The sequence below is a fragment of the Pelodiscus sinensis genome, chromosome 25 (assembly GCF_049634645.1).
Source record: "Pelodiscus sinensis isolate JC-2024 chromosome 25, ASM4963464v1, whole genome shotgun sequence".
Lineage (NCBI taxonomy): Eukaryota > Metazoa > Chordata > Testudines > Trionychidae > Pelodiscus > Pelodiscus sinensis.
Genome location: NC_134735.1, coordinates 20,781,223 through 20,850,927, shown reverse-complemented (window position 1 = coordinate 20,850,927; position 69,705 = coordinate 20,781,223). Strand labels below are relative to the sequence as shown.

Here is a 69,705-nt window from a genome sequence, read left to right as displayed (position 1 = left end):
TCCTCCGGTAAGAAATCAGTGCTTTGTGCGGAAATACTGTGCTGCTCCCGTTCAGGCAAACGTTTTGCACAAAAGGGCCAGTGTAGACAGCTGAGATTTGTTTTGCACAAAAAAGCCCCAATCGCAAAAATGGCGATCAGGGCTTTTTTGCGGAAAAGCGCATCTAGATTGGCCACGGACACTTTTCCTCAAAAAGTGCTTTTGTGGAAAAGCGTCCTGCCAATCTAGACGCTCTTCCGAAAATGCTTTTAACGGAAAACTTTTCCGTTAAAAGCATTTGCAGAAAATCATGCCAGTCTAGACGTAGCCCTGGAGAGCTCTGGCCAGGCAAGTTTCCAGGCTGCAGGGCCTGAAGCAAGGCAGCCAGGGCAGTAGAAGGCAGCAGGTCCACACCCCTGCCAATGCTGAGTGGCCATGTCAGACTTCAGTGTGCCCTGGGGGCAGGGGCTAGATTGAAGACTGGCAGCAGGTCACTGAGGCATGGGGAGCATGGGGGCTGGAGGTTCCCTGAGGGGGAGGTGTGACGGACCGGGCCGGGTCTGGGCATAGCTAAGGGGCTATGTCTACACTTGTGGCTTCTTGCGCAAGAATCTGCAGAGCGTCCACACTGCCCGCCCGCTCTTGTGCAAGGAAGTGTACAGTAGGACGTAGTAAGAGACGGCTTCTTGCACAAGCGCTACGCTCTTTTTTATCAGGCGTAGGCCCTCGTGCGCAAGAGGCCAGTGTAGACAGGCAACATGAATTTCTTGCGCAAGAAAGCCCGATGGCTAAAATGGTCATTGGCACTTTCTTGTGCAAGAGAGCGTCTACACTGCCACAGATGCTCTTGCGCAAAGGCACATGCCAGTGTAGACGCTCTCTTGTGCAAATACTTTAACACAAGAACTCTTGCATTAAAGAGTATTTGCACAAGATCTTGCCAATGTAGATGCAGCCTCCATGTATCGAATCACCCAGTTCTCGATGCAGACTCTTAGCAGAGATGTTATAAACGGCTATCTTAAAAGTCTCCGGTGTACATCCTATGTCAGGATGGGTCCACGGTTCTTTCTGGCTCACAGTTCTCTGCAAGGCTGCATCTGGGATCAGGAGCAAAACTGAAGACAAGATGGAGGGTGCCACATGGCACATATATACCTCCCCTGGCATCTTCCAAGCTGCAGGTCACATGGTCCATCGACCTATCCTTGTGTCCCAAGTCAGTCACATTCCTGAGGTGCAAATTGGCACCTAGAGATTCATTGTCTCCTTGGTAATTAGCATAGCCACTGGCTGAGCATTCTTTTCCATTGCTCTGCCTCAGACAGAGAATCTTCCAGCATCAACACAGAGTCCATAATTATAACTCCACATACAGACATTATACAAGTACATGAATAGCATATGTAGAATCGGTAGAACATACGCTTTCGCTTGACACCTCACATGGCCACCTTTGTCCCAACTTTTGGGGCAACCCTCCTGTGACGGACCGGGCCGTGTCTGGGCACAGCTGAGGGCGTCCGCTCAGGGCGAATTGCTCAAATCCGGGGCTCCTTACTGCCCCCAGACTGGTGACCTCTCCAAACAGGCCACACACCAGTCCCACAGAGCGCTTCAGCTGCCTGCCTGAAGCCCCACGAGCAAAACCCCTCCGACACCCCAGCAATATCCGTGTCCCAGATGGCCCCAGACCTCATACACCGGTGGGGGGGGTCCTAGCACCCAATCCCATTTACCCCAAAAAAGTTCTGTCCAGTCCCAAGAAATCAGCCACAGATCCCTGGTCAATTTACCCTCTGGACCTTACCCACAAATCATGCTGGGCCAATCCTTTAGCACCTGGAGTGCCTCTCGACACCAGCGGGGTGCAGGAGCTCGGCCCTTCTGACAAGCAGGTTCCGTTGGGCTGGTACCCGTGTCTCTCAGAAAGCTGGGGGGGACAGCCACCCGCTCCCCGCTCTGCAGCGGACTCTGGGAACATATCGAGCAGGCCCCTGAGTTCGTGTCTAGCACCACGGGTCCGTCGGGGGCTGGGCCTGAAAGGCGCCCACAGGCTGCAAAGCTTCTGGGTTTGAACCTGCATCCTGAGGTAGAACTCATGGCATCCACGGCCAGGCGGCCCCCTCCAGCCGTCAGCACCCCGGGAGACAGGCCCGGCGATGGGGGCGTTCTCTGGCCTGTGCTGTGCCGGGTCAGACTAGGTGGGCTCAACCGTCCCTTCTGGCCAAAAGCAGCGGGGATAGAGGCCAGTGAAGGGCCAACCCAGCACCAAGCATCAGGGCTGGGGTGGCCTCATCTCTTCCCCTCGCTGCTTTGCCCTTCCCCGCTGTCCCTCTGCCACCTGGTGAGCCCTCCTCGCCGCCCTCTCGGAGCCCGGCGGCTCCCCCCGCCTGCAGGGGGGAAGCAGCAGCAGCAGGCGGGGGTCTTGTGCCGGGCGGGGGGTGGGGAGGGACAGGAGGCGCGGGACGGGCCCTGGAGCAGAGGGGTGGAGCATGTGCGGGTCACGGGCTGAGGAGGTGGCGTCGGGAGCTGGCCTCCCCTGTGGAAGCGTCACCTCCCATCCGTGCTTCTGGCCTTGGAGTCCATGTCTCTGCCAGCCGCTGCCTGGTGGCTTCTCTGAGCATCTGCCGGGGGAGGAGGTAGCAGTTCTGTGCACCCCACACTCCCCAGGCCAACTGTCGAGCAGGAAGAGGGGCCCCGCAACACGGTGTCTCCCCGGGGTGCAGCCAGGGGCCTCTGAGGGCAGAGAAGCAGCTGGAGGGTTGTGTGTCCATTGAGCTGATGGGAGCTAATGCACTGGGCCCTGCTGAGTTCTCGGTGGAGACCGCTCGGGCCTGGGAGCCTATTGCACCTCACTGTGGCCCCGGTGGCGTAAAGGACAGGGCCCCTTAGCCCCCAGCGAACCAACCCGCTGCCAAGCCAGGGCGTCGTGTCTGCTTGCGACTGCCAGCAGGGTTCTGTGTGGAAATCAGCGCTTCAAACCCCAGCAGATAACCCGTCTGGCGCTCACCCTGCCTGGCCCCTGGGCGCCCCAGGCTGGCCTGCACTCCTGCTGGCTCTGTGGTATGCATGCGCACACACAGAGTGGCACTGTGGTACACACGTGCGCGTGCACACAGAATGGTACTGTAGAACGCATGCATGCATGCACACACATAATGGCACTGTGGTACATGCACACACACGCACAGTGGCACTGTGGTACACACACACACACACACACACACACACACAGAGTGGCACTGTAGTACTCACACACACACACAGTTAAATGTAGTGCCTTGCATGTAGAATAGTGATAGAAATGTAACACACACACATGAAGTGGCACTGTGGTACGCACGTGCACACGGACAAAGTGGCACTGTGATATGCACGTGCACACGGACAGAGTGGCACTGTGGTACGCACGTGCACACGGACAGAGTGGCACTGTGGTACGCACGTGCACACGGACAGAGTGGCACTGTGGTACGCACGCGCACAGCTGGCCGTGTGGTGCACACTCCTGCATAGACCTGCCACATCTGGCTGTTGTGCCCATTCCTGGACAGCATTTTGGTGCTCTTGCACCACAGCTCCCTTCCTCCAGGCTGCAGCCCGGCCCGTTCCCAGCTGGCACTGCTGTGTGGCTGGGCGTGTGGGGTACTGCCCAGGGCATGCGCCCTCGTGGCAGTTGGTCCATGCGCAGCCTCCTGCAAACAAAAAGGTGCCGCTGTTTTCCTGTGCCCCTCCCAGCCCTGCTCCCAGCCTGTGCAAAGTGCATTTGCCTCTCCATTTAAAAGCTTCCTGCAAAAGGAAGCGGGGCTTGAGGGCAAGGAGCGCGGAGCCATCGCCAGCACAATTAGCATTTGCTCTGCCCTCCTTAGCGAGCCCACGTACAATTACAGCAGCATTCCGCCCGCAAAGCCCCCCCAGAGCCTCTGGCCGCCCCCTCTCGTCATTCAGAGCCCCTCTCGGCAGGAAGGAAAACAGCCCTTGTGCTCCGGGACCAGGGATTTGCCATCCAGAGGGTTCCCGCAGCCAGAAACTCAGGGAGCTATTCCAGCCAGTGTCTGTCCCTCTCCCTCCCGCTCGCCCCCGGCCGGTGTCTGTCCCTCTCCCTCCCGCTCGCCCCCCTGGCCGTTGTCTGTCCCTCTTCCTCTTGCTCGCCCCCGGCCGGTGTCTGTCCCTCTTCCTCTCGCTCGCCCCCGGCCGTTGTCTGTCCCTCTTCCTCCCGCTCGCCCCCGGCCGGTGTCTGTCCCTCTTCCTCTTGCTCGCCCCCTGGCCGTTGTCTGTCCCTCTCCCTCCCGCTCGCCCCCGGCCGGGGCCAGTCCATCTTCCTCCCACTCGCCCCCCTGGCCGGTGTCTGTCCCTCTTCCACCCGCTCGCCCCCGGCCGGTGTCTGTCCCTCTCCCTCCCGCTCGCCCCCGGCCGGTGTCTGTCCCTCTCCCTCCCACTCGCCCTCAGCCGGTGTCTGTCCCTCTTCCACCCGCTCGCCCCCGGCCGGTGTCTGTCCCTCTTCCTCCCGCTCGCCCCCGGCCAGTGTCTGTCCCTCTCTCTCCCACTCGCCCCCCTGGCCGGTGTCTGTCCCTCTTCCTCCCGCTCGCCCCCGGCCGGTGTCTGTCCCTCTCCCTCCCGCTCGCCCCCCTGGCCGGTGTCTGTCCCTCTCTCTCCCGCTCGCCCCCCTGGCCGGTGTTTGTCCCTCTCTCTCCCGCTCGCCCCCCTGGCCGGTGTCTGTCCCTCTCTCTCCCGCTCGCCCCCCTGGCCGGTGTTTGTCCCTCTTCCTCTCGCTCACCCCCGGCCGGTGTCTGTCCCTCTCTCTCCCGCTCGCCCCCCTGGCCGGTGTCTGTCCCTCTCTCTCCCGCTCGCCCCCCTGGCCGGTGTTTGTCCCTCTTCCTCTCGCTCACCCCCGGCCGGTGTCTGTCCCTCTTTCTCCCGCTCGCCCCCCTGGCCGGTGTCTGTCCCTCTCTCTCCCGCTCGCCCCCAGCCGGTGTCTGTCCCTCTCTCTCCCGCTCGCCCCCCTGGCCGGTGTCTGTCCCTCTTCCTCTCGCTCGCCCCCCTGGCCGGTGTCTGTCCCTCTTCCTCTCGCTCACCCCCGGCCGGTGTCTGTCCCTCTCTCTCCCGCTCGCCCCCCTGGCCGGTGTCTGTCCCTCTCTCTCCCGCTCGCCCCCCTGGCCGGTGTCTGTCCCTCTCTCTCCCGCTCGCCCCCGGCCGGTGTCTGTCCCTCTCTCTCCCGCTCGCCCCCCTGGCCGGTGTCTGTCCCTCTCTCTCCCGCTCGCCCCCCCGGCCGGTGTCTGTCCCTCTCTCTCCCGCTCGCCCCCCTGGCCGGTGTCTGTCCCTCTCTCTCCCGCTCGCCCCCCCGGCCGGTGTCTGTCCCTCTCTCTCCCACTCGCCCCCCTGGCCGGTGTCTGTCCCTCTTCCACCCGCTCGCCCCCGGCCGGTGTCTGTCCCTCTCTCTCCCGCTCGCCCCCCTGGCCGGTGTCTGTCCCTCTCTCTCCCGCTCGCCCCCCCGGCCGGTGTCTGTCCCTCTCTCTCCCACTCGCCCCCCTGGCCGGTGTCTGTCCCTCTCCCTCCCGCTCGCCCCCGGCCGGTGTCTGTCCCTCTTCCACCCGCTCGCCCCCGGCCGGTGTCTGTCCCTCTCTCTCCCGCTCGCCCCCCTGGCCGGTGTCTGTCCCTCTTCCTCCCGCTCGCCCCCGGCCGGTGTCTGTCCCTCTCCCTCCCGCTCGCCCCCCTGGCCGGTGTCTGTCCCTCTCTCTCCCGCTCGCCCCCCTGGCCGGTGTTTGTCCCTCTCTCTCCCGCTCGCCCCCCTGGCCGGTGTCTGTCCCTCTCTCTCCCGCTCGCCCCCCTGGCCGGTGTTTGTCCCTCTTCCTCTCGCTCACCCCCGGCCGGTGTCTGTCCCTCTCTCTCCCGCTCGCCCCCCTGGCCGGTGTTTGTCCCTCTTCCTCTCGCTCACCCCCGGCCGGTGTCTGTCCCTCTCTCTCCCGCTCGCCCCCCTGGCCGGTGTTTGTCCCTCTTCCTCTCGCTCACCCCCGGCCGGTGTCTGTCCCTCTTTCTCCCGCTCGCCCCCCTGGCCGGTGTCTGTCCCTCTCTCTCCCGCTCGCCCCCAGCCGGTGTCTGTCCCTCTCTCTCCCGCTCGCCCCCCTGGCCGGTGTCTGTCCCTCTCTCTCCCGCTCGCCCCCCTGGCCGGTGTCTGTCCCTCTCTCTCCCGCTCGCCCCCAGCCGGTGTCTGTCCCTCTCTCTCCCGCTCGCCCCCCTGGCCGGTGTCTGTCCCTCTTCCTCTCGCTCGCCCCCCTGGCCGGTGTCTGTCCCTCTTCCTCTCGCTCACCCCCGGCCGGTGTCTGTCCCTCTCTCTCCCGCTCGCCCCCCTGGCCGGTGTCTGTCCCTCTCTCTCCCGCTCGCCCCCCTGGCCGGTGTCTGTCCCTCTCTCTCCCGCTCGCCCCCCTGGCCGGTGTCTGTCCCTCTCTCTCCCGCTCGCCCCCGGCCGGTGTCTGTCCCTCTTCCTCTCGCTCGCCCCCGGCCAGGGTCTGTCCCTCTTCCTCTCGCTCGCCCCCCCCGGCCGGTGTCTGTCCCTCTTCCTCTCGCTCGCCCCCTCGGCCAGGGTCTGTCCCTCTTCCTCTCGCTCGCCCCCCCGGCCAGGGTCTGTCCCTCTTCCTCTCGCTCGCCCCCAGCCAGGGTCTGTCCCTCTTCCTCTCGCTCGCCCCTCCGGCCAGGGTCTGTCCCTCTTCCTCTCGCTCGCCCCCAGCCGGTGTCTGTCCCTCTCTCTCCCGCTCGCCCCCCTGGCCGGTGTCTGTCCCTCTTCCTCCCGCTCGCCCCCGGCCGGTGTCTGTCCCTCTCCCTCCCGCTCGCCCCCCTGGCCGGTGTCTGTCCCTCTCTCTCCCGCTCGCCCCCCTGGCCGGTGTTTGTCCCTCTCTCTCCCGCTCGCCCCCCTGGCCGGTGTCTGTCCCTCTCTCTCCCGCTCGCCCCCCTGGCCGGTGTTTGTCCCTCTTCCTCTCGCTCACCCCCGGCCGGTGTCTGTCCCTCTCTCTCCCGCTCGCCCCCCTGGCCGGTGTTTGTCCCTCTTCCTCTCGCTCACCCCCGGCCGGTGTCTGTCCCTCTTTCTCCCGCTCGCCCCCCTGGCCGGTGTCTGTCCCTCTCTCTCCCGCTCGCCCCCAGCCGGTGTCTGTCCCTCTCTCTCCCGCTCGCCCCCCTGGCCGGTGTCTGTCCCTCTCTCTCCCGCTCGCCCCCCTGGCCGGTGTCTGTCCCTCTCTCTCTCGCTCGCCCCCAGCCGGTGTCTGTCCCTCTCTCTCCCGCTCGCCCCCCTGGCCGGTGTCTGTCCCTCTTCCTCTCGCTCGCCCCCCTGGCCGGTGTCTGTCCCTCTTCCTCTCGCTCACCCCCGGCCGGTGTCTGTCCCTCTCTCTCCCGCTCGCCCCCCTGGCCGGTGTCTGTCCCTCTCTCTCCCGCTCGCCCCCCTGGCCGGTGTCTGTCCCTCTCTCTCCCGCTCGCCCCCCTGGCCGGTGTCTGTCCCTCTCTCTCCCGCTCGCCCCCGGCCGGTGTCTGTCCCTCTTCCTCTCGCTCGCCCCCGGCCAGGGTCTGTCCCTCTTCCTCTCGCTCGCCCCCCCCGGCCGGTGTCTGTCCCTCTTCCTCTCGCTCGCCCCCCCGGCCAGGGTCTGTCCCTCTTCCTCTCGCTCGCCCCCAGCCAGGGTCTGTCCCTCTTCCTCTCGCTCGCCCCCCCGGCCAGGGTCTGTCCCTCTTCCTCTCGCTCGCCCCCCCGGCCAGGGTCTGTCCCTCTTCCTCTCGTTCGCCCCCAGCCAGGGTCTGTCCCTCTTTCTGCTGCTCGCCCCCGGCCGGTGTCTGTCCCTCTCCCTCCCGCTCGCCCCCGGCCGGTGCATGTGGCTAGGACACGAGAAGCGGGTTTGTCAGACAGGCTCGTTTCATGCTCTGGTATGTTTCAGGCCAAGGGGACCGAAAACCAAACCTGCCAAAGAGTTGGGCGCCAACGCGCGCAAGGGGCCCTTTTAGCCCAGGGGGCTGGGAAATCACGTTTCAAAAGAGCCGGCATCTTTCTAACAAGGTGTGAGGCAGTGGGGGTACCTTGCTGGTTGCTGGGCTTGGGCTGTGGGTGACTCCCACTGGTTACTGTCTGTACCACAGCCCAGCCGAGTAGCTGATGGGACAGGGAGGTGCCTGTTCTACCAGCTACCCCCCAGGGAGAGGAACAAAGGAAGGTGGATGCTGCCCCTGGCTGGGGGGCAGGGCTGGAAGGGACGGTTTTTAGTTTCGGTCTGGGAAGCAGGGGAGAAGGAGCTAGGGAGGGGGCTGGGATTGTAGGGCCCAGCCACCCCCCATCTCCAGGGGGGCACTGAGGCCTGCTAGCCCCAGTTCCTGGAACCAGATTCCATCTGTGCTGTATCCTGGAGAAGCAATAAACTCCCCTGTTCTACTGGCTGGTGGAGTCTATTCGGGCCACTACGGGGGTGCAGGAGGCGGGGGACCACGACGTGGCGCCACACAAGGCTTCCCGCTTCCAGCCAAGGCTGCACGCCGTGGCCCGGCGGAAGGCAGCAAATGGCCCTTGTCACTCACAGGGCTTGTGCGCGCTGCAAAGACCCCCAACAGCCCGGCTGCACGTCCCACAGGCTGGGTCTACAGGCGGCGCTAAAAATCCGGGGGCGGAACAGCTGCTCCTGCTGGAGCTCAGGCTCTGACACCCCTCCCCCAGCAGTAGGGTTAGCGCCACGGCATGAGCCCCAAGGTCTGGAAACCCAGTGTCTGAGACTTGCCACTGGGAGGTTTTTTTTGCAGTGTAGACAAACTCCTAGTCTAGTCCGATTTCCCAAGTGCACCAGCCCTGCTCAGCCTTGGAGACCAGGCCTCTTCGGGGTCGCTGACGCAAGCAGCGAGCCTGTTTGAGCGCCGCTGCCACGTGCTTGGGAAAGAATAGCCCCTTCGGGAGCAGGGCTTGGGGCTTGGCTGAGGGGTCTGCCTGGGTGCCCGTGGTGGAGGTCTGTCCAGCACTATTGTGGACGTGCAGCTAAAGCAAGTTGCATCCAAAAGGGCCCAGAATCCACAGCTAGACCTGGGCAAAATCATTTTGACCATTTTATTTTGGGTTAAAATCTGCATTTTTGGTGGCCCAGAATTATTTGGGTCAAATTCAGCACATAATTGTGGACGAGGCATTGTTCTGAAAGACGGGGGGAGGAGGAATTCGTTTTGCCTCTGAAACAGCATTTTGATTTCAAGTGTGCCCTGTGAACAAAGCCCACAAGCCAGGAGGCAAGGCGCCCGAGCCAGCTGAATCAAACCGCAAACCTCTGAAAATAGGACATAGGGCAGCGCAAGGGGACTGGAACATCGCGCCTGAGTCAGGCTTTTGTGTCAGTGTCAACAAAGTCAAACACATTGATTTGGGTTGGAATCAAACCTGGCGCCCCACCCCACCCTTCTCCAGATTCCAGAGGCCAGCTTCTCCCTCCTCCCCCCACGGGAAGCGCCCTTCTTTGCCCCGCTCTAGTCCTGTGGCTGCTGCAGTGGAAGGCTGAGGTCCCGTGTCTCTGCCATTAACAGGCACGCTCTGTAATTACAAGCAGGTAGCTGAGAATGCAGTTTGAGCCATATTGAGCATAATTTCACCCCAAGTGCCTTGCACATGACAACAAAGTTGTGCAAGCCCCAGCAGTGACACCAAGGGTACAGCCCTGCGCTAGGGCTCAGGAAACTTGGGTCCGATTCCTGGTTGTGCTACGTGATGGTGGGCAAATCGTCTCGCCTAGTTGTGCCTCAGTTTCTGCACCTGTAAAATGGGCTAATGATTGTGGCCTCCTTTGTGAGCTATGGAGAAAAACAGGCTATAGAAGACCTGGCATTGTACACTCAGTCAATGAAGTATAAGACTGTTGCTCAAGAAGCAATGGAAATGAATGCCAGAGTCGGGGGAAGAATGCAAGAGCACTAGACTCCAATCACCTGCAGGTACCACAAGGCTCTGCCTTTGGCTGCTAGACCCATCCCCCAAGAGCAACCAGGCACTTTTGGTGAAAATAGCTTATTTTATATTAAGTAAACAACAAGAAAGAACAAAAGTAAAGTCACCAGGGGCAAGCGCCGTGTGCGACTCCCACACGTCAGTCTTCAGCAACTAGGTGAATCAAATGGCTGTTGTCTCTGCACACCGGGAGGATGTTTAGAAAGCGAACGGTCCAGTAGACAGAAAACAAAAGGAGTCCCCGTTTCCCTGAGCCATACCCCCCCGGTGGAACTCACTAGACACTGTGTACAGGGAAGTCCCCTGGTGGCCGACACCTCGTCGAAGAGTCCTACTGCACATCCAGGGGCTTGGGGTAATACAGATGAACCTGGGGGCCATTTTCAGCAGCTTCCCAGCCTCCCCTCAAGAAGTAAAGTAGCCACTAGCAAGCCCTGCCACCCCCCACGCTGTCCCTAAGGGCATGTTACACTGGGAATAACGAAAATCAAAATAACGAAAACCGATGTGATAACTCCCAAAATAACAAAATCGAAATAGCATGTCCACACTATGGGGAAGCCTCGGAATGAGGCCGAGGCCGGCTCCATTAACGTGGAGGCGCCGCCTCCACTTAGAGCCCCAGGGAGCTGAGGCCGAAGGTCTCGCTCCCCGTGTTAGGCTCAGCCTTTCCAGTCGGCTGTACCCTTGCGAGTGCCTGATTCCTCTGGCGCACGTCCCAGCGACGCCTCACTTGAAAACGACTTGCTTACAAACTCCGACGTAAACAGACGAAAGTGTCACAGCGCCCGGTTACTGGGAAACGACTTGGCTTTCGCAGCTCTCCCCTACGTTGTAAAATAGATGGAGTGGGATATAAATATTGTACCCCCATGTCACGCTGCAGCAAGGAGCAGCACGCACACGTCAGCGGCCGTATGGAACTGTCCTTCGTACGGACGTCGCTGCTGCCTGTATGTAGCCTGTGAACCTCGGCAAAGCTCCAGGTGAGCTGCTGGACTCCCTGGAAGACCTCGGTGTCCCCTGGATGAGAACCGCTGGCCTGGGGCCATCTCACTGCAATTCTGGGCCCTCGGAGGGTGAGATGCAGGATCCATGGAGAGCACCGGAGCCTCACAAACTGCCAGGAATCTTCTGAATGCTGGTGTGATGGGCCTCGCCTAAGGCAGGACCCCAGACCCAATCAGAGGTGCCCACGGGACTGTCGGGCCACTGGGCAATGGGGGGCAGCTCCAGGCCCCTGGAAGCAATGGGGCTTGGCCGAAGCAGGCAGCCAGAGGCGCGCCTCCCCCAGCCAGCCCTTCCGCACTGCCTGGCAAATCCCGCCCAGGGCTCCAGTGGGGATTTAAAGGGCCCGGGGCTCTGGCCGCTGCCACAGCCAAGGTAGCACCGGGGTGGCTGCCCCCTGCCCCCTCCCCATCTGCGGCCCTGGACCCAATCCAGACGCCGTCTGGAGGCCTGATCAGGAAGCCACGTTTTAACCATCTCTGGCCACAGCAGGGCCCGCAGGGCTTGGGCGCGCGCCGGGCCTGTGTGATGGAGAGACGGACGGACGGACAGACAGCTCTCTCCGGGACCGGGGCCTGCTGCTCGGGCTTTGTCCAAATTCTACTTCCCACAAGCCCGTAGGCCCCAGAGCAGTGACAAGGCCCGTCTCATCTGGGCACCCGGCCGTGACTCACAGCACTAAGGAGAGCCCCTCTGCTTCCCGCCTGCTCCCTTCCCGGGCCAGGGAACTAGCGTCCCACGGCTGGCATGGTGCTGGCGCCCACGCACCTGGGTTCAGAGCAGTCAGCGAATGTCGCAAGGAGTCCCCCAGGCCTTCCCCTTTCCCCTGATTCCAGCTGCCTTTCCCGCAGGCGAGCATGGCTGCTCTGGGGCTGTCCTGTGCCCAGCGAGCAGTAATTACTGCCTGTCAGTCAGCCCCCAGGAGTCGGGGGCCCTGGGCTGGCGGCGGCAGAGCCTGGAGAGCAGGGCAGGAGTCGCTTGGCTCTTACAGGCAGAGTCTGTTGTGGCAAGGCCAGGACTAAGGAGGGGATTTCATCCCGCCAGGAGGATCCGACTCAGCAGATTTCTCGGGCTGAGACTGTCACCGGAGCATGGTTCACGGCTGGCTTGCGGAGCCGGGATTATTTGACCGCGGTGACTGCTCCTGGCAGAGGCGAGGAAGAGAGTCAGGGTCCCTGGGGCGTAGGCCCGACTCTCCCGCTGACTTGCTGTTTTCCGTTAAAAGCATTTTCGGAAAAGCGCATCTAGATTGGCAGGATGCTTTTCCGCAAAAGTACTTTTTGCAGAAAAGCGTCCATGGCCAATCTAGATGCGCTTTTCCACAAAAAAGCCCCGATCGCCATTTTTGCAATCGGGGCTTTTTTGAGGAAAACAAATCTCAGCTGTCTACACTGGCCCTCTTGCGCAAAAGTTTTTCGGAAAAGGACTTTTGCCCAAACGGGAGCGGCGTAGTATTTCCAGAAAAGCACTGACAATCTTACATGAGATCGGCAGTGTTCTTGCGGAAATTCAAGCGGCCAGTGTAGACAGCTGGCAAGTTTTTCCGCAAAAGCAGATGATTTTGCGGAAAAACGTGCCAGTCTAGACACAGTCCTGGTGTTTTGCAATGGGATCTAGGTTAGCAACAGGCCTCCAAGCATTTGCATACATGCTAATGCAAGAGAGGCTGCCCCCTTTGTCTGCTCTGTGCCCCCTCCCCTAGCACTCCCCGGCCCTCTGCCCTCCCCTTGCCCATCTCCTTTCACTTGCGGTGGCATCTCTCCCCCACCTCCCAATTGCCCTGCAGGCTCCTTCTTCCAGTTCACTCCAGGATCCCACCGATCTCGGTTGCTCGCCCTGTGCCCGCTCTGCCCAGGAGTCAGCAAAGCGCTTCCCTGCGCCTGCCAGGCTGGCTTCTGTGCTCTGTCACCTTACGTTTGCCACCCCTGCACCTGGGCAAGTCCCTGGCCTTGTGCCCCAAGACGGCCCTGCCTTCTCGGACTCGGGTCTCTCCTTAAATCCCATAGCTCCCGAGACACAGGCCTCGCTTGCCCGGACAGGCCCATTGGCCTCGGGCAAAGCCCTCCAGGGCAGAGAGCGCGGGGGTGGGGGAGGCAGAACACGTACATTAGGGGCTGAGACCAATGAATTGCTCTGGGGGCGTTTGTGTGATTCACAGCCGGCTGGTTCCCTGCCCTCTGCCACGGGGTGCAAGGCTCCCGCTCCTTTCCATTGTAGACCACGACAAGTAATTGTGCCGGGTGGGAAAAGGGCAGCACAAATTCAAAAGCCAGCAAAGGAACTGCGATGCGACTGGCAGGACCACGTGCAAGTGCCAGAGAAGCGGAGCATCCGGCCTGGTGTGTGGAGTGCAAAGCCCCCTGGCTCTCCAGTGGCCGCACCACTTCCACGGCGGGGGCGCGGAAGGCGTGGCTGCAAAGGCCAGTCACATGCCAACAGATGGATGCAAATGCACACGCAGAGCAGGGGCAGCCAGGGTGCGGCCACACAGCACAGTTATTTCGAAATAACCATGCGAGCGTCTACCCAGCAATTCCGTTATTTCGAAATAACGGGCGGCTTCTTCCGACTTCCGTAAACCTCATTCCACGAGGAATAACGCCTGACGGTGGAGTGGACGCTGCAGTGCTGCTATTTCGAAATAGCCCCTCCCAAGGGCCAGTCAGTGCATCCCGGGGCTCTGCGTCGGGATTGTGCATCCACGTCAGGGGAGCCAGCCTCCCACTAATGTCGAGGCTTCCCTGGAGTGTAGACGCGCTATTTCGAAATGAGCTATTTTGGAGTATTTCTTCCGGACTAGCTTATCCCCAGCTAAGCGTGCTGTGTAGACATTCGCCAACGCGCTGACCGACAAACCACAGACCAGCCAGACATGAACACACGCGCTGCCCCACACGCACGCACAACCAGCGCTAATGCAGGGACACCCAGCCACATGCAAATACATTCACAGACTCACAGCGCTGTCCAAGCGCAGCGCCCCAAATGCAGAGTTCTAGGCCCACGCACAAAGCTCTCAGTCCTGTTGTGACACTTTAGTGTCATGGCACGTTCTGCCAGTGACGCCCACGAGTAAGAAAGCGAGAGGCCTCCCTAGTCACAGTCTGGGCGGCACCTGAACCCCCCCCCAACAGTGCCTCTGGGCTGTGCTTGGTGGCGTCTCTGTGATCCCTGACAGTCCTCCCTGGACTTTGGGGACAGTGGAACAGACAGTCCTGTGGTGCCTCCATCCCTCCTCTGCCCTGCTGGTCCCAGCGTCGCCCTCCCCTGGTTTCTGCTCACCGCTTCTGTATCTGGTGGCAACCCCCGTCCACTTCTCCCATGTGCACGCACACACGTGTGCACACACACACACACACACGTGTGCACACACACGCACACACAGATGCAGAGCTGCCAGCTTGCAATAACAGCTCGTCACGGGGGCACTGCACGCTGGGTGCTAACGCCCTTTCCACGAGCTTGCCCTGCTTGTGGGCGCTGGACCCGTGAGCATCTGCCCCTGGGGCCTTTGGAAGAGCTGGCCCCGTGCCAGCCCTGTGGGGCTGGGCTCAGGGGAGGGTGCTCCGGCCCGTGCTTTCCTCCTGCGCTCTCCAGACCTGCCCCCGCCCCTGCCGAGCACTTTACCTCTGAGCCACTTCCAGCTTGCGGGCCAGGCTGGTGCTGCAGGTCCATTTCCTGGGGCCTCGCTAATTGCTCCTGCTGCCCTTCCCCCAAAGGGGACAAACGTTCAAAACTCCTTGGAGTGTAAACGCCCCCCCCCCCCCCCCCCGCGGCCCTTCTCCCCCGCCCCCCTCCCACTTGAGTCATCAAAAGCTCCCAAAACCCAAGCAAGTAGATTAAGACCAATTAGTGGGAAATGCACATGATGTCACCATGCCGGCTTGATCCACTTACTGCCTTTTACAGCAATCCGCTCCGGAGAACACGTCCTTACCCAGCGCCTGGTAAATAATCGCCCTTGGAGCCTGTTAATGCTCTTAAGCCTTGTCTCAGCGCGGAGGAGACTCCGCAGAGCGAGTCCCCCCACCGGGCATTGCCGGCTGCGAGCGGCTGAGCGGGGCAGGCAGCTGATCAGTCTCTCCGAGGCCTGGCACAGCCTTGCGAGGCCTTCAGGGAAGGCAGGGAGAGCTGTGACGAAGGCAGGGCCAGGAACCAGGTGGCCTCCCTCTAAGCAGCTTGTGAGCCTTCTCGTGATGCTCAGGGTCTCAGAAGGCACCAGGCTCCCCCTCCCCCTGGCACAGCTCCGTGCAGCCGTCGCTGGGCCGGAGTTAAAACGGTGGCTTGGCCCCCTTGTGCCTTCTTCACATTGTGTTTGCTGGGTGCAGGTGTCACTCGCCGTTAGCGCCAGAGAGCTCCGAGGAGAGCCGGGCACTAGGAGTCAGAGGCCGCTGTTCGAGGCCGGATCCTGGGCAGATGGCCCCTGCTCTGAGGAGCTAGCCACACTCAGGGACTGCGGAGTTTAGTGCTGGTCCGACAGCCCTGGAGTCCGAAGTCCCTCTGAACAGGTACAGCCCCCACACGGCAGCCACGTGAGCGTCCTCCACCCGGCTGTGCTGAAGGCCTCCTTGCTGCCTTGCAGTCCCCGGCTGGCCTGTGGCTGCTGGCTGTCTCCCGCCTCAGGCTAGGATTGGCGGCTCTTGGGAGCAGGGACCAGCCTGTGCTGTGTGTGTACAGCACCTAGCCCAGGGCCGTCCCCACACGGCAAGAAGTGGGGGAAGGAGGCAATGGGGACGGTGCGGCTGACCCCCCGAGGGGCCGTGAGGCTGGACGGGCGCGTTACCGGCACCGCGTTCCGGGCGAGCGGGCGCCTCTGCGCTGGCAACAGCAGCGATGAGCTCGTGTGGGGTGCAGCCCGGCTGGAACAAGAACCTCCAGGCCTCTGCCCGGTCGAGGCCCCAGCCCCCAGCCCGGCCCACCTCCATTGCACAGCCCCTGGCTATTCCGGATGGAGCATCCACGTGGCTGGGGGAGCGTCCTGCCACCGCTTCTTCGAGGCCAGGCGCTGGGGGCAGGGCGGCGCACATAGCGCCGGAGCCCGAAGCCCGGCCCTCGAAAGACCCCTGCCGGAGCGACTCCGCCCCTTGGGCTCTGCTGAGACTCCCCGCACGGGGCACGGTTCATGCCACCCGCCTGGGGCCGGGCCCCCGGCCCATTTCACACCAGTCACCAAGCAGCCCACAGCATGGCAGCGTTCGGCAGGGGCTGGCTGTGGAGTGACGCTCTGGAGCGGGGTGGGCAAGAGTGTTTGGCTGGGGGCCTCGTCAGACATTTTTGCACAAAGTCTTTGCCCCCTCCCCTTCCCCTAGAGACGCTTCAGCTGTTGTGAACGGTGGGAGGAGACTCCCCCAGCCCCCGTCAATCAGGGCCTGGGGAGGGGGCGTGCGAAGTCGGCCCCCGCCCTGCAAGGGAGCGCCCCGCGCAGAGTCCCGCTTAGTGACTAAGGGTATGTCTACACTACCCCGCTAGTGCGAACTAGCAGGGTAATGTATGCATACCGAACGTGCAAATGAAGCCCGGGATTTGAATTTCCCGGGCTTTATTTGCATAAGCCGGCCGGCGCCATTTTTAAATGCCGGCTTGTTTGAACCCCGTGCCGCGCGGCTACACGCGGCACGGGCTAGATAGTTCGGACTAGTAAGCCATTCCAAACTATCTGTACGCCTCGTGTAGCCGCGCGGCACGGGGTTCGAACAAGTCAGCATTTAAAAATGGCGCCGGCCGGCTTATGCAAATAAAGCCCGGGAAATTCAAATCCCGGGCTTCATTTGCACGTTCGGTATGCATACATTACCCTGCTAGTTCGCACTAGCAGGGTAGTGTAGACATACCCTAAGTGCCGAGCCCTGCAGGGCGGGAGACTTGGCGCACTCTGACCTGGCCACAAGGACGGGGAGCGCGACGTCCCCTCCCGCCTGCCCTCGGCACAGTGCAGAGCCAACGCCAGGTCGACTAAGTGCCGCACGCTCCCCCGCCCCTGAGCCCTGATTGGCCTGCGGGCGGCAGGATCTCGGCGGGCCGGATCCGGCCCATGGAGGCCCTTTTGCCCACCCCTCTAGAAGCAAGAGGCACTGCAGTCTACTGCCTACTGTGCGTGAGCGCTGGTGGCTGGCCTCGCCCTCCGGAGCACGCTACCACCGCGCGGCCGAAGGAGAATCCCTCGGCTGGCTGCTGCGGGCTAAGCGTGCTGGCTCAGAGTGCTGCTGCCGCCTGGACTGGGCTGGCTGTCGGCATGGAGCCCTGGCCCCTCACCGTGGCGCTACCCTACCCGTCCCCCGTTGCATGGAACGTAGAGCTGGGCGCACACTCTCCGGTGCGGCGCCATTCCTGTTCAAAGCAGAGCCCAGCAGCTGTGAACTCCCGCTGCCCGTGCCTGGTTCCCACTGGAATGGTGGCTCCAGACCAAGCTGCTGCCCTCAGGATACGCCCGTGCAAGGAGCGCTGAGCGCTGCCGAGCGGCACAGAGCCGGCAGGGTGCCCAGACTGCCTGGCGTACGCCAGTGAACCAGACCGTTCCTCGAGGGCGGGGAGCAGAGGGAGCTGGACCTGAGTGTGGGCCTTATCGACTGTGCCAGACAGCCGAGCCGGGTGACGCTGTTCATCGACAGTTCCGGCTGCAGTGCCCTTTGGACTGTGCCAGCCAGCGCCTTGCAGGAAGTCAGGAGCGATGGCATCTCCTTAGGGCCGGCCCACGACATGTTGGCACCTGAGGCGGGGAGCTCAAATGACGCCCCCATGCCCCTCGCTTGGGCCAAAACTTTGAAAGGTCCAATTCTGCCTCCTTCCTGTTCTTCTCCTCTCCTGGCGCTGCTCTGCTCCCTACATCTGCACCAGCAGCAGACACAATTTTCCACACTCTGGGTCCTAGTGGCTCCCCCCCCCCCCAGTCTGGCACCTGAGGCAGTTGCCTCAGTTCGCTTCATGGTAAGGCCGGCCCTGCATCTCCTCGTATAAACGCTTGTGCCACCGCACAGATGAGAACGGTCATTCACTGGGTTGCAATCTACGCCAGTCCTGGCCAGCTGATCGGCACAGAAGGGGAGTGCCGGGCCCGCCACACGGAACAGTTCAGCCAGCTGCTAAATACCCCCCAATAATTGGACACCGACATGCACGTTGTTGCTGCATTGACCCATTCTGCACAACATGCTTCTGGTCAATTCACTGCTGACACAATCCGCAGAGCGGTAAAGGTGCTGATGGGAAAGACGGTGGCAGGGATCTAGACATCGCGCGTAACGCAGGCTGGAGCCGCTGTTCTCTCAGCGCGTCGCTGTTCATTGTCCGCTGGGGAGCAGGCTGGCCCCACCCATTGGCAAGGCGTTCTTTTACTGCTTTGCAAATGGCAAGGGAGCAAGTGGGGCTGCTGTACCGATTGTGCCATCACTCCCTTCTCTGTCCAGGGGGACGTTTTGTGGGTCCACACTGCTGCTCTCAGAAGACCACAACAAGCTGGCTGATCTCCCAGCCGTTCCGCAATAGAGCAAATCCTCAGCGCCCACCAGCTTTCTGAGAAGGTGCAAGAATCCAAGTGCCCTGTTCACACTGCATTTGTGGATATCGAGGGTGTGTTACTCGGTTGACAGGACTTTGCTTTGGCTCACAGGCCTCCCTGACAAGCTCCATGGGACACTGGGTCTGGAGGCTGCTCAAGCTGTGCTCTTGCACCCGGAACAGTCCTGCCTCCTTCTGAATTAGGCTGAGTGTCCAACAAGGATGTGCTGTGCCCCCCCCCCCCGTGCTAGTTCAGGCACTAAGGGAGTGGAGTCCAGGCATGCGCCAGGGCGACGTTGATTCTGCTAGTGACATGGCAGCAAGTGTTGAATCAATGGCAGAGCTACATGTGCCCCTGAAAAGCCTGGAAAGCTCAGCAGCAAATTTGGCCTGAAAATTATCCTCCCATGTGGCGATTTTGAACGTCCTTCAGGCTTTAGCCACGCGTGGCCACCAATCGAGGCTGGCAGTGACGTCACCCGCCTCAGCTCTTTTGTTGAGAACATGGGTGGCATCAAGAAAAAGCTTGAAGGCTGCACGACAAAAGCAGCTTCGGTAGTGGGAGGCCTCCTTAAGAACGTGCTTGAGAAGTCGAGACGGTGCTTTCGTGGTCAGTATTCCGAGTGAGGAGAGCGAAACACGGCCCCTCGCGGTGCAGACTGGAGAGGGGACGGACGCCAGCCAAATGCAGCATCTGACTAGACAGTGGTGTGAATGCACCACGTCAGGCTGAAAGAAGAGGTCCCCTTCCTGACTAAACAGGTCCTGCTCTCTCCAAAGGTCTCTCCGAGGTGGCACAGACACCCGTGCCGAACGCCCACCGACCGCCCCAGCAAAATCGTCTTCAGCTTTCACCCACAGAAAGCAGGATGGGAAAGAACCCCTCCCCCCCCCGCAAAGACCTGAAACGCAACGGCTGGGTGGCACCAACCCGCACATCCCTCACAGGGACGTCCCTCCTAACAGGCCAGACTGGCTTGAGGACAGACTGTCGTGGAGGCGGGAAAAGCACTGGGTGGCTGTCCAGCCAATGGCATGGCTACGTCTACACTGCAGCCTTTTGTCGGCAGAGACAATGCAAATGAAGTGCTCATTTGCATATTCTCTGAGGATGCTTTTTTGCGGAAGAGGTTTTTGCACAAAAACAAGCCGTGTAGACGGGGCCTTGTTGCGCAAAATCCCCCTTTTGCGCAGGACCCTGTACACCTCCTTTTTTGAGGCATAAGGGATCTTGCGCAAAAGGGGCTTTTCGCGCAAAACGGCCCCGTCTACACTGCATGTTTCTGCACAAAAAGCTCTTCTGCAAAAAGCATCGTCAGAGAATATGCAAATGACAGCACGACAAATGCTAATGAGCGCTTCACTTGCATTGTCTCTGCTGGCAAAACATTGCAGTGTAGACGTAGCATGAACTAGCCTAACCCGACCTATTAGGCTCAGGCTGTAAATTGAACACCCAGGGGCTCGGAGGGACATGCTGTGCCTGGCGCGCTGGCTCGTGGGGTCAGGGCAGGGGGCTTGTGCTTGCTGTGGAGCGTGGGCGCTGTGGACAGATGCTGCCCTGAATGCCCAAGTGCAGAAAATCCCAGGGATGCAAACGCCCCTTGGCGCCCTGGGAAGACGGGTTGGATTCGCAACTGGAGGCAGCTCTGGTTGGCTTTGGCTAAGTCTGCCCCTGCTGGGACGGTTCTTAGCTGCAAAACCCGTTGTGATGGCTTTGAGCAGGGATGGTGTCACGTTGCTGAATTGGAGGGAAGCAGCCAGATCGCTGCTGCACCCCTAGGTGGGGGTGTTGGCCCCAGAAATTGGGGTGGGGGGAGCCATGTAGGGTATTGAATGGGAGCTTATTGTTTGTTAATCTTATGTACACTATTTATGTGAGTATATAATGTCTGTGTGTGTAGGTAGGAAACTGTAATCTGTGTGGAAGCTGAATATTTCTGTGAATGTGGTTAAGCATGGCTATGGACAGGCTGAGTAGCAAAGCCCTGTGGAACAATGGCTCTCAATAGGCTATGGACACACCCAAAGAATGGGATTTGTCACCTGAGGGCAGCCAGCAGGAAACATAGAGATTGGCCTCTGACCAGGTGACCTGCTGCATACCAGAAGAGGCCAGGAAGGAGTATAAAGAGGCCATGTGGTCGATGCCATTTTGTTCTCAGCTCAGCACTTCATCCCAGAGGCAGCACTGCAGGGATTGAAGAGCCCGGAAGACCTGTGAACCCATCCTGATCGTAGGATGTGCAATAAGGACTTTTAACCAGCAGCTGCAACATCTCTGCTAGAGCCTGCATCGAGGACTGGGAGATTCGGTGCATGTAACGTACTGTACTTTAATAACCTTACTCTCAGGCTTTTCTTTCTTGTAATAATAAACCTTTAGATATAGATTCTAAAGGATTGGCCCAGCGTGATTTGTGGGTAAGGTCCAGAGGGTAAATTGACCAGGGATCTGTGGCTGGTTTCTTGGAACCGGACAGGACTTGTTCGGGGTAGGTGGGATTGGGTGCTAGGACCCCCACCGGTGTATGAGGCCCGGGGCCATCTGGGGCACAGATATTGCTGGGGTGCCGGAGGGGTTTTGCTCAGGAGGCTTCAGGCAGGCAGCTGAAGCGCTCTGTGGGACTGGTTTGTGGCCTGTGTGGAGAGGTCGCCAGTCGGGGGCTGTAAGGAGCCCCGGATTTGAGCAATTCACCCTGAGCGGACGCACTCAGCTGTGCCCAGACACGGCCTGGTCCGTCACAGATGGAGCAGGGCTGCATGCGACCCCGCAGGCCCTCCCAAGGCAAAGGCGTGTTCTCCAGTGAGTTCTGCCAGGGCTGTCCTCAGGCTCCTCGGCGGGCCCAGCTCCTCACAGCCCGCCCGAGCCCCGCCTGTACCGCCCATCGGCCTGGCTCTCCGAGCGGAGGTTGGCGCGGGGGCGCTACGGGTCTGCTCCGGCTAATTGCAGGAAAGGCTGCAAAGTGGCTGTGATTTGTGGGGAGGTGGAGAAAGCCTCCGCGCTGCGCGGGGCAGTGATCAATACGGGGAGAGGCCCCGCTCCTAGCGAAGCCAGCACAGCAGTCTGGACCGCAGGCTCTGAGCCTTCCTGTGTTCCGGCCGCCTGGCCTCGCTGGCCTGTTAGCAGCGCCTCTGGCTTGCTGCAAATGGCTTTTTACAGGAATGCGCCTCCTGGGGGTGTTCTTGCAGGGATTGCAGGGCGCTCCGCTGCATTCTCGGAGCGTGGCCGCCGCCCTAGCGCATCCCAGGCAGCAGGCGGCTGCGGCGGTGGTGTGCCCGGGAAGAGGAGGAACCCGGAGAGAGCTTTCAGCCAGGGGGACCCAGGAGGAGGAGGAGTTGGCACTGGGAGCAATCTGGAAGAGAAGCCAAGCCATTTGATCCAGCCCATGGCTCATGGCCCTCCCTGCACCCCCCGGCCAGTCGAGACCCAGAGGCGGGGAAGTGCACAAAGTCATTCACTGCTCAAAGCAGCTGGCAGCTCCCCCCCCCCCCCTCCGGGGTGCACGGCGCCTAGAGGGAACTTCCAGCTGTTCAAATTGTCGCCCGTCAGGGTGGGGGTGGGGGCGGGGGTGAGAGGCTTCGGCCTGGGGGGGCGTGAAGTCGCTGTTGAAAATGGCTGGTCTGCCCTTGCCACTCGCCCGGCTCTCCTGCCCGCTCAGTATTTAGAACATGTAGGTGCAAGAGCTGGCTTGGTGAGGCAGCGTGGCCTAGTGGTCAGGAGACCTGAGCTCTGTTCCCAGCTGTCACAGCTCTGTGGGGCCTTGGGTCCATCAAGTCCCCTTGCTGGGGCTGTTTCCCCTCCCTCGCCTACTCGGGCTGTGAACTCACTAACCCAAGGGCTCCTCTCTCTCCCCATCTTGCACAAAGGGGCCTGATCTTGCTTGGAGCTACTTTTATCCCGGTACTACTAGTCCCAGCTCACTGGAACCAGCCCTGGGCAAGTCAGTCAAAGCCCAGGGTCACTGGGTTGTTGGGGTCGCCAGCAGGGGCCATCTCCTGACCCCTGCTAATTGCTCTGAGAGCCTGACCTCCAAGCTGCCGTCTCTCCACTTGAGATTCAACAGTTTTCACCACAGGAGTCCCATCCTGCCTGTCAGCTAACCCTAGCAGAGGGGAATTATGCCCCCCTCCCCCCAAGAGCATGTGGGGCAAGAGGGATAGACCCAGATCCTCCCGCTCCAAAAGCGCCAACCCTGCCGTTGGCAGTAACTGGCGATTTCTATCATCACATTGCAGTATAGGGCATATGACACAGAGCTCCAGATTCCACCCTTAGGTTCTGCATCATGGAAGTCCCCTACCACTGGATTCAGCTCCCCATCTCCACCCATTGGGTTCTCCAGCCAGGCACATGGGCTGGCAGGCAGAGGCACTGTAGCAATGGGTCTGTGGAATGAGGAGTACAGCTAGTTCGGACTAGGAAGCCTAATCCAAACTAGCTACTCCGTGCTGCGTGTAGTCGCGGGGCACGGGGTTCGAACTAGCCGGCATTTAAAAATGGCGCCGGCTGGCTTTATGCAAATGAAGCCCGGGAAATTCAAATCCCGGGCTTCATTTGCAATTGCGGATGACTACATTACTCCTGCTAGTTGGAACTAGCGGGGTAGTGTAGACATACCCTGAGGCACTGAGCAGGTCAGTAATTTTCCTGCAGGCACACAAAGATGAGGCAGAGCAACAACTTGAAGCCAGCTCCCTACCAGCCTAGGCTAGTGCTCTAACCACTGCACCATCCTTCCTCTCGCTAGAGCAGTCACTTGCTTCTGCTTCGTGTGGTCGCAGTGAACCCGCAGCGGTGCCAAGAGCAGGCCCCCCACGAGACACTGGAATTTGTTCAAGTTTTGCTCTGTGCCCACCTGAGGTTCTGGTCTCACCTGATGCCGGCAGGAAGCTGCCCTCTCTAGAGGCTGCCAAAGATGATAGTTGCCTCCATCGCCCAGCCTCTGGCTCACCGGCTCAGTTTTCTCTCTGCCCCGGCAGGCAGCGGTGCCCCTGCTCCCCAGAGCGGCTGTGGGGTTTCTTGGAGGGTAAGGGCATAGGCAGGTGCGCCTGGCTCTTTCAATGGGCAGCCGGCGCTTCTTTAGCCAGACAGCCCAGGAAGCTGGGCAGCTGACGAGAGCACCCAGAGGTGCCAGCCAAGTTTGTGCCAAGAGGACACAGCCAGTCTGCCACCCAAACACCTGAGCCGCAAGCAAATCAAGCATCACGTGTGCACCCAGCCCCCAGGGATCTGCGCCGCTTCTCTCCCATCCACGCACTCAGGCTGCGTCCAGGCAGCGGCGCTATGTCGAGATACTTCCGGTGTCCCGCCAGCCATTCTGCGCCTTTTCAACAAGCCCATTATGTCCGAATGGCTATTCCGACATCCCCGTGACCCTCGTCCCACAAGGGGCGTTTCGCAATCGCCGCTTATTTCGAAATTACAAAATAAGCTCTTTTGAAATTCACTCGAAATGAGCTACGCACCCTCGGGGCAGAGCTCCTCAGCAAGCCTCGCCGGAAGGGAAACAACGGCTACGTTCCACCGTAACCGTGTGCTGCCCTCTACGGCCTCGACCTGCTGGAGACCGTGAAAGTGACTGACCCGAACGTTCTCCAGGTGGCCCACAGCAACACAAAGCCCTGCTCTGGGAGGGGGCAGAGTGCTCAATACAGGAGCCCATGTGGCCAGCACGGAGGGAATTTGTTATGCATCACTGAAGCGTGTTGCAGAAAACATCTGCCGTGATTCCAGCCGGCCTTGGAATTAGCAGATTGCTGGGGGCGCTGACAGATGCTCACAAAGGTGGCTTGACAGCATCACCTAGTGGCAAGAACATGGAATTTAGAGTTGCCTATAACTGGCTCCTCCCATTCCCTGGCCTCTGTTTAATAACAAATTCTGGATTAGCTGACGGAATTGTAAAAAGCCCAGATCCCAAAGGCTACATCTACAAGGCAGCGCTATTTCGGGACACCGGAGTATCCCCAAATAGCTAATAGGCATCTTCACAGCAAGCCCGTTATTTTGAAATATCATAGAACCCTCAGGAGTCATCAAGTCCAGCCCCCTGCCCAAAGCAGGACCAACCCAACTAAATCAACCCAGCCAGGGGATGGTCAAGCTGGGACTTAAAAACCTCTAGGGATGGAGATGCCACCCCCTCCCTCGGTAACCCATCCCAGTGCTTCACCACCGTCCTAGGGAAATAGTTTTTCCTAATATCCAACCTAGACCTCCCCCACTGCAACTTGATATACAATCTCAAATAGAACAGGCTCGCCGTTCCGAGATCCCTGTAAACCTCATTCTGTGAGGAGTAAGGGATGTTTCGGATTAGCGGGTTATTTCAAAATTTAGTGCTGACAAATTAGGAAATAAGCCATTTTGAAATAAGATCGAAATAAGGTTCACAGTTTGCAGTAGCTCAAATTATGCATCTTATATTAGACACACCCTAATACCTCCTTAAATAAAAACACGGATTCTGGTCACTCTGATTCAGAGGCTAATGCGATTCAGTGATGCATAATCACATTTATTACACAAGTGACCATCCGAGATCAGGGCTCCCCTGTGCCGGGCGCTGCACAGACCCAGAGCAGTAGACAGTCTTCACTAAACGGAAGGTCGACGCTGCCTCGACCAATCTTCCAGAGTTCACTGGAGTGAGTCTAGTTAAGACTCGCTAAATTGAACTCAGAGGGCGCCCCCGCCAGCTGCCAGTATCCTGCTTCTGCGAGGAGCAAGGGAACCCGGCTTGGGCCCTGTGTGCCCCACAGCCTCCCAAGCAGCGTACCACACAGAAGCAGAACTTTCATCAGCTCTCAGAGCACTCGACAAAGGTGGGCGTCCCTCTTCCTTCAGATGGGGAAGGTCGCGCTCCGGGCTGCAAGGTCACACAGCAGGTCGGGAGCAAAGCTGGCAGAAGACGCCAGGTCTCTTGGCTCCCAGGGACTAGAGCTGGTCTGCACAGACAACTTATATCAGCACAGCTACATCTCCCAGAGGGGTAAGACCTGAACCCATGCATGCCCTAACCAGCAGGTGACTGGCTATTCCGGAGGGGGGGAGGAGCTTGCTCCAGCTCTCTGCCCCCCTCCTGCCTGTCAAACAGCATTGAAAGGAAACATTTCTGAACTCTTTCCCACCCTGCTCTACTACTGAGCTACCAAAAGGCCTTTGCCTGCCTCCTGGCAACTCACCTGCTGCACAAAGCAGTCCACACTGACCGTGCCTCCGTTTGCTTGTATAGCCAGTCAGCTGCTACCTGTACCCATCACAGCCTTAGTGTCAGTTCTCCCATGGAGACCGTGCGGGGACAGGCTGCCAGGCACCAACACTGCTGTACACGTCACATGCTGACGGACAAAGGGATTTACAAAAAGGAAATCTAAACCTGTCTGTTGTAGGCAGCACAATCGCCCTTTTTAAACAACAAACCCAACAAGTGAAGATGCTTCACAGCCGAAAGGAAACCTGGCCCCAGATGACGCAGGAGGCAGGACTTAGGCCCACCCTGCCATCAGACAGGAGGCGGATCCTTGCACCTACATGGATTCCCACTGGAGCACCACACCGGGTGCAGGCTGCTCCTGCCCAGATCCAGTCACAGGATCGGGGCCTTTAGGTGTCAGGGGGCTGAAGAGGGAGGCAAGGCTCTTCCAGTCACAGACCAACCACTCTCATTTCTGCACCTAGTTCTGCTGAAGCGTCCCATCCTAGAACATGCCTGGGTGGGTTTCTGCATGTCATTTCCCCCTTTGTCCTGGCATAAGCAGCGCAGGGGAGCTACGCAGGGTAAGGTGAGAGCCGAGAGCACTGTGTGGCAGGGAGAGTTCAGAATGACACTTACACCATAAATCTCTCTTGTTCCCCGACGTTATCGCTTGTGAGCGCCAGAGAATCCCCTGCGGGGGCCATTGCTGCCAGTCCGGCGTCCAGCTGGAGGGGCTACGGAATGCACCGACTGCTCATGGGAGGGCCTGTGTGGAGAAAGGGATGCGACTGGATGGTGGAAGTCAGGTGCAATTTGTGAAAGGGTTCCCTTATGTTTCAAGGCTGCAAATGGCCTCAGCCACGTGCCTGGAGACGCGGAACAGCGAGAAGCTTTGCTCCGTCGAAACCTGGTTTGTGAAGCTGGGCTCTTCCCTCGTGGCGCTGCCGATTACAGGAGACGGCGGATACCAGTGGATGCCGACTGACCCGGAATTCTGGCCATTTATTGAAAACTTTGCAGGCCCATAGACAGGTAATGGGCTGTGCAAGAATTATACAAAATATCCCTCGGGTAAGGTGAGGCAAACAAAGAATGCACTGTACATGCATCTTAAAACAAAAATTCTCAAAGGTGAGTCACCTGCCTCCTTGCAAAAGCGCGTCCGGGTGGTCACGCTGAAATGCCAAGCCAATCTGGAGATTTACAAGAGTAAAACAAACCCCAAACAGCCAAGAAGCCCAGCAACGTTTCCTCAGGTGCTTCCAACTTCATACACAAGCTACATTCTTTCCCTACTTGGCACTTCTCCCCATTTAAAACAAAAGACAAAGAAAGGCACTATTCCAAGGAACTGGTCTTGGTGCAGAAACAGGAGCCCAGGGACCCATCCAGAGCTAGGACTTTCCCCAAGATACAGGCATAGGCACAGTGACAGGCCTTTGGCAACAGGGCGTCTGGCTGGGAGAGTCTGAACTGTCCAGCATTAGCTGTCTGCGTGTCCTTTTCAGCTGAAGTCTCGGTCAGGGAGGATGACGGGGGCCACCAAGGTCCAGAGGTAGAGGAGGAGACCAGCCCAGCTGGAAGAGATCTTTACCCAGACTGCAGTCCATGGACTCGTCATTTCCTGGGAATCTTCACTGGGCCTGAAACACCAAACAGAAGTGCCTCACAGTAAGGTACTTACTGGATAGGCCACGTCCCACGGGTCCCTCCTGTCCCCTCCCCTCCCCGTGCCACGCACCGTAGCTGGGAGAGAAATGAGGAATCGAAGTCCTGTACCCAAGGGGATCAGCTGACTGCCAGGTCACTCCTGCATGGGGTGAGGAGTGGGGGCGATTAGGTGCGACCCATTTCAATTCACACTGTTAAGCCGGAGCTACCGGGCCTACACAAGCCACGTCAGCCACGTTACTGACAAGCCAAACTGCCTGCTCCCACATGCGCTGGCAGAACCGGGCTGCCCTGCGGCGAGCCGGAGCCAGACGTGGCCCCAGCCAAGGGGAGCGTGGGCTGCCGGGGGAAGCTGGGATTCATTGCGCCGTGGGTCTTGGCCACGTGGCCGCCCAGCGAAGAGCTCAGGCAGTCTCACTGCAGACAGGCCACGTGGAGCTTTATAAATAGCAAAGCGGAGGGAGGGGCGGGATGGGGGCCGCGACAGACACTAGGTCTCTGGGTCCCAGAGAAAGGGGGCAGGGAAGTGTCTCCGAGCCTGCAGAGCCCCATCAGCCCCCCAGAGGGGACGCTCCAGCGCGAGCTCCCTGCTGGCAGAGTTCAGCTGAGGACATCTCCGAAGGGACCCAGCCTGCCTGGATGCCGCTGCTGCTCTGCGCTGGTTACCAAGGCAACCCCGCTACCGTGGCAGCAAAGTGGAGGGGGAGGCCTGCCATATGCCACATGCCCCCAGCAAGCCAGCACCTAGGGCTTGCTGATTGGCTGGGAAAGCTGTCAGTCACCCCAAGCCAAGAACGCCTAGCCCAGGTCTGCCTCTCCCCGCCGGTGCTGCACGGGCCTGCTGGGGGCAGGGACAGGGGGCCTAGGGCCATAGCAGCAGCCAACGGCACTAGCCAGCCGGGGGGCTCTCTCCCAGGGCAGAGGACCAGCACTGGAGCCTCCCGGTACCTGCCTGGCGTGAGTTTCACCGTCAGCGCGCTCTCGCCGCGGCGACACAGATGGAGGGTTAGTCCCCGGGCTAGCTACAAGGTGAGCTCAATGGCACATCTACAACACAGACTGTATCTGGGGGAGCATTCCCGGCCATCCACGTCACGGCCGTTTCTGAGGGGGGCCCAGGGGCATCACTGCTGTGTTACTGATGGGGAAACTGAGGCACGCAATGATGAAGCATTTTTCTTGCAATGCACATCCAGGAAGAGACCCCCCCCCAAGTGTCCTAATCTGCAGCCACCAACCCATCACACGAGATTACACGGCTTCAGAGAAAAGCCGGTTGCCTCAAAACAGGCCTGACCTTTCCTGTAAGCAATATCCAGGGCTCTGACCCTTCCTTAGCCCTGTTCGAGTGGGAGGGAGAACAAGAGCCACACCACAGCGCGATACCATGGAGCCACGCAAGCCCGACTGCCAGGTTCTGATCCCAGGCCGGCACTGCCCCCGTTTCGGCCCTACCAGTGCTCTTCAGCCCCGGCCAGAAGCACCAGGCTGTGGCTCTCTGGGACCCCAGCGTGGCCGTGGCAGGCAGCATCTGGAGAGCACCTACCTATACCAGTTTGTGAGCGTCATCATGATGTAGAGGGAAGCCAGGACGAGGCAGAGGTGGAAGAAGCTGTAGTTGTAGGCCACGCCGTCCTGCTCGTTGTCATAGGCCTGACGCACCCCATCTTCCCCGCCGGGATCCCCGCTGCCCACTGCGGCCGGGCTCTCCTCCGTCAGCATCAGCTTGTTCACTTGGCTGTGGCCCGAGGAGCGGAGGCTGAGAGCAGAGACCCCAGGGGGAAGGTGAGCCCACCGGAGAGCCTTGGTGTGCCGTGCTCAGGCTGGCTTTGGGCGCTGTGCACGGGTGAGTTCCCCTCCCCGCCTCACCCGCCCCCAGGGGCACTCATGATGGACGGGGGAGCCAAATGCTCCGCATGACCCTCAGGAGAAAAGCCCCGTGTCCCTGCACGGCGGGCGCTGCCGGAACGCCTCACGCGGGTGTCCAGGGTCCCCCGCCTGGGCTGCTCCACGGCAGCGGACTGGGCGCCGCTGGGGAGGAGGAAGAGCAGCCGCGGGCACACGCTCTCCAGGCGGCCGTGGCGGCTCAGCCATACCTGATGAAGAGTGTGCACAGGAGGAAGATGATCAATCCCACGATGCTCGGCGCATCCCACCACTGAGTCACCTGCCCGTCAGCCGGCTGGCCGGCCGTGCTGTTCCTCACCAGGAGGGTGGGATTACAGGACTTGTCTGCAAGGGAATCCAAAAGCCTTGTAAGCAGCAAGAAACCGCCCCCTCTGGCCCGCACGGCTGGCAGCTCTGGAGCCTGGAGAAAAGGCACAGCCAGCAGCACCACAACAGCCCATGCCTCCTCCGCCCCCAGCGAACCCTGCCCTGGGACAGTGATGGCCTGGTTAGATGAACTGGCTAATGGGATAGTCGATGCAATTTGCCCGCACACTGGAGCAGGGCAGCATCCTCCCACGACTGACAACTCCCACCCTCCCAAGACACTGACATGCACCCCGTCCTCTCCGCTCCGGGCTGGGCCTGGCACACATCACAGTGCCCGGCCAGCGGGGCTCAGAGCGACCCCCCGCCTGCTGCAGGGTTGGCGCTGGGCGCGGCCACAGCTCGTGGGACTCCCTGGCTTCGGTTCTAGTTTGTAACCGGCAACAGTCACCAGGGCAGGGACCGGGGCGCGTGGGGACAAGGAAGCCAAGGGGATGCCGGACAGTAAAAGGTCCCAGCCTTCGGGAGGGGCACAAGCGGGGAGAGGACCTGCTGGGGGGAGGGATGTCAGGAGAGACAGCCCCTGAAACAGGCCTTTCTGGTGGGGATGCGCTGGCCCGGGGCTGCTCCAAGGCCACTTGCACCCTCTGCCGCCCAGCAACCTGCTGCCACCCGGCTGGCCAGCCGCTGGCTTGCTGAGCTAGCGGGAAGGGTCCCCCGGAGGCTGAGGCAGGACTCGAGTCACGGCCGAGCGCCAGCGTCACTCACTGGGTACGTTCGCCAGGGCCGACCAGGTGATGAACAAGGTGTAGAGGGTGATGATGGAGGCCTGCAGCAGGCCCGAGTGAGGCTGAGCATCCTGCAAAGGGGAGGAGCAGCCGTTCAAACCCGGCACCAGCCCCGGCACAACCAACCACCGGCTCCCTGCTGGCAGGACACAGCCCCTGGCAACGCCAGCCTGGGGAGCTGGAGGGAGAGAAAACACCCTCCTCCCGGGCCTGCCGCTGAGATGCCCGGGCACAGCCAGCCCGAGGCTGCCCCTGCCCCACACCCTGCGCAACAGGCCTGGCAGGCCTGACTCCATGGCCAGCGAGTCTGCAGGCGCCGGCTGCGGCAGAGGGAGGAGGCATCCTGCTGCGGCAGTCTGGGATCACTTCCTGACCGAGCGGCCGGCCTGTGCAGGCTCCTCCCCCCAGAGCTGTAACCCGCGGGGAACGCGGCTGGGCGCTGGGCCCTGGGGCAGCAAATTCCACAGGTGACTTTTATGCCGGGTTATTAGAAGCAGGCGACAACCCTGCTAGACCTGGGCCCGCTCCCGACGGGCTGCTCGCCTGGCCGGGGGGACCCAAAAGCACCAGGGGAGCTCGTACCCCGGTACCAACGCCAGCGTATGGCAGTGACTCCCAGCACCCCAGCCCTCAGCTCCCCGAGGTGGCTGCCAGGAGGCTCCCTTCTCCTCACGCTTCTGGCTGTGAGAAGGAGTAAGAGGCTCCCCCAGCAGGACCCTGCCTTACAGGCCCTCACGCTGCGCTCCCCGCTCCAGGCAGTGCTCAGCCCAGGCCACCCTGCTGGAGCGGCCCCATGCAGCTAGGGAGCCAGGGCCTGAGCCTGCTGGCTACAGCCCACGGCTCCCCTGCGAACTCTGCTCCCAGGAGTCCATCGCGTCAGCAGGGACGGGAGTCCAGCCTCAGCTGACAGCCAGCCCAGGGGTGGGTACCGGAGGAGCCAGCTCCAACGTCCCCCATGAAGGCAGGCTCAGAGCACGCGGACGAGCGCCGACTGCAGACACGGTGGAGCCAAGGCCCGCGGCTCAGCCGGCACTCCCAGCTCAGCCCCCAGACGGCGCGAGAGCGGCAGAGGCCTGGCAGCGGCTTCGCGGCTCCCCCCTCACCTGGATTTTGGGCAGGACCGACACGACCGAGGCGACGACGCAGAAGATCAGGTTGAGGCTGATCAGCACCTTGTTCACCGTGCAGTCATCAGGCTTGGTGTAGTAGACGTAGAGCAGCACCAGGGCTGCGATGGACACCGCGTAGAGGATGAAGGTGACGACGATGAGGGCTGGGGGCGGGGGGAGAGGGTGGAACTGGGTGTGATGCTCCCCAGAAGCCTGGGCTCACACGCCAGTGCCCCGGTAAATGGCCCGTGCCCGCTGTAGGTTTCACGCCCTGTAAAGTTTTGCCCTGCTGTTGGCACCGGCCACCCCGAGATCCTGCAACTCAGAGAGGCGAGGCTGCTTTTACAGCTTGTGCGGAGTCATCTCACTGGCCTCCCGCCGGGACCCACAGCTGCAGGGAGGGAAACGCTCCCAGGAGGGACACGTGATCCTTAAACCACCACCGCAAGCAGGAGCAGGGGCTCGTACAACTCACTGCCTGGATTTTAACCCTCCCCGTTTCAGGAAGGGGCAGGGTCGTACTTGGGTGGGCCTACCAGGACGCGCTCCATACAGACCTGCGTACCAGCCCTTGGCGTTGCCTTCGTCGGCATTCCGAAGCCAGCTCTGACTCCAGGAGTGGGCAAAGTCAATCAGAAGGATGAGCTGGATGAGGATGAAGAGGAAGGAGCCCACCACGCCGAAGTAGAACCACACTGAGCGGGAGGGAGCAGAGGGAGGAGGAGGGGTCAATGCTGGGAACGTTTATAAGTTCTCGATGACACCAGTGAGACTTCTTCCTAGCCTCTCTGCTCAGGCGCTGAGCTGCTAAGGGGACATCAAGTCATGCATGTCAGAGATGCCTCCTCCTTGCATCCCATCGGACAGCTCTGCACTCAGTTGCACTCCAGGGGTACGTCTAGACTACATGCCTGTGGCGACAAAGGCATGTAGATTAGGCTACCCGGCATAGGAAAACGAAGCGGCGATTTAAATAATCGCCGCTTCATTTAAATTTAAATGGCTGCCGCGCTGAGCCGATCAGCTGTTTGTCAGCTCAGCGCGGTAGCCTGGATGTTCCGCGGTCGACATCAAAGGCATTTGTCGACCACCCAGGTATGCCTCCTGGGATGAGGTTTACCTGGCAGGTCGACAAATGCCTTTGATGTCGACCGCGGAGCGTCCAGACTACCGTGCTGAGTCGACAAACAGCTGATCGGCTCAGCGCGGCAGCCATTTAAATTTAAATGAAGCGGCAATTATTTAAATCGCCGCTTCGTTTTCCTATGCCGGGTAGCCTAATCTACATGCCTCTGTCGCCACAGGCATGTAGTCTAGAAGTACCCCAGCAGCGCTTACAGGCGGCTGTCCATCTCCTGGGAGGCCCACGAAGTTCCTATTGCAGAGGAGGAGCTTACGTGTTCATCGTTCATTTTTATGCCAGTTTCTCTTCTCCCTCAGCCCCCACCCTGACGCTGGCTCACGCTGGGCCCTTGGCTAACCCACAGCACCAGGGTGCTCTTACCGAGGGGTTAAATAGCAGTGACGACACAAAAGCTTGGCTCCTAGCTCAGGATACAGCCTACAGGGAGCAGGAGCGGAGCCCACGCTGCTAGCCGGAGACACGCAGAATTTCGGCATTGCTGCTCTTTTAGCCAGAGGTAGCGACCCGGAGTGAAAGACACGACCTGTCCGGGGCGCGCCGACACCCCAGCCGCGGTGAACGCGCCAAACGAGGCACTCCCCAGACAGCCGTGGGTCCCCTGGGGTCAGCCTAGAGCATTCACTCGTATTTGTTGCGTAGCGATTAGCGCCTCTGGGGGCCAGCTCGGAGCAAGGCACGGCACCAACAGAGAAAGAAAGTTAGCCCACCCACCCCACCCCACCCCCGAGCTCGTGCCCTGGAACAAGGGCTCCAGGCGGGCTGGGGCCGGGTAGTTAACATGGCCGGAAAGGCCTGGGTTAGTCAGCAACATCGAACCTAAAACCTGGGCCCAGCACAGAGGTGAGGCAGGATCTGGAAGGGTCGGGGGAGGGTGGGACCGGTCTGGGGGACGCCTCACACTGTTCGCCTGGGGTTTGAAGCACTGGCCTGAATTTGGGACTCTGCTGCCCTGTAACCGGAACCCAGCCCCAAGGGAGAGTCCACAGCGACCCACGTGTCTCCAGCCAGGGCAGCCGGTCTCCCTCCCCACGCTTCTCGGCAGGATTTTTACCGCTCTACCAGAAGGGCCTCCAGCTAGCGCTCCGGATGCCTCCTCCATGAGCACACGGCAGCAGACAGCGGCCTGCCAGCCCGAGAGCAGAGCCCAGCCACGGAGCCCCTCACCAGGCCACAATATCCCACGCAACCGAGCTCTCACCATCCCTGCTCCTTGTACTCAGCCTCCCCGCACGGAGCTCGGCTCCCCGGTCGCTTTTCTGCCGGATGTTCCTTCCTCCCCCGCCCCCTCAAATCTCTGCTCCTTGTCTCCATCTCACCCACCCCCAGCACAGAGGAACGAGATGGGGAAACACACAGATCCCTCTGCCCGGGTTGGAGAGGCACCTTCTCCCGTCGCCCTGCTGCCAGCCTGGCCACGTGATCAGACACAGCGTATCGACCCTGGTACATCCCGGGCTGCTCCCGCCGGCTGCTTAGATTTGCCTCCTCAAATGGGAATTTGGCTTTGGCAGAGAAATACTTTGCTCTGGTGGCGCTAATGGACGTTCTGTCCCCGCCCCAGCTAGCGGAGGGATTTGGGTTTATATTTAGATCATCCCCTGCTGACTCACAACGCAACCAACGACAGCTAATCACAGAACCACGGACTCCCACAACTGGCAGGGGCCTGGAGAGGTCATCGGGTCCAGGCCCCTGCCCTCAGGGCAGGACCAAACACCGTCTCAATCATCCCGGATAGACGTCTGTCCAACCTGCTCTTAATCTCCAGTGATGGGGATTCTGCAACCTCCCTTGGAAATTTATTCCCCCTGACAGGTAGGAACGAGCGGACGAGCTATTCCAGAAACCGCCCATCGGGCATCTGCCCCAGAATAGCTCCAGTATGACAAGCCCAGACTCTGGCTTAGCCCCCCTGGGTAGACCAGCCCCAACGCAAACAAGCTGGGACAGAACACAGCCATGCTGGATTAAAGCAGCATCACTCCTGGGTTTGCTTCCTAGCGTAGTGCTTGCTGTTCGTTAACTCGCCAGGCCTAAACCCGCGCGAGCCCCTCGGAGAGGCCGTTCCCCTGGCACCCTGGCCTGGCTCTGCAAGGTGCACAGCCACCAGCAGCGACTCCCCTATCCCTGCTAGGCCGGTGCGGGAGCCGTTAATAAGGCAGCAGCGCCAGCTTCTGCAGCTGGCCTGCCCCCTTGCGTGTACACCAGCTGGGGGAAAGGGGCATTGCTCACAGGTACGCAAGGACTTGGCCGCTGTGGTGCCCAAGGGCATGACAACCCTGCTCCTGTTCTGGCTCTGCTCCAGGGGCCTGTGCTGCGTCCGGAGCCGCTGGCCAGCAGAGCTGCTCCCTGCGCAGAGCAGGGACACTGTCTGGACGCACGAGTAACAGCTTCCCGGCCGCGCCGAGACGCAGGCTTTGCACACAAGCCTGCCCTGGGCAGACCTGGGCACGGACCCTCTTATTTCAGCGTCATTTAAACCGGCTCCCAATCAACTTAAACCAAACGGAACAAGCCTGGGTTAACCCCAGACCCGAGCACGGCGCCCGTTCCATCGCACTGGCGGAGCCCCAGACCTGGGAACCGGAGACGTTCCGTGCAGCGACAAGCCTGGAGGACGTGACGATTGGGATGGTGATTTGCCAGTTAAATTACCTCCCTTGCTTCCCCTCTAGCAGGCCATGGGCTTTCCCTTCCCTGCGCCAGCGAGCCCTCCGCCCCAGAACTCCCCAGCGGGTTACCTCTCTGGAGACCAAACGCAGGGGGAAAGACAGTTGTAAATGTTCTGCCGGGCATCGGACCATCCAGAGCGCACGGCACATCCGGGCGCGGGCCAGGGGCGGGGGTTCGTTAGCCATTTCTGTGGGTCATCACCTGGGAGGCTGCCATCCAATTAACAGCATCGACTGGCTCAGCTGAGGTGACTGGCTCTTGTATGTGTCCAACGACAGGCACCCGCCCCAGGTGCAAGTGAACCAGCACTGTGCCAGGGCCCGAGCTAAGGCCGGGCTCCAGCAGGCCACGAGCAAAGGGGCTCTGAGAGGCCAGGGAACCTGCCCCTCATCCCAAGTCTCCAGGGAGCAGCAGCGGGAGCAGCCTGTGAGCACTGAGCGCTCAGGCTGCCTGTGGCCTGCAGCCTGGCCGTGTGTCCGTGTGCTTACCTGACGTGAACGCTCCATTGGGAATGTAGAACGCCCCCACCGTGATTCCAATCAAAATCAGGAATTTGAGGAACCAAAACCTGGGTGGGAAGACAAGCGGTTAGAAAAGCCACCTGAGACGGAGGAAGGGAAGACGCAGGAAGGCCGAGCTGGGCAGAATGCTGCACCCCGCCACGCTCTTCAATGCAGGGCTCTCAAGATCAGGCCACCTACGGCCGGAGCATCTTCACAATCCAGTCCAGCGGGCTGGGGATGGGTGGGGGGAGTCTGTTCTCCTCCTCCAAGCCCCGCCCCTTCCTGCCACTGCCCCACCCTCTTTCCCCCATTGCACGTTGGCCCTAAAGAGACTCAGCCTAGGGAACTACCGCGGGAGGTCTGACATGGGGCAGCGGCAGCAGTCACGGCCCCCCCACCCCTCCCCGTGCATGGGGAAGCAGAGCGAGTGCCCTTGCCAGATGTGCTCCGCTTTGACGCAGTGACTGCGGGGGGGCCCTTCCGCCCTGCACCAGCCCACCCAGGCTTTGTCTAGACTGCAGGCTTCTTTCGAAAGAGCCTCTTTCAAAAGATCGTGTCTAGACTGCAGGCGGATCTTTCGAAAGAGAAATCCGCTTTTTCGAAAGGGAGCACCCAGCGAGTCTGGATGCTCTCTTTCGAAGACGGCCTCTTTACATTGAAGAACGCCTTCTTTCGAAAGCGGAACTTTCGAAAGAAGGCGTTCTTCCTCGTGAAACGAGGTTTACCGCCATCGAAAGAAAAGCCGCGTTCTTTCGAAATAATTTCGAAAGAACGCGGCTTGAGTCTGGACGCAGGGGAAGTTTTTTCGGGAAAAGGCTACTTTTCCCGAAAAAACCCCTGAGTCTGGACACGGCCCTGGTGATCTCAGAGGCTGCATTCCCTGGGGGATGGGGTGCAGTGGGGGGGAGGGCGGTGGCAGGAAGGGGAAGGCTTGGAGGACAGGGACAGAGACACGTCCCGGGCCAGACTGCAAAATGCTCTGTCCGGAGAGGGCCCGCAGGCCAGGAGTTTGAGAGCCCTGCGTTAACGCTCCTTGGAGCTGAACCCGAGAACAGGAGTGCAGCTGGCTCATGCTATTTATAGTGAGTGCATGGAATCTATGGCAAGTGCTGGCGGGCTGCCCCGGTTCCAGTCAAAAATAAGTCCCACTTCTCTCGGGTCAGGGAAAGTGTCACCTTTAAAACAAAACCTGCTTCTATAGCTAGATGCTCTGTGATGGGCTTTGAAAAACAGACTGTTTCTATGTGGCAGCCAAGCAGAATACAGCTATTAAATAACAGTAGGCTGAAGAACTGTCCCCTTCTTGCACCAACATCCACCAGGGGAAATAATTAAAGCAGCATTTTATGTAACAGAGCAGCCATAGATCAGTGAGTCCTGCTCAAAAACGAGTAGGAACTGCCGTATTTATCTAGCAGCAGGAGGCTATTACCTTGCAATTACATCGGCTGTGACTATGGGGGCTGCAGGTAGTCCAGGGCCAACATGTGAAGTGTTTGGTTTATTTTGAGAGATGTCACACACCTGCCATTACTAGATTTACCAGTTCTCCTGCAGGGTTTGCAAACAAAATAATGCAGGACGGGGCTAGAGCACTGTGCAGGGGGTCAGACGAGATGATCATAATGGTCCCTTCTGACCTTAAAGTCTATGAGTCTAAAAGAAAAAAGCAAAACTGGAGCGCTGCCCAGTTACTGGACTCGATAGTCTCCCTGAAATCTTCACTGCCTCCATTGCAGGAAACCCTGGGTGAGGTTCTGAGATCTGCATAGTCAGGAGGCCAGACCAGATGATCAGAAATGATCCACATAAAGTGGAAATGGCTTCCTTACTTTGGTTTTCACCAACAAGCTTAGTGGTGACTGGATGCCCAACATAGTGAATGCCAGGGAAAATAGGGGTGGGTTCCGAAACTAAAATAGGGAAAGAGCAAGTTTAAAATCACTTAGAAAGAGCAAGTTTAATGTCATTAAGTCACCCGGGTCTGATGAAATGCATCCTAGAATCCTCAAGAAGCTGACTGAAGAGGATCTGAGCCATTAGCGGTTATCTTTGAAAGTCATGGAAGAAGGGAGAGATTCCAGAAGCCTGGGAAAGGGCAAATCTAGCGCCCATCTATGAAAAAGGGAAATAAAGGCAACCCAGGGAATTACAGACCAGTCAGTTTAACTGCTGCATCAACAAAGATAATGGAGGAAATAATTAAGGGACCCATCTGCAAACAAGGGGGGAAGGGATAGCTCAGTGGTTTGAGCATTGGCCTGCTAAACCCACAGTTGTAAGCTCAATCCTTGAGGAGGCCATTTAGGGAGCTGGGGCAAAAATCTGTCAGGGATGGTATTTGGTCCTGCTGTAAAGGCAAGGGGACTGGACTCAATGACCTTTCAAAGTCTCTTCCAGTTCTAGGAGATAGGCATCTCCATTCATTTTTTTAAAAACATCTGGAATATAATAAGGTCATAAGTAACAGTCAGTATCAAAGAACAGATCCTGGCAAACCATCCTGATGGCTTTTTTTGACAGGGTACCAAGCCTTGGGGATGGGGGGAAGGAGTAGATGTGGTATATCTAGACTTTAGTAAAGTTTTTGATACAGTCTTGCATAACCTCCTTAGCAAATTAGGGAAATACAAACTAAATGGAGCTACTACTTGGTGGGTACATAACAGGTTGGATAACTGTTCCCAGAGAGTCATGCTGGAAGGGCATAACGAATAGGGTTTCCCAGGGGTCAATTCTGGGGCCGGTTCTTTTCAATTTCTTCATCAATTATTTAGATAAAGGCATAGAAAGTTTGCAAATGATACCAAGCAGGGAGGGGCTGCAAGTGCTTTCCAGAATAAGATGAAAATTAACAATGATCTGGACAAATTGGAGAAATGGTCTGAGGTAAACAGGATGAAGTTCAATAAGAACAAATGCAAAGTGCTCCACTTAGGAAGGAACAATCAGTTGCACATGTACAAAACGGGAAGTGACTGTCTAGGAAGGAGTCCTGCAGAAAAGGGTCTTGGGGTCATAGTTGATCACAAGCCAAATATGTGACAACAGTGTGACACTGTTGCAAAAAGGCAAACATCATTCTGGGACGCATTAATGGGAGTGTTGTGAGCAAGACACGAGAAGTCATTCTTCTGCTCTACTCTGTGCTGATTAGGTCTCAACTGGAGTATTGTGTCCAGTTCTGGGCACCCATTTCAGGAAAGATATGGAGAAATCGGAGAAAGTCCAGAGAAGGTCAGCAAAAATTATTAAAGATCCAGAAAACATGAGAAAAAAAGACTGAAAGAATTGGGTTTGTTTAGTCTGGAAGAGAAGACTGAGAGGGCACATGATAACAGTTTTCAAGTATCTAAAAGGCTGTTAAAAGGCGAAGGGAGAAAAACTATTCTCCTTAATCTTTAATGTTAGGACAAGAAGCAGTGGGCTTAAAAACTTCCTGTCAAGGTGGCTAACCCCTGGAATAAATTGTGTAGGGATGTTGTGGAATCTCCATCACTGGAGGTATTTAAGAGCAGGTTAGACAGACATCTACCAGGGACGGTTTAGGTGGTGTGTGGCCCTGCTATGAGGGTAGAGGACTGGACTTGATAACCTCGCGAGGTCCCTTCCAATTCTGTTTCACAAATATTTGTGACTTAAGTAATGTGACTCTTGGGGACACTGCTGAGGTGAGATACGTTGCAGTAGCCTCACCCGTTCTGAATTGCTGCTCTTGGGTCCTTGCTGCTCCTCACGCAGATCATGATCAAGGCGAAGAGGAAGAAGAAAGCAGCCGTTGCAAAGCACATGCGGTATACAGACTTGTGACCCAGGAAGGACTTGCAGTTGACATGGCCTTGGATCACTGCACTCGAATCTCCTCCTTCACAAAAGCCAGGAAGCTGGTACAGGAGAGACGGAGAGAACACTCTTATATAAGCACCTTAGAGCGTTATCTCAGAGCAGTGCCTAGACTCTGCCAAGCTCAGGGCCATTGTGTTAGGCACCCTTCAATGATTCCAGAACAAATGTGTGGATGCTCCAAATGAGTTTAAAGAGAAGCTAGATAATTTCATGGAGGTTAGGTCCATAAAAGGCTATTAGCCAGGGGATGGAAATGGTGTCCTTGGCCTCTGTTTGTCAGAGGCTGGAGAGGGATGGCAGGAGACAAATCGCTTGATCATTGTCTTCAGTCCACCCTCTCTGGGGCACCTGGTGCTGGCCACTGTCGGTAGACAGGCTACTGGGCTAGATGGACCTTTGGTCTGACCCAGTACGGCCGTTCTTATGTTCTTACGTCCTACAAATTAGCTTAACTAACTTCCAAAAACTAAGAAACTTCTAAAGTGTATTCAGACAATTCTGGAACCAAGTTAATCGGGAGTAGCTATCCTGGAGTCACTCCCCATGTAGACAAACCCAGAATAAGAGTTAGTCCACGCCCTGAGCTAAGAGGCAAAACAAGTGAGGGGAGCAGGGAAACAGAGGTGAAGTGACTTGGCCAAGGTCACATAGCAGGCCAGTTGCAGAACTGAGAATAGAACCCCTGCTGCTAACAGCCCAGACTAGCAGCCTAGCCACTACACCACACTAAGGAGCCTTTTTTTCCCTTCAGGGATTTCAGGGGGAGCAGGTCACAGTGCTGCAAACAGCTCCACGCTGGCAAATCCCTTACGGACACAGTTATTCACAGGACCCGGGACCTTAATTCTCTCTGCGGTTAGGCAAAGGGAGCTGGCAGCCAGAGTCGGACTGGCTGCACAATGGCCCTTCATGCCTGGGACAGAAGGACTGCTGAGAATTCCCAAAGTTCACCCGAAAGGGAGCTCTTCCTCTCTGTGCCGCTGGCGAGGCAGCCTGGCAGTGCTGGCGGGTGCAGTGCACTAGCCAGACAGGGCTCTGGCCTGTGGTACCATCCCCCTCCCGTGAGCCTCAGCCTGAATGTGGAGTGACCACTTCTAGCAATGGGGGGAGTGCACATTTTTAACAGCGAGGGTGATCAGCCCCTGGAACATCTCCCCTGGGGTGTGGTGGCTCCCCCTTCACTGGACACCTGTCTGCAAAGCCAGGCCAGGAGATGTTGTGAAGACCAGGATTTTAACAGGGTTTTAAAAAACCGAGATACATCCATGGCGGTTGGGTCCATCAATGGCTGTCAGCCTGCCTGGGTAGGAATGGTGTCCCTGCCTCTGTTTGTCTGGAAATGGGTCACAGGGGGGAATCACGTGAGGATTTTCTGTTCTGTTCCGCCCTCTGGGGCATCTGGCATTGGCCACAGTCGGCAGACAGGACACTGGGCTAGATGGGCCTTTGGTCTCACCCACTCTGGCCGCTCTTGTCCTGAATACGCCTCCTCATTTAACCACAAGCTACTGGGTTCCAGGCAGGAATTGCCAGGCGACCTAAGAGCTGCGTAACACAGGTCAAACTAGCTGAGCGTAACTTAGACTTAATCTATTCAATTCAGGCTTTAGGGCCTGTTAGTAAATCAGCTGCAGTGCAAGGACGGGACTGAGGCCAGGTCTACACTGGGGGAGAAATTCGATTTACGATATGCAACTCCAGCTACGAGAATTGTGTAGCTGGTGTCAACACACCGTAAGTCGAATTTCCACAGAGACCCTACTGCAGGAGATTGACGGGAGAAACTCTCCCATCTACTTCCCTCGACCCCACAGAGTACCAGGAGGGCCATCAGCATTTGATTTAGCGGGTCTTTACTAGGGCCACTAAATCGAACCCCAGGAGATCAATTGCCAGAGTGTCGAACTCCGGGGAAGTGTAGACAAGGCCTGAGGCAGCATGGCCCAATGGACAGCAAGCTGGGAAAACTGAGTGATAGGTCACTTTGTTTCATTGTGCCTCAGTTACCCAGTGGAAAGGAAAGTTGTTAACACCTCTCTGTATAAAGCATGTTAGGATCTATGAGAGGCAGGACAGGAACACTAAGTGCCAAGAATTAAAATCATTTGAACCTTCTTCAATGTGTCAGAGGGTTTCAAGAGATAAATCCTCTTTCCCCTGGTATGTTTTCTGACACCTACACCCTCCTCCCCAACGTGAGGTCACTCTTTGCTTCTCCCTTTGCTAATGGGTCCCACGTCAGTGGGTTCTCAGGAAACGCTTCTTACCTTGTGCAGCTGCTCTTCCACTCCGGGTATGATCATGATAATGGATACCAGTGTGCCCAGGAAGAGGAAGAAGGTGAAGAGGAGGCGGGAGATGGTGGAGTTCCTTGTGGAGGGGCAGCAACCGCACAGAAGGCAGGGAGCTGAGCCGCACAGACATGACACCTGGCAAAGGAAACAGCACAGAACAAGAGATGGGGCTGGGTGCTGCGGCCAATTCACTTCCCCCCCATGGGAACAGAACCTGGACTCCCCCTTCCCTGCCCCCAGGAGGAAACAGCCCCGGGCTGCTGAAAAGAAGAAGGCTTCTCTCTGTCACCCCAAAGCTAACCACGGGGGGCCTGTGACGGACCTCCCCCTCCCATGCTTTATGAAATGGACTTATGGACATGAACATACATCATTCAAAGGTGCTTTGAGCAAATTATTTCATGTAACCCCTCAATCTTCATGTCATGAGCCGCTGGGTCTGCTCATCTTACTTAGATGTGTGGATCATTCTTCTGTGTCAAGTTAGACATATGGAGTGGGGAAGACTTTGTGGGTTTTAAATATGTGAATGAGAGACATGAGGGTGTTACTCTCAGTCTTGATGAGCAGCTGTTAAACTATCTCTTGTCCTCAAGTCTGAGCAGTGCTTGGTAGGGAGTGGCCTCAATTCCTTAAAGAAGAATAGGAAAGCAGAGGCCTTGGTCTTTTGGCTGGGCTGCCCCTGAAGGAAAGGAGCAGAAGACCCCAGGGACACAGCCCTGGTTTGGAGGGGCAGCAGGTAAAGAGGTTTGAGGGGGAGTTTGAAAAGTCTGTGCTGAGGTTTCAGTGAAGAATTCGCCAAGCGCTTTGTTTCTTTTGATTTGTAACTTACTTTGCTCTGCCCGTTCTCACCTATCAGCACTTCAGTCCTACTGCTTCTACTCCGTAAAATCGCTTATTTTCTATCAAGCCCGGTGTAAATAATTGTTACCTGGGGGGCAGCCAGTGGGCACATTCCCCCTTTCGTTGCTAAAGGGGGCTTGTCTAATTCTTTGGGGTTTGATCCCGTCTGGGGAGGGGTATCCCAGGAATCTGGGCCTTAAACTGCATTATCCTTGGACCTGAAGAGGTTCCGGGCTATTGCTTCTCGGGGGCAGGGATCTCAGCTCAGGGCCTTGGGGACCAGGCAGTGAGGAGCCCCAGGGAGCAGGAAAGCGAGTGGCAGTGGCCGTGTCAGCACCCCGGGAGTCACCCCCGAGGGGTGGAGGCCCTTGTACAAAGGGGAAGGTGCAGGCTGGACAAGGCTGTGAGTGACCCCAGGTAGGACACGCTTTGCCTGACAAGCGGGGGGATGGGCAGGGCCCAGGGTGATAGGCGAGAGGTACCACTGTGCTCATCTGGTCTGACCTGCAGAGCACAGCCCCAGGGGCCTCCCTGAATGAAGCCCTGTGCGAACGGAGCAGACCTTAGACAAACAGCCAGCCCTGCTCGTACAGCTGCCAGTGGCGGAGAGCCCAGCACTGCCCTGGCAGGGCGTCCGACCGTTCGTTACCCTTTACACTGCCGAGTCCCAGTCCCTTTTGGAACACCAGCCCTGGAGCAACCGCCGCCCCCGTCGGCAGGCCTGCTGCACAAAACGTCACACCAAGCGACACTGCCAAAGCAAGGCGAGGGCAGCAGCACAACGCAAATAGCCCTGCTATGTCCAAGAGAGGGCAACAGCTGGACTAGGGATCTAAGCAACTGGTCGAGTAACTACTCACTTCCCCGCCCTTACAGCCTCTATCAGAAGCAGCCGGGGTCGGGGGGGAGAACAGGAGCCAGTGCTGGGGGGGGGGGGGGGGGGGCAGGGAGGCAGAGGCGCAGCGGGGCACCGGGTGTGAGCTGGGACAGCTGACTCCTTGCTCGCACTCAGTCCCCCGCTGTGTGTCTGCCTTTTAAACGTAGTAAGAGCCACCATTTCAAAAGGCAGAGCTGCACGAGGGTTCGCTCCCCCTTATCGACTACTCGAGTAGATAACATCCCTAAGCTGGGCTGCACATCAGTAAGGACAATGTCAAAAGGACCTAAAATTGAAAGATTAGGGCTCGTGTCCTTTTTTACAATGAGGAAGGGTATGTCTACGCTAGCCCCCTAGTTCGAACTAGGGTGGCTAGTAGGCATTTCAACTTGCAAATGAAGCCCAGGATTAAAATATCCCTTCGTTCGGATTAACTGTTACACCTCATTGCAGGAGGAGTAACAGGGAATCCGAACCAAGGACTTAGTTCAGATTAACTTCTGGCTGCTGCATGTAGCCGCAGGCAATGAGTTCGAACTAAGGGGATTTAAAAATGGCACCTGCCCGGGAACATGCAAATGAAGCCCGGGATATTCAATGAAGCCCAGGCTTCCTTTGCAAGTTGGAATGCCTACATTAGCCACCCTAGTTCGAAGCAGGGGCTAGTGTAGACAGACCCATACAGAGTTTCAGAGGGGCAGCTGTGTTAGTCTATAGCTTCAGAAATAACGAGTTGTCCTGTGGCACCTTAAGAGACTAACAAACACAGAGAGTATCATGAGCGTTCGTGGGCAAACCCGCTCTCGTTTCATTTTCTTGGCATTAGTGATGTAATAATGCTGAGGATCCCAAGGGCATCTGCCGAGTCAAACAGGAAAAACAAGATTGACATCATCGGAATTTCTAATGTAACAACCAAGCAGAAACACTCTCCACACACACACAAAGAAAGAAACACATTTCAGACATTTTTATATGTAATTAAAAAATAAAAAGAGAATAAACTCCACTTCATGGGTCACCCTAATTAAAAATTATGCAACTGTCAGAGAATCATCTAATATTGCCCTAGATCTTACGACAATTGACCATATAGTCTGCCTGCTCACTGAGGCTACATCTACACTGGCCCCTCTTCCGGAAGGGGCATGTAAGGGGAAGCTGCCTGGCCAGCTGGCTGTGGTGTCAAGCCCGGAGGAGGCTGAACCGCGCTCCAGCTGATCGGGCGACTTCTCCTCTGTGCCTGCCCACGAAGCGTGATACACCCTGGACCAGCTGGCCATGGCTCTCAGCCAGGGTGCCCCATGCTCCACGTGGGCAGGCGCAGAGGAGAAGCCGCCAATCAGCTGGAGCGCGGGGCAGCCTCTTTCAGCTGAAAGCCACAGCCAGCTGGCAGGGGTGTTTCAGCCCTCCCGGCCTCCCAGCTCCCACCATTCCGCGCAGCTACTCACCTGTGTTGTTGCTCGGTGAGTAGCTGCTCCTCAAATGAGGAAATCAAATTTAAATGTACTGCGCAAGCGCGCAGCTCAGAGAGGGCTCAAGAGCTACTCTTAGAACCCCTTGATCGACCGGTAGATCGCGATCTACCAGTTGGTGACCATGGGCTTAAGGTAAGGTGACTTCAGCTATGTATTTTATGGAGCTGGAATTGCAGACCTTAAGCCACGCTGCCAGGTCTAGTGTAGACTTGGCCTAAGACACACAAAGGCCTCAGTTCTCAGAAGAAAAGGGATTTTGGGTGCCAGCCACCTTAGAAGGGGCAAGTTTTTCAGAAGGCAAAGTCTCAGCATTTTCTGAACATGAGCTCTCCTTAAGGTGTCGAGTGGAGCACCCACGGTTGTTAGTCAGTTTGGAACAGGAAGGCCAGAGTTTATTCTGAGTCCACAGTATTTTTAATCTGATCCCTACAACCAGCCAAGGAGAAGGAGCTCACGTTAGCTAAAGGGAATGACAGCATCACGCCACTCAACATGTAAACGGTATGTTCAGTTCAGCTCAGCTCGGTGGGGCCACGTGAGTGGGAGAAAGATGCAAATTAATGTTTGCTGATCTGAAATGGGGAGGGAGGGGGGGGAATTAATTGCTTCCAATTATTAAAAAGCTATTCTTTGGGTTTGATGATGCAAACATTGGGAAAGTTACTAATTATGTCTGGGGGGGGAGGTGCTGGTGATACTAAGCAGATTTTATACAGGGGTGAAGGAGTCGCCACTTAAGTAAAAGCCAGTGGATACAAGCATCAGAATTTAGTGGATCCGCTCCAGAGAGAGCAGCAGCTGAATAAGTTGTTTCTTGAGTGAAACCAAATGCAAAGTCACCGGCTTTGTGCATCACCAGAGCAGGCTGAGACTTTGCAGGCGTTAAAGCCGGGACGTCTAGAGATTTGTTATTTTAAAATAGAATCTCTACCCCATCAAGCTTTACCTCCGCGCTCAGCTCGCTTCCCCCACACTAGCAGGGCAAAAGTAACAAAATAAACACAGCTGGTATCTGACGGCTTCATTTCAGCAGCCCGCCCACAGAGCCTGCCTGGTGGTGGGGGGGGGGGGGGGGGGGAAGTCTCTAGCTAGAAAGCTATTGTCTGTGGGGGAAGGGGAGTCACCTCCAATATGAACAGTCTGTGGCGTGCTGAGCAGCCCTCTTCCCAGACAAAGGTCCCAATCCTGCTCACTTCCCTCCCACAAGCAGCCCAGCTGACGTCCAGCAGGATCCAACTCCAAGGTCTCACCTCCACTGCATTAGCCACCCGGCTGGGAATGCTGGTGGAGCCCGACCGCAAGGTCACCCCCAGGCCAGGTACAACCAGTGCGGAGCCTGCACTAGGCTTTCACAGCAGGAGGGCTGACACAGTGACGCAGCCTTTAGTGGAAGACAAGCCTGAGTATGGAGCAGCTCAGAGTCCAGCTTTCGATCAGCACCAGGCTGCAGGGCGCTGCCACCATACGCCCCGGGAGACAATCCCCCTTACAGCAAAGCTCCATGCCCAGCCGAGACTGTACTTTCATTGCCCCCTTTCCCAGTGGAGCCGTTCCAAACAAAATAACTTTGGGGCCGAAAGTTTACGTAGCTGTTTCTGACTCTCGGATCACCAGAAATAGAGATTTCCAGTCAAAAATGTTACTCCCAGGCCTCGCACTGCAGAACGCATGAGCTGCTAAGCTTGGAAACAAAAAGTTGCTTGAACAAAAGAGCTGCACAAAGGAAGGTAACGTGCAACATGTGGCAGAGGTTACATTCCTCACCCACCAAAATGTGCTCCGAGCTATAAGCATTTATTTCAGTGACCAGCTGTGTGTTTCCTTTTCAAAACCCCTAAAGAATTAAGTTACCCTTCTTCTCCCCCAAAATGTTTCATTACAGCCAAGAATCAACAGGCTAAAAAGCCAGGAAGCTCAAGTTATCGGTCTCCTACGGAACGTAAAAGGGGACCTGCAAAATATTAACAGTGGTTGGCAAAGGCGTCACGAGGAGACGAGGCTGCAGAGGCTGAGTAGAGCAGAACTTTGCATATGCTGAATAGCGTCTCTGCCAGACTGTTCTCTGCCTATTGATTCAACCCTAGGCGCTCCATAGTGGGGCATTAACAGGGTTTTTGTATTAAATATCATTAATCAGGGCAGTACTGGCTGTGTTCCCTTCGATACCCCCCCAGCTCGTCAGTTCTCAGAGCAGGCCGCTACGCCCCCTCCCACCCTCTGTCCTTTCTCCCATTCTTCCACCGCTCCCCCGCCCGCCTCCCAAGCCTGGGGAAACTGGAGAAAGTTTCGCTTGGAGACAACCAAAATAAAACTGAGCAGCTAACATCATTTGTCATATTCCGGCACAGGGGGCCGGGGGTCAGAGTCTGGTGCACTGTGTAAATCAGGGGTGGGCAAAAGGGCCTCGATGGGCCGGATCCGACCCGCCAAGCAAGTTGATCCGGCCCACGGAAGCCCTGCTACTCCCCTGGCCCCCACTTGGCCAATCAGGTCCTAGGGGCGGGGCACAGTGCGCAGTCTCCTCCTGCCCTGTAAGGGGCACGGCTCTCGTAAGCACCGCGCACTCCTTGTAGGACAGAGGCAGGGTGGGAGGAGACGTCGCGCTCGCCCACCCCCAGGCCAATCAGGTTTGGGGGAGGGGAGGGGCACGGCACTTAAAGTCAACCACCAGCTGCTGCAAATCTGGCAGCTCCCTTCAGGGGCATCCTGGGGCCGCTTCAAAAATGTATGAAGTGGCCCCCAGTCAAAAATGATTGCCCACCTCTGGTGTAAATGGTTCCAAACGGGCTCACAGCTGTGTGCTCAGCTAGCACAGGATGGAACTAGATCCGAGCAGCCAGGGGGTCTCCCCACACCTGGATCATTCCCACCAGAAGCACAGATAATCTGTGCCAGGGCGGCTCATCGTTCCTGGCACTTGGTGGGGGGCCAGCATGAATAACCGTACGAGAACCCATCCTCAGCGGGTGTCAGCTGCCACCGTTCCACTGAAGTCAACGGAAATGGCCACTTATGCCAGCTGTGGATCTGCGCCAGTGACTGCAGGTTGCCCCCTAAAATGACCCTCTGGCTTTTGGGGGGAGAAAACCAGATTTGGGGTTGCAAGCTGCCAACAAACGTTCCCAAATTACTGAGTACCTGGCACGTATGCGCACACACAATTTGTGCAGCAGGAGTCGGAGTCTGATATGTGGCTCATGTCCGAAGCCTTCACATAGTATTTGAAATCGGACAATCGGTAAGCTTTAAACATCCCAAAGCAACAGGCTACAGCCCGCTTGTGGCAACTGTCTTTCCCTTGTGTCAGGTTGTGAAACCGTCTCTGTTTCAGCCGGTATCAGTTGCCTGCTACTGCTTTCAGTCGTGTCGCAACAATTACCCGACACAGCAGAGGTACATCCCGCCGCGCCTGTTCTGAACAATTCACACTGGCCTCCGTCCAACAGGTAAGAGGTGTGTTTGGAGGAAAACAACCTGGTGTTTAAACTTCCCTCTTAGATGGGTAGCTCTGTGCTTTACCCGCAAGGAGGGTATGACAGTGAATCACATGTGCCTTTGCAAGAAAAGTCAGCACGCACACGCCCTGGATTAGCTCAGAGTGCTCTGTCTCAACTCCCAATCATACGGACATGTTGGGGGAGGAGTTGTTTTCAAGCTCCTGTTCATTTCCACACAACTACCGTGTGCCTAACATGGACAGGTCTGAAGCACTGGAAAAGTCTGACTGAGAAGACAGGACACATGAAAGTTGGGTCAGACGACAGTGTTGCTAAAGCAACGTTACCCCAGAAGTTTAGTAGGTTTTCCCACACATTAAAATTATGCATGGCACAGTCTGAATGAAAACTAAAACGGAAAAAACCCAGGTATTTAATAGACACACATTACTTATTTTGATCTAACTAAAATATCTACATTAGAGAAAAAATACTAATGTTCAGGGAGCTTTTTGGTTTTTATTTTGTAGGTATTAATGGTAGTGCCACATTTACCAATTTTGAGTCTGATCCTTGAAACCCAAGGTCAAGGGTAGAGCCCTGTGCAGATACAAAATGAGAATCTGCACCTGCAAAAATGATCTACAGATATCTGCAATTTTGCAGGATTCTAGACATAAATTTTGTATCTGCATCCAAATCCACAAAAATGGGCAGCCAAGGAAATGGATGTGGCTATCTGTGGATATAAAAGTGGATTAGGGATATAAAATCCCATTTAAAAGATTAACCTGTCCACTGGAGCAGCCCCCTGTTGTGTGCCACAGCGGATATAGCTGGGCTACTCTGGCCAGGCAAGGCCAGAGGGCTGCTCCTGCCCAGCACCAGTTAACCGTTTACATCACTAAAGCAGATTCTGCGGATTTGCAGGGCTCTAGTCATGAGAACACTGGTTCTTATGCTCACAGGGTTGGGTCCTGACTCCTTACACCTCAACGGTTTCTCTTAACATCTGCAACTTTGTTTGAAAATGTCAACACATACAAACTGTTTCTGAGAGCCACAAAACCAGGCAGACTTTCTAAATAAACCAAAAGGAAGTTCTTTGTCCTATAAATAGTCACAAAAGTTGTAGTCCACAAATGCAAGTAGTTTGTGGCTTTGAAAGAACAAGAATCAGATCTCATGCAAATTACTCTAGTTCAGTGTTTCTCAACCAGTGGTCTGAGTACCCTCAGGGGTACTCAAGAGAAGTCTGGGGGAGGGGGGGGACACGTCGACACAACTGAAATTTGGAGAAAACTGATTTTGTGTGTTACGTTTTACAGCATTTTATTATTTTTGTACATTGTACACCCAAAAATGTCATCGTCCACCCAGCTACAATTAAGTTGTTTAAACAAATGTGTTGCAGTGGTAGAAAAAAAAGTGGTGTGTCTGAAAACTGAAGGTACTTACAATTTTTTAAATGGGGTACTTTATGACAAAAAAAAAAAAGGTTGAGAAACACTGCTCTAGTTGGCTATACAAGCCTCTCTCATTTTAAAACCGAGTGTGTGTGAGCGCCACTCTGAGGAACAATTAACCAGCCATCTGACCAATACGCCATGGACAGTTCTGGGCTCTCTCATCCGCTCCAGTTTACATTTAGGGAGATCAGAGAATTTGAAGACAGGAAATAAACTATGACCAAGCTGTGAAATAAAGACCATAAAGACCTTTACAAATATCAGAAACACGCAAAGGCTCCCTCTACGGCGTACGTCGCACCACACAAGGCGACACACTGACCTACCCAACTCGCCTCCCCTCCGAAGCGCCTGCCGCCCGGCTCGCTTTGTGTGGGTTCCCGGAGGCTGGACGGCAGGGCAGCGCAGCGGCTGCCTCCCAGAGAAGCGGGGAACTCGCTCAGCTCTTCCAAACAAACTTGGGCAAACTTGCACCTGACTCTACGGGCAGCGCGAAAGGCCCCTCGGGGAGGTTTCCGGAGAGCGACGCGCAGGTGGCCGGGCTAAGGGAAGGACAAGGCTGAGCCCGGGCAAGGAGGGGAGCGCAGACGGGGAAGGGGACCCGGGGGAGGGCGAGGCGCAGGGAGCAGCCGGGGCACTCACGCAGCTGAGCAGGGAGCAGACCCCCAGGCAGGCCCCCATGGCGCAGGACGCTCCGGCCGGCTCCCGGGTTGCACTGGTCCCCGCGCTGGGCTCGGTCGCGCCTCGGCGCCTTCCGCCGCCTGCGCTCGGCTCGTTCCGCCGGCCCGGGCGGAGTCACGCGTGGGCGCGGCCGGGCTGGGCGCGGCCCGGGCTCCAGGGTCCCCGGCGCCCGGTGCGCCCCTGCCGCGTTCCAGCCCCGTGCGCTCAGGGCAGCTGCCCCAGGCCAGACGGCGGGGCAGTGAACGTGGGTGACCGGCCTTGCTTCCGCTCACACGCGTCTCCCTCCGACAGCCTCGCCCCACAGCCCTCCTGTGCCTCAGTTTCCCCCCGCGCGCAGTGAGGACAGTCCCTCAGAGTGGTGGTATCGGGCTGGGCTGGTTCCTGTTTCCAACGTGCTGCTGTGCCGATGCCGTGTCCTGAGCGGGTCGGTGGGCAGAGCAGCTGCTGCCTTCCCTCTGGCAGAAATGCCAGATGCAACAGGTAGCGCCAGTACTAGGGGCCCCTGCCCAGAACAAAGCCACGGGCAAGGCTAGATTAGGAGGCAGGGGCTTGCTGGAGGGAGCAGTGTGTCTGTGAAGAGACAGGAACAAGGGTAGAGAGGCGGCCCTGTTAGTCTGTATCTGCAAAGCAAGGAGCAGTCCTGTGACTCCTCAAGACTATCAGATTTATTATATAATGGGACTAATTTAGCTACAGCTGATGGGCTAGGTCTACACTACTCGTTTTTGTGGCAGAAAATATGCTCATGAGGGACTCATTAGCATAAGGAGTGACACATTAGCATATTTTCTGCTGTTTCTTTTTGCGCAAAAAGAAGCAGTGTGGACGTTTCCTTTTTGTGCAAAACCCCTGTTTTGCGCACGATCCTTATGCCTCTCCGGGACAGACATGGGGGCTACGTCTACACTGGCCCCTTTTCCGAAAGGGGCATGCTAATTTTCAACTTCAGAATAGGGAAATCCGCAGGGGATTTGAATATCCCCCGCGGGATTTAAATAAAGATGTCCGCCGCTTTTTTCCGGCTTGGGGAAAAGCCAGAAAAAAGCGTCTAGACTGGCCCGATCCTCCGGAATAAAGCCCTATTCCGGAGGATCTCTTAGTAGTACTTCAAAGTAAGAATAAGAGATCCTCCGGAATAGGGCTTTATTCCGGAGGATCGGGCCAGTCTAGACGCTTTTTTCCGGCTTTTCCCCAAGCTGGAAAAAAGCGGCGGACATCTTTATTTAAATCCCGCGGGGGATATTTAAATCCCCCGTGGATTTCCCTATTCTGAAGTTGAAAATTAGCATGCCCCTTTCAGAATAGGGGCCAGTGTAGACGTAGCCGGGCAGTTTCAGAGGCTGTGGCAGTTGGCCTGACCTTTTGTTCCCTTAATTGCTCTCTTGATTGCATCCAGTCAGCCTTCCCAGTGTGACTCACAGGGGGCAGGTCTGGCCTGGGCAAACAGGCTTTAAAAGCCAGAGGCAGAGCGTCCAGGGGACTGCAGACAGGGGAGTTTGACAGATGGAGGCCTACTATGGAGACCCTCATTATCATATTTTCTGCAGCAAAAACTTGTAATGTAGACATAGCACTGGAGAGAGAGAGAGAGATCATAGAATCCTAGAGCTGAAAGAGACCTCAGAAGGTCGTTCAGTCCAGCCCCCTGTCCAAGGCAGGACCAATCCCAACTAAACCATCCCAGCCAGGGCTGTGTCAAGCCAAGACATAAAAACCTCTAGGGATAGAGACTCCACCCCCTCCCTAGGGAATCCAGCCCAGTGCTTCATCACCCTCCTAGGGAAATAGTTTTTCCTAATATCCAAACTAGACCTCCCCCACTGTAACTTGAGACCATTGCTCCTTGTTCCACCATCTGTCACTACTGAGAACAGCCTCTCTCCATCCTCTTTGGAACCTCCCTTCAGGAAGTTGAAGGCTGCTCTCAAATCCCCCCTCACTCTTCGCTTCTGCAGACTAAACAAACCCAAATCCCTCAGTCTCTCCTCAGAGGTCATGAGCTCCAGCCCCCTAATCATTTTGGTCGCCCTCCGCTGGACCCTCTCCAATGTGTCCACATCCTTTCTATAGTGGGGGGGGGGGGGGGGGGCAGAACTGGACACAATACTCCAGATGTGGCCTCACCAGAGCTGAATAAAGGGGAATAATCACTTCTCTGGATCTACTGGCAATGCTCCTCCTAATGCACCCTAATACGCCATTAGCCTTCTTGGCTACAAGGGCACACTGTTGACTCATATCCAGCTTCTCATCCACTGTAATCCCCAGGTCCTTTTCTTCAGAGCTGCTACTTAGACATTCAGTCCCCAGCCTGTAACAATGCTTGGGATTCTTCCATCCCAGGTGCAGGACTCTACACTTGTCCTTGTTGAACCTCATCAGATTTCTTTTGGCCCAATCCTCTAATCTGTCCAGGTCACTCCAGGACCCTCTCCCTGCCCTTCAGTGTATCTACCTCTCCCCCTAGCTTCATCCAGATCATTAATAAAGATGTTGAATAAAACTGGTCCAAGAACAGATCAGTGTGGCACTCTGCTTGAAACCGACCGCCAACCTGACATCGAGCCGTTGATCACTACCCGTTGGGCCCTACAGTCTAGCCAGCTTTCTATTCATCTTACAGTCCATGTATCCAAACCATATTCCCTTAACTTGCTGGCAAGAATATTGTGGGAGATCAAAAGCTTTGCTAAAGTCAAGGTCTATCACATCCACCGACTTCCCCACATCCACAGAGCCAGTTACCTCATCATAGAAGCTAATCAGATTGGTCAGACACGACTTGCCCTTTGTGACTCCATGTTGACTATTCCTGATCACCAGGGCTCGACAAATAATGTAATCTACTTGCCACGGGCGAGTAGATTACAACCTGGAGACAGAGCGTGGAGAGCGGGGAACAGAGCGCGGAACCTCACGAAACCGCGCAGCTGGCGAGCCTTGCTGATCACTTTCCACTCTTCCAAGTGCTTCAAAATGGATTCCTTAAGGATCCCTTCCATGATTTTTCTGGGGACTGAGGTGAGGCTGACTGCTCTGTAGTTCCCTGGATTGTCCTTCTTCCTTTTTTAAAGATGGGCCCTACATTTGCCTTTTTCCAATCACTCGGAATCTCTCCCGATCTCCACGAGTTTTCAAAGATAACGGCCAAAGGCTCCACAGTGACATTTGCCAGCTCCCTCAGTACCCTCGGATGCCTTAAATCCGGGCCCAGGTATTTGTGTATGTTTAGCTTTTCTAAATATTTCATAACTTGTTCTTTCCCCACCAAGGCTGTCCACCTCCTTCCCATACTGTCGCTTAGAGCATTTGTCTGGGAGCTGACCTTGTCCGTGAAGACAGAGGCAAAAAAAGCATTGAGTACCTCAGCTTTTCCCACATCATCTGTCACTAGGTTACCTCCCTCATCCTATAAGGGCCCCACCCCCTCTCTGATCACCCTCTTATTGCTAACATGCCTGTAGAAACCTTTCTTGTTCCTCTTCACATCTCTTGCTAGCTGCAATTCCAATTGCGCTTTTGCCTTCCTGATAACTCCCCTGCATTATCAAGCAATATATTTATACTTCTCCCTAGTCATCTGTCCAAGTGTGATGGCGTGTTGGGGTTTTTCCGTCTCCTGCACCCCCGTAATGGCACGAACAGACTCCGCCAGCCAGTAGAATAGAGGGTATTTATTGCTTCTCCAGGATACAGCATAGCACAGATGTAATCTGGTTCCAGGGCAGGCCTGGGATGCCTCAGCCCCCCTTGAGATGGGGGAGACTGGGCCCCTAAATCCCAGCCCTTTTCCCTAGGCTGTCTCCTCCATGCTGCCAGACCAAAACTAACTCCCTTCCAGCCCTGCCCCCCAGCCAGAGGCGGCATTCCACCTTCCTTTGTTTCTCTCCATGGGGGGTAGCTGGTCAGACAGGTTGAGAGACCCTTGCCTAGTGACTCATCCCCTGTCCTGCTGGGCCATGCTACAGACAGCAGCCAGTGGGGGTCACCCACAGCCCCAGCATAGCAACCAGCAAGGTACCAACACTACGTCACACCAAGTTTCCGCTTCTTGTAAGCTTCCTTTTTGTGTTTAAGCTCACCAAGAATGTCCCCGGTAAACCAATCTGATCACCTACCATATTTGCTTTTCTTGCTGCGTATAGGGGTGGTTTCTTCCTGTGCCTTCAATAAGGCTTCTTTAAAATACTGCCAGCTGTCCTGGACTCCTTTCCGCTTCATGTTAGCATCCCAGGGAATCCTGCCCATCAGTTCTCTGAGGGAATCAAAGTCTGCTTTTCTGAAGGCCAGGGTGTGTATTTTACTACTCTCCTTTCTTCCTTTGGTCAGGATCCTGAAATCTACCATCTCATGATCACTGCTTCCCAGGTTGTCACCCACCTCCACTTCCCCTACTAGTTCCTCCTTGTTTGTGAGCAGCAGATCAGGCTGTGCATGGTCCCTTGTCGGTTCCTTCTGCACTTGTACCAAGAAGTTATCCCCAACATTCTCCAAAAACTTCCTGGATTGTCTGTGTACTGCTGTATTGGTCTCCCAACAGATGGCAGGATGATTATAGTCGCCCATGAGCACCAGGGCCTGCGATCTGGAAGCTGCTCTCAGTTGTCCAAAGAAAGCCTCGTCTGCCTCATCCACCTGATCCGGTGATCTATAGCAGACACCAACCACAACATCACCCCTGTCGCTTCCACCTCTAAACTTAACCCATAGACTCTCAACAGGCTTTGCTCCCTCTATATACTGGAGCGCTGAGCAATCATACTGCTCTCTTACATACATACAGTGCAACTCCTCCTCCTTTTCTCCCCCGCCTGTTCTTCCTGAACAGTTTATACCCTTCCATGACAGTGCTCCAGTCATACGAGTCATCCCACCAAGTCTCCGTTATTCCAATCAAATCATAGTTCTTTGACGGGGCCAGGGTTTCTAATTCTTCCTGTTTGTTTCCCAGGCTTCTCCCATTACTCAAGACTTACCCACATTAAATTTCATTTTCCATTTTGTTGCCTAATCACTCCGTTTGGTGAGATCTTTTTGAAGTTCTTCGCAGTCTGCTTTGATCTTGACTATCTTGAACAATTTAGTATCATCCACAAATTTTGCCACCTCACTGCTTACCCCTTTCTCTAGATCATTTATGATTAGTGGTGAGGGAGAGAAAAGGAGGAGGAGTTGCATTGTATGTAAGAGAACAGTATGATTGCTCGGAGCTCCAGTATTTAGAGAGATTAAGCATATCAAGACAGGTTAAAAAGACTTGGACTCTGCAGTTTAGAAAACAGGAGACTGAGTGGGGTTATCATAGAGGTCTATAATATCACGACTGGTATGAAGAAAGTGAATAAGGAAAAGTTATTTACTTGTTCCTATAAGAACTAGGGGGTCACCAAATGAAATTAATAGGCAGCAGGTTTAAAACAAACAGAAGGAACTTTTTCTTCACACAGCGCACAGCCAACCTGTGGAACTCCTTGCCAGAGGGTGTGGTGAAGACTAGGACTTCAACAGGGTTCAAAAAAGAGCTAGATAGATTCATGGAAGATAGGTCCATCAATGGCTATTAGCAGGGCTCGCCAAGTGGCGGCAAGCCCCACTCGCCAGTCGCACGGACGTGCATGCTGCACAGCCCCACTGGCTTAAAATCTATTTGCCACGGGCGAGTAGATTGAATCATTTGTCGAGCCCTGGCTATTAGCCAGGATGGCTAATGGTGTCCCTAGCCTCTGTTTGTGAGAAGCTGGAAATGGATGAGAGGAGAGGGATCATGTGAGGATGACCTGTTGTGTTTCCTCCCTCTGGGACATCTGGGATTGGCCATGTCAGTAGACGGGATACTGGGCTAAATGGACCTTTGGTCTAACCCAGTAGGGCCGGTCTGATGTTCTTATGTTATTTGGGCATAAACTTTGTGGGCAAAAGCTTTTCGTGTGGTCTTTGCCCACAAAAACCTTATGCCCAAATAAACGTCTTAGCAAATGATCAGAATGCTAAGGAATAAACAGAACAAGTGCTGGGAATATGGCTTATAGATACAAACTTAGGGTACGTCTACACTACAGCACTAATTCGAACTAACTTAGTTCAAATTAGTTAATTCGAACTAAGCTAATTTGAATTAGCGCATCTAGACCTAAAAACTAGTTCGAATTAGCGTTTTGCTAATTCGAACTAGCATGTCCACACACAGTGGACCCTGAACCGGGGTTAAGGATGGCCGGAAGCCATGCCGGCAGGGCATCAGATGAGGACTTAGAGCGTGGAGCTGCTGTCTCAGGCTAGCCGCGGGCTGTGCTTAAAGGGACCCGACCCCCACCCCGGACAGACAGTTCTCAGGGGTTCCCCGCTTGCAAAGCAGTCCTGGCTTGGAGTACCCTGAGTGCCCACACCGGGCACATCACAGCACTCGGCCATCAGCCCGGCTGCACTTGCCGCAGGCTGCCATCTGGAGGGTGGGGGGGTCAATCGAGGGGCTTCAGAAGAGCTTCCACCCGAGGAGCCCGCAGAGCTACCCCAGTCCTCCCCATCGGGGGTTCGTACCCCATTCCTCTCTCACCTCCTTCCACTTACCCCTCCCTAGCCCCCCTTCCTGATATACAAAATAAAGGACACGTGTGGTCAAAAATAGAAACTCTCTTTATTGAACAAAACTCGGGGAGACTGGGAAAAGTAGGTGGGAGAGGGGAAGAGAGAGGGTGGGAGAGGGGAGGGCAACTAAAATGATCAGGGGTTTGGAACAGGTCCCATATGAAGAGAGGCTAAAGAGACTGGGACTTTTCAGCTTAGAAAAGAGGAGACTGAGGGGGGATAGGATAGAGGTCTATAAAAGCAAGTGTGGCGTTGAGAGGGTGCATAAAGAAAAGTTCTTCATTAGTTCCCATAATAGAAGGACTAGAGGACACCAAATGAAAGGAATAGGTAGCAGGCTTCAAACTAACAACAGAAAGTTGTTCTTCACAAAGCAAATAGTCAACCCGTGGAACTCCTTGCTGCAGGAGGCTGTGAAGGCTAGAACTAGAACAGAGTTTAAAGAGAAGTGAGAGAAAATCATGGAGGATGGGTACATGGAGTGCTATTAGCCAGGGGGTAGAAAGGGTGTCCCTGGCCTCTGTTTGTGGAAGGCTGGAGATGGATGGCACGAGACAAATGGCTTGGTCATTGTCTTCGGTCCATCCCCTCCAGGGTACTTAGTGTTGGCCGCTGTTGACAGACAGGCTACTGGGCTAGATGGACCTTTGGTCTGACCCAGTACGGCCATTCTAAGCTGAGGGCTCAGGGTCGGGGGTCTCACTGGACCACCTTGATTTTCATGCAAACCTGCTCCTGGGTGGCCAGGCTGGCAGCTCTCCTGCCCTAGATGGCGACTTTCCTGTGCCTAGTGCGGAGGTCATGGATGAGGTCCACGATGTCCGCACTAGACCAGGCGGGCGCCCGCCTCTTGCGGACCCGGGCAGGCTCCCGGGAGCTGCCAGCCTGGTCCCGGGAAGAGGCGGAGGCCTGGGTGGCAGCGGGTGGCTGGCTCATGCCATGCCAGGTGCAAGGTCTGCTGGCTGGATGCTGGCAGGCTCGCACCTGGCACGGGCACCGTAGCCAGCCCGTGCCCCTTTAAGGGCTCCGTGACCGGGAGGGGGGGCAGAAGATTTTCCCTGGTGGTGCCCAGAGTGGCCACCAGGGCAAGCTGGGAAGGGCTAGCCTCCCACTAGTTCGAATTAAGTGGCTACACAGCCCTTAATTCGAACTACTTAATTTGAACTAGGCGTTAGTCCTCGTAGAATGCGGTTTACCTAGTTCGAATTAAGAGCTCCGCTAGTTCGAATTAAGTTCGAACTAGCGGTTTGCATGTGTAGCGCCTATCAAAGTTAATTCGAACTAACGTCTGTTAGTTCGAATTAACTTTGTAGTGTAGACATACCCTTAGAGAGAAAGCCTGTGAACCCACTCTATTAGTCTCATTTAGCATGGACACTCTAATTGACAATATTTTTTTCTCCATTTTTCCCCTTCTCTTTCCCTCCTCATCTCCTCTCTTCCTCTGCACTCTGGATCCCTTAGCTCCAGTCATCTAAAGAAGTGGCTTGTACCCATGAAAGCTCATGATGCCATTTACATTTTGTGTTAGTCTCTAAGGTGCTGCAGAGCTATTTGCTTTTTTAAAAAACATTTTTTTGTGGGGAGAGCTGAGTGCTAGCTGAAGAAAGGCCTGGGACTCTGACCAGACACATCATCTTCTGTTTAATTCCTGCTGTGTGCAGGAAAACAGGCCTTTGCAGATTCTTTGTAAATAAATAAGATTGCATCAGAGAAATACCCGGCTTACCTCATTCCTTTCTCCTCCTAATGGAAACAACCCTCTGGGCCCCCAAAATAGGGGATCTGCTCCCATTGCAAAGAGGTAGCCATGGTTATGATGAGGACGTTGTTAGGGTCCAGTGTGCCGAACAAATGCAGATTTCCACATTGGCCTCCATACTCCTAGGAAAGTAATGAAAGTAGACCTGGGGATTCCAGTGGATGAGAAGCTGGATACAAGTCACCAGTGCGCCCTTGTAGCCAAGAAGGCGAATGGCATATTAGGTGCATTAGGAGGTGAATTGCCAGCAGATCTAGAGAAGTGATTATTCCTCTTTATTTGGCTCTGGTGAGGCCACATCTGGAGAATTGTGTCCAGTTCTGGGCCCCCACGACAGAAAGGATTGGAGAGGGTCCAGCGGAGAGCGACCAAAATGATTTTGGGGATGGAGCACATGACCTATGAGGAGAGGCTGAGGGATTTGGTCTTGTTTAGTCTGCAGAAGAGAAGAGCGAGGGGGGATTTGAGAGCAGCCTTTAACTTCCCTCGGGGGGGGGGGGGGTTCCAAAGAGGCTGGAGAGAGGCTGTTCTCAGTGGGGGCAGATGGCAGAACAAGGAGCAATGATCCCAGGTTGCAGTGGGGGAGGTCTAGGTTGGATATTAGGAAAATCTATTTACTGAGGAGGGTGGTGAAGCACTGGGATGAGTTCCTTAGGGAGGGGGTGGAATCTCCATCCCTAGAGGTTTTTAAGTCTCGGCTTGACAAGGCCCTGGCTGGGATGGTTTAGGTGGGATTGGTCCTGCCTTGGGCAGGGGGCTGGACTTGATGACTCCTGAGGTCTCATGAGTTTGTGATTCTAGATGGGGAAACCCTGTAAGATTTGGTTCCGTACCTGATCCACGGAAACATTCTCCTGGGCTAACAACAGGCAGAGCCCTAAGAGAAGTGAGATTGCTGGGGAACAACGTACCCTAAGAAAACAGCGTTCCCATCTGCCTGTGCGGTACAGTTCATTTTCTGGAGATACAAACGTGGCCACTGATGTGTCCCAATGTAACTAAACACCGTAAGCACAGGAGGATGGTCGGGTTCACCGACAGGGAGAGCAAACGGGGCAATTGTCCTGGGGCCCAGCGATTCTAAAGGGCCCAGGACACCGTCTGCTCCCTGCCAGTCCCCTGGCTAATGTCCCACTTCAGCTGGAACATTTTGCTGCAGGGATGTCCTTGGGGAGGTCTGGCTTCCACACAGCATCTGGCTTCCGCAAGGCGAGAGGCTGCAGGGGGTGAGTAGTGTCTGGCCCTGGCTGAAATACACCCCTGTGAAGAAGGCCATCGCAAGAGCCACTTAGCACAATGGCCCCACAGTGGTGCCTAGGCCTCCTGCGGGCTCTCTGCACGGTGGGGAACCTCTCCCTCCGCTGCCTGATGTTCAGAGGTGCTGAGTGCCACCAGCACCCCCCAAAGTCAATGGGACTGCAGCCGCGGAGCCCAGGTCACGGGAGTAAGGGGGATAGAATCTGACCTGCAGCAAGAGGTGGGGCAGCTTTCTGCAGAGTGGCCTCAGTGACCCTCCTTTTTGGGTGTGAAGCCCTAAGCCCTTAGCCTGGCTGGCTGTCCACGCTGCGGTGGCTTCACACGCCTCAGGAACCGGGCTGAGCTCTTTACTCGCGGCCCAAGGGGCCTCAGGTGGTTCCTGGGCTGAGCTAAATGTAAACCCGCCAAACCATTTCCTGTGCCGTCTCTCACAACTGTTTGGCCCATGGGACCTAAAATGCTGCCGCTGCTTCAAGGCAAAGGCAGATGAACAAACCCGCCCTGAGTGAAGCCCTGCGACTTAAGGACCGAAAACCATCACAGTTTGCTCTAGGGATGTGAGGGAGCAGTCGACTGCTTATGGAGTCAGAAGCAGCAAGCGGGGAGATGGGGGGAAGGGGAGGAGGAAGCCAGCTTCCCCCAGCACAGTGTATGTGGGGGAGGGGAGCTAGGTAGGGAAGGCAGAGCCACAGCAGACTTAGAGCTTAGTCCTGGCTCTCCCCAGCCCCGGGAGCTAACCCCGTTGCGGCTCTACAGTTTAAATGTAGTCGGAGCTGGACTGCCTGCGCACCCTGCTCCTAATACATTTAACCAGCACAGCCTCAGCAGGGTAGCGCGCGCCCCCCTCTTATCGACTAATCGAATAGTCAATGAAAATTCCATCAACTACTCGATTAGCTACCTAATCGCAGCATCCCTAGTTTGCTCCAAAACAAAGCCGGCTGGGAGAAGGCTGGATTCCACGGCAAGCCAGGAGCAGGACTTTGGGGCTCGGGGAGGGACCCCTCTGGTCCACTTGCCTCTTGCTGGGCAGTGGCACCCACCTCGCAGGCGTGTGAGATGCCGGGCTGTTGGTCCAGAGAGGCCTGGCGGATCTAGAGAACCAGGCTTCCGCTGACGTTCCATAAGTCACTAGACAAGGGAGCGTGTCTGCTTCTGGCGTCAGCACAAACCTGCTCACGAGGAAGATGCTGAGGCAGAGAGGGAGGGTTGAGCGGGGCCGAGGGACAACGACGCCAGCCAGCCCTGCCAGCGTAAATTAGAGACAAGGAGACAAAGATGCCCTGAAGATGTGAAGGGAAGGGCTGGCCGGAGGCCAAGCAGCTATTAGGATGGGGTCAGGGACCAAAGGGGAAGGCGGGAGCAGTATCCAGGATGTGCTACTGGAATGTCGTTCCTTCCAGATCTGGAAGGAGCACGCTGTCCAAAGAGGGCCCATGGGGGGAGCATCTGCGGGTCCGCTAGAGAAGGGTGCAGACGTGCCGGGAGCAGGTGCTGGCTCTCCCAGGGGGGCTACGATGCTGCAGGTCTGTGATCCCTGCACTTTAACCTGAGCAGCTGGTCTTTTTTGTATTTTCAGGGTTCTTTCTTTCTACCATAGGGGGCCTGATCCTGCTCTCCCTGGGTATGTCTACACTACCCCGCTAGTTCGAACTAGGAGGGTAATGTAGTCATCCGCACTTGCAAATGAAGCCCAGGATTTGAATTTCCCGGGCTTTATTTGCATGAAGCCGGCCGGCGCCATTTTTAAATGCCGGCTAGTTCGGACCCCGTGCCGCGCGGCTACACGCGGCACGGACTAGCTAGGTCGGATTAGGCTTCTAATCCGAACTAGCTGTACTCCTCATTCCTAGTTCGAACTAGCGGGGTAGTGTAGACATACCCGTAGGGAGCAATGGCTTTGCTGTCAGGCACTGTGCACGTTCCTCCTTTCCCGGCCCGGCTGCACCACTTTCAGGGTGGTCGGCCAGGGGGCCTCAGCAGGACTCGTTGGTGAGGCACTAATCCCATGCGCACTGGCCACTCGTGAATTCCTTTGGCGGTGGTTTCCCCTCTCTCCCTGTTGTCTGCTCCAGGTAGGGTCCACCTGAGGGCTCCTGGAGCAGGATTGGCTTGGCTGCCCGGAAGCTGGAGGCTTCCTGATGCAGAGCAGGGCTGGGCAGGGCAGGGCTGGGGAAAGGCAGGCAGAGCTCTGGCCAGGCAATAGGCAAGCTCCCAGGCTGCAGGGAGGCAGCCAGGCCAGGCAAAGGCAGCAGGTCCACACCCCTGCAATGCTGAGTGGCCATGTCAGGCTGCAGTGTGCCCTGGGGAGGGGCTAGATGAAGATTGACAGTGGGTCACTGGGGCAAGGTGGGCATAGGGGGCTGGGGATTCCCTGAGGGAGAAGACCCCAGAGCGTGGGGCCCTGTGGCAGGACACTACCCAGTAGGGAGGACGCCTCAGTCGGGGAGGGACGTGGGTCCTAATACACAGAGGTGCAGGAAAAAGAGGTAACAGCAGCCGAAAGGGGGCGCTCCAGGGCTGAAAAGCTCATTCCCACTGTGTCCAGCAGGAGGCGCCCATGGCGGTGAGTCCTGCCGTGTTACAGTCACCTCGTCCAGCTGCATGAAACCCGACGGGTACTCGGCCCCGTGGACTAACGACCGATCGCTTCCTGGGACAACCAGACGCCCCTGCAATGCAGCAGTGCTGACCGGGAAAGCGACAACTGAATAATATGGCACATGGGGGCAGGGACATCACTCTGCGACAGGGCACTGGGGGCCACATAGGGCCTTTGAACACACCTAACCTGTGTCCAGCAGCAAGCTGGTCCCGGGCTCAGGTCGGGGCAGGCAGGAGGAAGTGGTGGGACTCCACCTACGACTCACCCACGCCTCACGATCCCAGTGCACCTGGGTGGCTCTGCTGATGTGAGGGGACACGGCATCGTTTATAGGGGGAGGCCTGAGGGAGCAAGGGTGAGCCTCTGGCCGGGGCAGACAGGCGCACACTGACAGCGGATGTTCTCGATCAGGCTGGGGGTTGGGGTCCAAACCCTGCAGGGTCAAGGGGCTCAAGAATCTGAGCATCTGCCCCAACTGGAGCATCCCTGTTGCTGGGTTTAGCGCCAGCTCAAGGCCCACTACCATAGAGTCATAGAAATTAGGCCTGGCAGAGACTGCAGGAGGTCAGCTAGCCGACCCCCCTGCCCAAGGCAGAACCAAGCCCAACTAAACCATCCCAGCCAGGGCTGAGGCTTAAAGGAGCCCAGTTCCCTCAACCCCTGCTCATAAATCATGTGCTCCCGCCCCCTCATCATTTTTGTTTTCCTCCATGGGACTTTCGCCAGCGCAGCCACGTCCTTCCTGTAGAGGGGCCCCCAGAACTGAACCCAGTACTCAGATGTGGCCTCACCAGAGCCAAATAAAGGGGAATAATCACCTCTCTGGATCTGCTGGCAATGCTCCTCCTAATGCCCCTAATAAGCCATTAGCCCTCTTGGCTACCAGGGCACCCTGGTGACTCATCTCCAGCTTCTCCTCCACTGGAATCCTCAGGTTCTTTTCTGCAGAACTGCTACTTAGCCAGTCAGTCCCCAGCCTGTAACAATGCTTGGGATTCCTCCGTCCCAAGGGCAGGACTGTGCACTTGTTCTTCTTGAATCTCATCAGATTTCTTGTGGCCAAATCCTCCAATCTGTCTAGGTCACTCTGGACCCTCTCTCTGCCCTCCAGCGTATCTACCTCTCCCCCAGCTTAGTGTCATCCGCAAACTTGCTGAGGGTGCAATCCATCCCCTCATCCAGGTCATTAATAAAGACGTTGATCAAAACCGGCCCTAGAACTGACCCTTGGGGCACTCCGCTAGAAACCGACCGCCAACCTGACATCGAGCTGCTGATCACTACCCATTGGACTGGCAACTTTCTATCCACCTTACAGTCCATTTATCGAATCCATCCTTTCTTAACTTGCTGGCAAGAATCCTTGGGGCTCTCCATGTGATACTGGCAGCCAACTGGACATCGAGCCATTGAGCGCTACCCATTGAGCCCGAGAATCTAGCCAGTTTTCTATCCACTTGCCCACTCCCCACACCCTGCACAGCACGGCTGGTGGCTGCAATAGTCACAAAGAGGTGTGATTTTTACACAAGGATAGCTAATTGGGTGTAAAATCCTAGTGCAGACAAGGAACAGCGAGTTTATACCCCGATGAAGCTAATTGTCGTCATCCATCTGACCCCTTTTTAGGGTTGTCCTGGAGAAGCAACACCGCGGTAAAACCAGCAGAGCCTTGTCTACACTAGACTTTTACACTGAGTCAGTGATCTAAGTGTAAAACCACAGTGAAGATAAAGCCCAGGCCCCTAGGATCAGGCGCACAAACTCTCACTGTTCAGCAGCCCCTGCACCCACGCCTGGGAGAGGAGGGAGAAAAGAGCCCATGCACCCTCCGCCCATTGCACGCCCAGAACTGGGTCCCTCCTGGAACCATGTCTAACGTGTCCCGGTTCTGTTGCTCGATGCAGAGTAGGCGGGCGGTGGGGGCCCAGAAGCAGGGCAGGCAGATGGCTCCAGGGGGACTCCGTGGGGCAGAGCAGCTTTCCCACGGGTCAAATGAGACCAGCGCAAGCTGCGGGCAGCTGACGGCAGGTAGCTGAAAGGAGCCCAGACAAGAGCTGCAATGGAGCTGACTCCCAACAGAGCTCTGAGTTGCCATGACAACTGGGGAGCGCATCCATTCCTATAGCAGGTTGCGGGGCCTTGGCCGTTCCTGTGTCACGGAAAGGGATCTCCGAGGACTCACTCTGCAGTTCCTTTAGCCACCTTTCTGGGGGGTGGCAAAAGCCAGAAAGTTCAGTGTTATGGGGCTGGAATGTGGGCACCATGTTAATGCGCATGGCATGTCCACATTGAAAACGCTGCAGCTGCACCACAGCAGCGCTCCAGTGTGGACACCACTGACGCCAACGGGAGGGATTCTCCCGTCCGTGTAGCTAAGCAGCCTCCCTGAGGGTATGTCTACACTACAGCGCTAATTCGAACTAACTTAGTTCTAATTAGTTAATTCGAACTAAGCTAATTCGAACTAACGCGTCTAGAACTAAACACTAGTTCGAATTAGCGTTTTGCTAATTCGAACTAGCATGTCCACATTAAGTGGACCCTGAACAGGGCTTAAGGATGGCCGGAAGCAGTACCGGCAGGGCATCAGAGGAGGACTTAGAGCGTGGAGCTGCTGTCTCAGGCTAGCCGCGGGCTGTGCTTAAAGGGTCCCGACCCCCACCCCGGACAGACAGTTCTCAGGGGTGCCCCGCTTGAAAACCAGTCCTGGCTTGGAGTGCCCGGAGTACCCACAATAGGAACATCACAGCACTCGGCCATCAGCCCGGCTGCACTTGCCGCAGGCTGCCATCTGGGGAGAGGGGGCAATCGGGGGGCTGCAGGAGAGCTTCCACCCCCAGAAGCCCGCAGAGCCAGCCCAGTCCTCCCCATCGGGGGCGCGTACCCCATTCCTCCCTCACCTCCTTCCACTTACCCTTCCCTAGCCCCCCTTCCTGATGTACAAAATAAAGGACAATTGTGTTAAAAAATGGAATCTGTCTTTATTGAACAAAACTGGGGGAGACTGGGAAAAAGAGGTGGGAGAGGGGAAGAGAGAGGGGAGGGCAACTAAAATGATCAGGGGTTGGGAACAGGTCCCATATGAAGAGAGGCTAAAGAGACTGGGACTTCTCAGCTTAGAAAAGAGGAGACGGAGGGGGGATAGGATAGAGGTCTCTAAAAGCAGGAGTTGGGTGGAGAGGGTGCATACAGAAAAGGTCTTCATTAGTTCCCATAAAGAAGGACTAGAGGACACCAAAGGAAAGGAATGGGTAGCAGGCTTCAAACTAGTAACAGAAAGTTGTTCTTCACAAAGCAAAGAGTCAACCTGTGGAACTCCTTGCTGCAGGAGGCTGTGAAGGCTAGAACTAGAACAGAGTTTAAAGGGAAGTGAGATCAAGTCATGGAGGATGGGTCCATGGAGTGGTATTAGCCAGGGGGTAGGAGTGGTGTCCCTGCCCAAGGTTTGTGGAAGGCTGGAGAGGGATGGCACGAGACAAATGGCTTGGTCACTGTCTCCGGTCCATCCCCTCCAGGGTCCCTAGGGTTGGCCGCTGTCGGCAGACAGGCTACTGGGCTAGATGGACCTTTGGTCTGACTCAGGACGGCCACTGTAAGCTCAGGGCTCAGGGTCGGGGGTCTCAGTGGACCCCCTTGATTTTCATGCACACCTGCTCCTGGGTGGCCAGGCTGGCAGCTCTCCTGCCCAAGCCGGCCACTTTCCTGTGCCTAGTGCGGAGATCGTGGACAAGGTCCACGATGTCCGCACTAGCCCAGGCAGGTGCCCGCCTCTTGCGCTTCCGGGCAAGCTCCCGGGAGCCGCCAGCCTGGTCCCGGGAAGAGGAGGAGGGCTGGGGGGCAGCGGGTGGCTGGCTCGATCCGTGCCAGATGCAGGGTCTGCTGGCTGGGTGCTGGCAGGCTTGCACCTGGCACGGGCACCGTAGCCAGCCCGTGCCCCTTTAAGGGGTCCAGGGCCGGAAGGGGGGCAGACGAGTTTCCCTGGTGTTGGCCAGAGTGGCCACCAGGGAAACCTGGGGAGGGCTAGCCTCCCACTAGTTCGAATTAAGGGGCTACACACCCCTTAATTCAAACTAGCTAGTTCGAACTAGGCTTAATCCTCGTAAAATGAGGTTTTCCTAGTTCAAACTAAGTGCTCCGCTAGTTCGAATTAAATTCGAACTAGCGGAGCGCTAGTGTAGTGCCTATTAAAGTTAGTTCGAACTAACTTTGTAGTGTAGACATACCCTGAGAGACAACATGTCTCCATGGGCCCTGGCTGCCATCTGTATGGGAACGTAGGTCAGTTTAACCAGGCCATTCAGGGGGGTGGATTTTTACATCCCTGGGCAGGACAGGAAAGCATAGAGCAGGCCTAAGGGTTTGTCCTTTTCCTTGCAAGGCCTGGTTAGAGTTTTTCTTCTTTTTCCATCTCAGTTCTGAAGCATCTCTGTGAAGCTCAGTTATTCCACCCAACTGGGTGGAATTTTAACTGGGTCATTAATGACACCCATCCAGGCCTGGTTTATGCTAAAAAATTAGGTCAGTTTAACTGTGTCAGTCAGAGGCGTGAAAAATTCCTCCCCCCCCCCTGAAGTTAACCTAAGTCCCCTTGTAGGTCGAAGGAAGAATTTTTCTGCCTCAGGGGGTGGATTGCCTACCCTGATGGGAGAATCCGTCCCGTTGACAAAGGGAGGGTCTTCCCTGGAGTGCTCCAAGGGCATAGCAGCAGCACGTTAAGGGTGTCTACTCTACGAAATTAGGTTGAACTTATTGACATTTAGCATCTGATTTGATAAAGACAGCGTGTGTCCCCATTAAGCACATTCAGTTGATGGAGCGCGTCCCCTCTGCCACCGACTCTCTGACGATGAATTATGGGTAGCCAGCCCACATCTGAATTCGGGGTTAGGCTCCCGAAACCTGATGGGATAAAACCATTGTCTTTGGTTGTTCTGGATACACATCATCAGCTTCCCATGATGCACTTATTTCCTCCTTCCCCCCACTTAAAAGCAATGGCAGACCATCATCTCGGGCCTTTTTCCCCCTGCTTATCCATGCAGATGCCATAACACAGCAAGCATGGGCCCCGCCCAGCCGCAGCAAGCATGGCTAACACCTCATGCTGTGGTTTGTCCAGCACCTCGCCAGGAGCTGCCTGCATGAAGAAGAATGTGAGGAGGCCACGAACACGGACGTGCAGGAACCCACTGAGCGTAGCAGTTGGCCTACGCTGGCGGCGGTTGGGCGTGTCGATGCAGTGGAACGTTCATCCTGGTCCTGGGAAATAAGCACAGGCTGGTGGGACCGCACAGTTCTGCAGCTACGGGACAATGACCAGTAACTGCAAAACTCTCACGTGTCAGGCCCCTGTCGTGGAACTTTACAAACTGCCCCTCCCCCGGAGTGCAGCAATTCCCAAATGAGACCAGCTCTGACAGCTGAGAAGCAAGTGGCGTGAACACTCACTAGTCCTCAAGCTCTTGGACCCATGCCTGGGAGAGGAGGGAGAGAAGACTCCATGCACCCTCTGGCCATTTGCATGCCGAGAACGGGTTCCTTCCCAGACTGGAAAATTACCATTAGCCCTAGTCCACACTAGGGTGTTATTTTGAAATAACCCCCCTTAGGTTGAATTCAACTATAGACTGAGCAATTGCAGAATGGTGGTATAATGTGCCTTTGGGCATTTAAAAGGCTAAGTCCTCAGTGAAAACAACATCCCTATTGTTGCTGCTTTCTGTGTGCTGCATAATATCTGTGCCAGTAAGGGGGGGGGTGTCTTCTGGCAGGGGTGGGAGTTGAGGCAGATTGCCTGGCAGCTAATTATGAGGAGCCAGACACCAGGACAATAAGTGACAGTCATGTGTGTCGCTCATTACCACACTGCCCCCTGTTGTATGTGTACTGCCCTGTAATCCAGTCACCCCCATTGCGGTTGGCACACTGAACAAAGATCCGATGACTTTGACTATAGGCAACCCCGAAGAGAGGGGAGTTGTGAGTGTAACAAGGATTCGATCACCTGGGGGGTGGGAGGGGAGCACAAGGATACCTGGCTTATTACAGTCACCCACCCTCAAAGCTGTGGGAATGACAATGTTTTGAGCCAGGAGCTGAGTGAAGGCTCCCCCCCCCCCCATTCTAGAATGTCTGGGCGAGGAGCTATGGAGCGTGGGCAGGTGGTTTGTCAATGGGTGCAGAGGGGGGCTGTGCTCTGGCTGTTTTTCTGCACCGTTACCACACACCTGATCAGGTCTGTTTGCTCCCCCAGCAGCCTCAGCAGCTCATTGTCATCCTGCATCTTACGCTCATGTGCCCTGCCTGCTTCCCTGCCCTGCGGTTTGGTGCAGATGACCTCTAGCAGTGCGATTGTACGAGCTCCTTCAACATTTTGTCATGTGCTTTTTGCTGGGCTTTCCCCCTGGCCCCCGTCTAATCTGTGAAAGCCCAACTGCTGGAGTGGGGGCAGGTACCAGACAGGCTTCCAGCTTCGTTGGGGAAAAGCCAACCCAGCCACTCTGGCCTGGAGCGGCTGTTTACCTCCTTTGTTTTCTGGCTCGCTTGCCTGAGCTCCGTTCTTGTCATGCGGTGCTGCTGGGCGCCCTTGCTGTTTCCTTTTCCCTCTGTGCCCTGTGCAGTCCTGGCATCGAGATCAGTGGCTTTCTGCTGCTTCTATGTTCTGCCTACACAGATTCCTCCCCACACAGCAGTCCGGTCCAGGATCTCCCGCGCACTCCATGCTGGAGCTTGTTTGCAACCCTGGGCGTTCCTGGTCAGGCAGGCTGCTGGGCTCGCCCACTGACCAAACAGGAAATGAAATCTGATCAATCTGAAAGTTCCCGGAGCTTTCCT

General features: G+C 56.5%; 1 protein-coding gene across 1 annotated transcript; it reads right to left on the bottom strand.

Moving 5' to 3' along the window:
- Positions 1-26,603: 26,603 nt before the first annotated feature.
- SERINC2 (serine incorporator 2) lies at positions 26,604-50,854 on the bottom strand. Its single transcript, XM_075908601.1, has 10 exons — positions 50,621-50,854; positions 41,848-42,009; positions 39,431-39,618; positions 35,720-35,799; positions 31,972-32,109; positions 31,409-31,578; positions 30,286-30,376; positions 29,400-29,535; positions 28,850-29,062; positions 26,604-27,275 (listed from the first exon to the last, which is right to left on the bottom strand). The coding sequence occupies exons 1-10, from the start codon at positions 50,657-50,659 to the stop codon at positions 27,137-27,139; spliced, it is 1,356 nt and encodes a 451-aa protein (XP_075764716.1). The 5' UTR covers positions 50,660-50,854; the 3' UTR covers positions 26,604-27,136.
- Between the last annotated feature and the right edge of the window lie 18,851 nt (positions 50,855-69,705).

Bases quoted from the DNA above. Each gene is read 5' to 3' on its own strand.
- SERINC2 (XM_075908601.1), bottom strand. From the start codon at position 50,659: ATGGGGGCCTGCCTGGGGGTCTGCTCCCTGCTCAGCTGC. The intron at 32,110-35,719 runs GTAAGCACACGG...CCTCCCGCTCAG, and splicing joins CAATGGAGCGTTCACGTCAG to TGTGGTTCTACTTCGGCGTG. The intron at 27,276-28,849 runs GTAGGTGCTCTC...TTGGTGTTTCAG, and splicing joins ACGCTCACAAACTGGTATAG to GCCCAGTGAAGATTCCCAGG.